Source organism: Xenopus tropicalis, chromosome 8, assembly GCF_000004195.4.
Source record: "Xenopus tropicalis strain Nigerian chromosome 8, UCB_Xtro_10.0, whole genome shotgun sequence".
NCBI classification, from domain to species: Eukaryota; Metazoa; Chordata; class Amphibia; order Anura; family Pipidae; genus Xenopus; species Xenopus tropicalis.
In genome coordinates, this window is record NC_030684.2 from 52318241 (window position 1) to 52390329 (window position 72089).

Consider the following 72089-nt stretch of genomic DNA (forward strand, 5'->3'; position numbering starts at 1 on the left):
GATGTCAGATCAGCCAACAAGGAAAAATGAAGCCTCATTTCTTGTTACCAAATCCCCCCAAATGTGTTTAGTGTTAATAAAGTAACTCTTGTTACTTTTTGTTAATGGGAAACAAAACGATACAGAATGTTTATGCATTCATAGGTCCTGAATATTGTATTTTATGAATGGAGGCTTAAGTATAAGGCAACACTATAATGGCTCACTGAGATAAGGACATTTGGTGTTTCTTTAAATAATAATAATAGCTGTTTTACTTGGTTAAAATATTAAATGACATTAATTTAGGCCCTTTTTCACTACCACTGTTCAGTTCATACATCCCAATCAGTTTTCTGCTTTACTTTTGTAAAATAATGTATAATACTGGAAAACCTAATATTCAGTGAATTTCAAACATTTGAAATCATTTGTTTAATCTCAACACTCACACATGCTAAATTCAATTTATTCTACTAAATTAGCATTCAGGAATGCAGCACATGTTTCATTGTAAAGGCTATTATTCTTTATTTAATGTTATAAGACCCAAATGTACACAAATTTAGGGTGATGATACACAGTGCATTTCGTCACAGCTGAAAAACACCAAAAATAACCTTGAAATAATGGTTACAGAGAATCGCCTTTGTGCACATTTTTGAGCTTTTACGCATCTTTTCCCAAAATGTAGAAATATCCCACACGGGGCAGGGACCAGGGCCGGATTTCACTTGGCGGCGCCCCGAGGCCGCCCCCGCGAGTGCACATGCGCAATCGCGCGGCGCCCTCTCACCCTGAGTGCTCATGCACGATCAATGCGCATTCGCGCATTTTAACTCCTATACGGAGCAGTGGGGATAGGTCCCGACTGCTCCGTATGGGAGACAAATTTAAAAATTCTGTTGCGGCGGGGTGGCGGCATGCCGCCCCTAAATTTGTGCCGCCCTAGGCCCGGGCCTTTGTGGCCTTTCCACAAATCCGGGCCTGACAGGGACCTCCTCTCTACTGTGTGTATTGGACAGTGCAACAATAGAAACTCGTTCTCTAAAGTGATGGATCATACTTCCCCCACCTTGCAGTCTGATGGACATGTCTGGTCTGAAGGATGCCAGGAGATTGGTACCTGACTAAATTCTTAATGCTGACTTTAAAGTTTTGTGGAGGAAAAATAACAACATGACTGGCCTGTACAGATCCTTGACCTTAACCCAACTGAAAACCTGCGTAATGAATTAGAAATCCGCTGAGAGTCAGGCCTAATCCCCATCATTGGTGTCCAATCACATTGTGTCCTATGGCACATACCACTCTAGTGTGCACTTTCTGGCCAATTTCACCACTGACAGGGGAATTACAATTCTGTGCACAGACAAATCGAGTGGAGTGGCCCAAACTGGAGTTTTCTCCACTGATGTTGTCTGTCACTTGTCTAATGCTCTTGTGGCTAAATGGAAGAAAAATCCAGCAACTAGTAACTAGCAGCATGTTAAGCAATTCCATATTAACACTCTTGGTGTGGATGGGCATGTGTCTATGTACATTTGGTAACTTAGAGTATAATGGCTTTAGTTCTTAACTGATAATAAAAAGGGGTTAGATTGGCTCTGTGCACTTATTTAGCATATACATACAGTGTCGGACTGGGACCCCAGGGGCCCATCAGAAAACCTTAGACCATAGGCCCACTCTCCAAACTATTTTTCCTCCTTTCCTTGCCCAACCTCTTTATTCTCCAAGTCTCTTTTATTTACATGCTAGCTTCTATTCTTCCAACTATTTCTCCTTTTTGTTCCCATTCAGAAACAGGGACCATGAAGCAGGCCAAATGGTCAGGAGCAGGAGGGCCCACTGACACCTGGTATCCTGGTGGGCCAGTCCAACACTGTGTACATAAGTGTTACGGCCCCTTCATTTATATTCTCATGCTGATGGATTAAATGACTTTATGTTTGGTGGGTTTTGGAGGGTTTGGATATATGCTGGCAAGCATTTCTTTAGCTCACACAGATTTGGGTCCTTTTGCTTGTTTGTTCCTTGTTTCCAGGATATATGCAAAGGTGGGTCTCAGGTAACAGGGCAGTTTCATCCTGTGGTTCTTCGGTCTATTACAGCAAGAATTAAACAGCTTACTTTGTGCACAACAGACAGTATAGTACTTAGGTCAGTAATTAATTGGATAATCCTGACAGATCCACTTGTACTGCTGTGGGGTTAAACTATTGGTAAAGCCTCAGGATGGACGTTACCAGCTATGTTTTAAATAGATAAGGGGGGGTAAACAAATGGGAAGGGAAAACTGTAGAGAAGGCTATTATATTCCTAAACTAAATAAAATGTGGTCCATCGTAACACACAGATGCATTGTCTTTATTTGTTGATCTGCATTCTGGGATTTGAACACAGTAGCCCTTTTTATGTTAATTCTCCTTTATTTTACTTTTAACTTGCAACACAGATCACTCAGCACATAAAAGAGAACGGACTTGCTTTGTCCTACACAGGGGGCTACGTTTGTTTGGGAGATACCTCCGGGAAGCTTCTGTGGAACATGACACCACACCTGAAGGAGACACCTGAGAAGAGCCTCTACCTCTGAACAGCTCTGATCTTGCAACTGAAAAGGACTTTAATCAAATGTTGTATATCCCAGCATTGCCACATAAAATAACATTTCCAGGTGACATGGAAGACAACAAAGGTTACTGTGTTGCACTAGTGACATTTTTCTGATCCATATCCTAAGGAAAAAAAATGCAGAACTATTCAATTTCCCCTTTGTCTGAGCAGAACATTTGTGCTATAGATATTATAACAGGTTAGTTCTATAGGTTTGAGTAAAACCATGTGCATTGCCCCTGATAAATCCTTTTGGCAATAAAATCACATGTAAGAAGGCCACACAAGCACTAAAGCTGTTTCATTAGGAAGGCTTACAATTTAAATGGCAAATGCACTTGGGTGTTTCTGTTACAGTTAAATATGGGATAAATATGCCCTTTTCTAGTACTGTCCATTTACCAGAGCTATAGGAAGAGGGTAGATCCATGGATCTATATGCATACATAAACCAAGCTAATTAGGGGGTGGCACATGTGTAGTTCCACAGCTGTTAGACTACAACTCCCAGTATCACCTTAAACCCAGGAAATGTAGTTTAGTACAGTGCTGTCCAACTTATTACATGCAGCGGGCTGGTTATTTCTCATATATATATGTTTGAGATTAAATTAAAATGATGATGTCATACAGTGAAGTGTATGGAGCCTTGAAGGGCCACATTTGGCTCCTGGGCCTCCAGTTGAACAGCCCTGGTTTAGAAAGTGGGGATTCTATTATGCAACTTGTACTTTCAGTGGGCCATCAAGCCCCTCTGATTATAGGACCCAGAAAAAACTGTTAGTTTTGTTCTCCCTTCATTTTGCATTAGCATTAACACAAGTTAGAATTTAATATATTATTTTACTATATATAAATATATATCTTGATAAAAGTCTGAATATGTGACCGACATGTCAATTTTGCGCTGAGGATAATACAGATTTTCTATAAAGTCCTGTGAGTGCTGTGTCTATTCCATGGTTATGGTTTTATATATATATACTGTATATATATATATATATATATATATATATATATATATATATATATTTATAAACACTTGTTTTAGGTAATAGTACAGCACCCTGCAATAGAACAAAACGTGGTGCACGTCCCCAACAGGTTCCGATATCCTTGCATATACAATAAGTTCAAGAATGGACAGCACACACTTTAAAGTGCAAAAGGTATATTAAAAGATCAAATTCATACTGTACACAAAATGCATTCTTAAACTTATTGTATATATATATATAGTGGCCAGCTCCTTGTTGTAGCTCCCACCCTTCTCAGCTGCAGTCAGGTGATCCCAGTGGAGCCAATAAAAGGGCAACCATATGGGGCTTTTAACCTTGAAAGCAAGAAAGTTGCAGGTAAAACTTAGTCCCTTGGCTAAATGTATATTGAAGCAGTAGAATTCTTAATGAATTGCATAAGTCAGTGTAGGAACTGGTCAAAAGGGATGACTTTGACGCAGTTGGCCAGCTTGAAGTATATTGCAATATATGGACAAACAATCCCTGTTTTGCTTAAAGGGAAGGGCATTTCTTAGTAGCTTAAATGCACCGAATGTCTTAATGTTCTATATATTGATAATGGGTGAGTGCAGAGGATCTCTTGTTGTTGTTTCTATGTATTTTGTGGTCACAACCTCATTGCACCCCCGCCTAATGGTTTAAAATTTAGTGGTTGAGCACAACTTTCCCTTTTTTTGCTATATATATATATATATGGGAAAGCTGTTTCTTTGTTCTTAAAATGTTGGCAAACCTACATGTAACCATAATTGAACTTTGTAGATGCCATTTTATTAAATATAACTGCAGTTACTATTACATCTCCTGTGACTAAAATTACAAATACTACAGCAATATATAGTAATAAAGTTGCTACATATACCTGTAGAGATCCACAGCAACCAATCCTTATTCTAGCTATATTAGGCTGTAGTAGCAAAGTGCTGATTATTTACTATGGGACATTGGACCAGGGCAAGCAGTTGTCTGTTTTATTTTACAAATCCTTCTGGCGCTGATATATGTGCACAAATGTTGCTTTGGCCACACAGAATGAAAACACATAATGATTGTATTGATGTAAATTTTTATGTGTGAGATATGTATGCTTTTATTGTGTCCAAGGCAGTCATGGTAACAACATGACAGGATATATGGATCATCCCCCAACATTTACTACTTTAATTTACATTTCTAAAGAATCTATTAAGAATATGTCTGAACTTATATACACATACACATATATAATCATAGTTTTACATATATATATTACCAGAGATATACATTACCATTTTAGATTAGTTATGCCAAATAATTGATTCTGATTCTGATTTGCACCCAGGTTGTAATCCCTATAAGTGTGTGCCTCAGCCTTTTTCTATATATATATATTTACAACCTACAGTTTACACTTATTTTTATTTATTGTATTATGATTTATATATATAACATTTTTTTTTTAAATGTCATGTGACATATGATGTTCTATTAATCAGACACTTTAGGCTTGACAAAGGGAGTGGGTGCTTCCGAAACGTTAATGTTGCTGTCTGTAAATGCTGCCTGGGAGCTACATGTCAAGCTACGATGGGAGTGCTGTGCTTCATTGAACTGTATGTATTGTGAAGGTGTGGATTCCTTCTTGCATGAGCACCCCTATTTGCTTATTTTGAGACACTTATTATTTCAGTGATGCCGCCATATAATATATATACAGTATATATATATATATAAAGAACGAATGGGCACAGCACTCACAGGACTTGCAAAAAGACAAAAAATTCCTTTAGTAGTGCAAAAAAAATCGACGTTTCAGTCACAAACCTTTCCCCGCACTATTTTTTGTTTTTTTTCAAGTCCTGTGAGTGCTGTGTCCATTTGTTGTCTATATTTGGATACCTACACTTGGCATCCAGGCAATTTTTATTTATTTTTATTTTTTATTGCCCTCCCATTACTATGATATATATATATATATATATATATATATATATATATATATATATATATAGTTATACAGTGTTTAAAGAGGGGTTTTCTGTTTGATAGCCCCCTGGTGTTTATTTTTCTTTATTGTCAAATGGATAAGGTGGTGAGACGGTGAATAGTTAGGGCTCTGGCATACGAGGGAGTTTAGTCGCCCGCCACAAATCTCCCTTGTTGCAGGCGACTAAACTCCCCGATATGACATCCCACAGGCGAAAATGTAAATCCCCGGTGGGGTGGCAAACGCGACGGAGCGATTTGCAGAAATCGCCGAAGTTGCGATCTCAACTTCGGAGATCGCGTATACCAGTATGCCATCCCACTGACGATTTACATTTTCGCCGGTGGGATGTCATATCAGGGAGATTAGTCGTGGGCGACTAATCTCCCTGTGTACCAGAGCCCTTAAGCTGCAATTAGCACTAGAGTTTGTGCCCTATTAACCACTGCACAGCATCAATGATTTTCATTCTATACCCCTATAAAACACAAATGACTTTCAGACCATCCTATACTCCTATAAAACATAACATTCAGACCCTCCCATACACTTATGAAACATCAATGAGTTTTAGAGCATCCCATACCCCTATGAGCCAGCAATGACTTTCTGACAACCTTAAACCCCCACAGAGCACCAATGATTTTGCACCATACTGCACCTCCTGGGCTGGATCTGTGTAGGGTGGTATTCAATCTGTATGTATTTAGATTAGGATTCAGCTATTTCAAGGAATATTACCCCATGATTATCAAGTATTATCAGGAGACCCCAGCAAACAAACCATCAGTAGGGACAGAAATGCATGCTTTTACTCTGCACCTTTCAACACTGCAACCTTTCCTCATAAACAAAAGATATTTGCTTTCAACTATTATAGCACATTTTATCGATTGGCGCTAACATATTCTATTTAGAACTACAACACATATGAAATCAATATGTTGAATGGCTAATTAGTATGTCATTAAGATGCACACTACTGAAACCAATGCATTCTGCGTCATGCAAACTACATACAGTGCTATTCACCACGTTGCGTTCATAGCAGCAATTTTTAAGGTCTGAGCTGACATTTAAAATAATATTGTTGTGCCCAGAAATCCATTGAATTGTTGTGAATAAACTAAATACCAATTATACCAGTTTTTGTACTCTCCCTTTTATTCATATCTCAAAACACACATAAGAATCAGCATTAATCACAGGGTATATCACAGACTTGGGTGTCAGCTGGTAAAGTGGTAGCTTCCATTTGTCAGTGGAGAGATAATTAAATAGGTTGACAGTTGAAAATACAAGCTAGCTATACTCCCACAGCTCACTAAAGGAATGTACACAAAAATCCATACTAATAATTAAACAAGTCCTTCCTGATTGGCTGTGTTTACATGCAGTTTCCAAACACATTAACTTTGCTGGTTTTATTTGCCATATCTTTAATTCCAAGTTGATGTATGCAGAATGCCTATATTCTGAGGGCTGCAGTATAAATCACTCACTATATAAGTGCCTTCATGCAGGAAATGTTTTAACAACTATTATGTTCTGCTTTAATAACATTTTGATGGGCGGGAATTGCTTTGTGGCTTACAGTACTGTAATATGTACGAAAAGCAATAAAAACTCATCTTAGATCCATGAACCTTGTCCGGTGTTGGAGAGCCCCCAAGTATCTTTCTATCAGAAGTATCCTATTCATGCTGGCTGTAAGATTCACTCAAAGGGAAGCAACAGGCATATTTTCAAATCAGGACAGCTATTTTTCTCAGCAGTGGAATCAAATGTAGCAGTGCTTAATAGTGGGTCCATAATAAAGTCTGGTTTGTGAATAATAATGAGTGACCACATTACTGGTTATTGTTACCTTTAATTACATTTCCACTTGGTAGAACACAGGCTGTTTTCACTTACAGGGGATACAGATGAGCTCTGGTAACTGAAGTGTCTGGTATAAGAGCTCCATAATATTTCAGCATCTCACAGAGATATGTCTTTTTGCTGGTTCAGGGGGTATATTTTTTATGACTGGACAGAAAAGTCAAGACAAACATTTACCTGTATATCTTACTCCATGAGGCACAAAATGCCATTTTCCTGTCCCCCAGCACTTTGACAAGTCAACACTCCCAGTGAAAATACATCCCAATGGGGCAATAATGGACATCAGAAAACTGTCAAATGTACAGAATATATATTGTACCTGCAAGCAATATTTGATAAAATATATATACTGTTTACAACTGTGTATTGTCTGAAGACTTTAAAGATGCACTTGATTAAATAAGTCAATGGACTAACTTACTAATGCAGATTGGCATGTTTTTACTCACAATGAACAATGTTTTCTCTTTCTCTTTAATATGGCTAATATAGAATGTTCCAACACTTTCATAAGATTTACCAATGAGGATATAAAGTACTGAAGTTGTGGTGTTGCTTTTCCCTGGTTGGTGCTTCCAGCATTCCTAGGAAAAAGTTAATATGGGATTTATTGGATGTGTGTTGGCACAATATGCAATGCCACGTGAACCCTGAAAATAACATGTCCTTAAAGCAGTAGTTCCCTTGGGTGCAACACATTGTACACAATTACCCGCATTTCGTCAAAACGTAATTGGTGCCAGGTGCAATGTATTGGCACAAGTTCCCTGGTAAATCTCCTTTAAATATAAATATATATATGTTGGGCTGAGGATCCTTAAATAAACCAGATTGCAAATCAGCAGAACCTACAAAATAATGGAATGGGGTTATAATTTGAAAGATTATCAAATAAATGTATGAAAATTGCATTCACTTATAATGACCATATTATATTAAAGTGTATTTTAATTACCACCCCTAGTCAAATTCACCCAGGTTTGCATTCAGTTTTATTTTATGTTTTGAATATTTTCAAATTGAAATCTAAATAGCTGCAAACAATCTGGCAGGCATCCAGTTTGTATTGTAATATGTTTGTCAAAGCCAAGTGCTTTGTTAGTCCTATGCGGTGTTACTCAGTTCAATTCATTATGGGTGTAAAAAAAAAAAAAATAGAGGAGAGGATTCCCCCCCCCCCTCTTCCTTGCTGGCCACATGACCAAGCCAGACTCTCCAATACAAAACGCAGCCCCTGTAGTATGTGAGAGCATTCTCTGGCAGACTAGAGCTCCCTCTGGAAGGAGTTAGGCTTTTCCAATACACACAGCTCGCTTCTTGGATTCAGCACAGTTCTGCTCGCTCGCACTCAGCCACAAGAAACATGAATCTCAGACTTTGGGCACTGGCGCTTCTGCTCTTCATTTTAACCTTGACTTCAGCATTTGGAGGTGAGTCTGCTTTCTGAACCTTACTGTGTATATATATATATATATATCATGTAAATAAAAACTATATTTCTATATTTATACTTATTTCTATAATGCACCCTGTACTTAACAGTCATTGTAGCCACATGCAACATTTATAAAGAAATACTGCAAGGAGAGCTGTGCTGAAGAGCTAACAGTTTAGCATTAGGAGTTAGAAGAAATGCAATAAGGGATTAATTATTAACTACTAGGAATCAGATACCAGTATAACCAGTGTACTTTAAAAATGAGATGCATAAGTATTGTGCTCAAAAGCAAAATCATTACATTTTGGTGTAACAGGGTGCAAAAAAGGCACAAGTAGAACCTGCAGAATAACGAATTTAGCACTGTATTAACTTTTACACTGTATTAACTTTTACTCACAATGTATATCTTTCATTAGGCATAATAGCTAATAGCTGCGGTACAGAGTTTTTACTAAGCATGGTATTTTCTATTACCTGTGGTGTTGATGTTTAATTAAGCATGGCATTAACTTAGTGTAGCACAGATGTTTTATGAAGCATTGTATTCACTGGTATCTGCAGCACAGATGTTTTATTAGGCATATGTAAATGACTAACTCTAAAACTCCCACCGCAGATCTAAAATTAAGCCTAGCATTAACTAATCTAAAATATTTTATTAAATGTGGTATTAATTGCAACCTTGACCTTGTGTTTAATGCTTTATTAGCTAATGCCTACAGCATAGATCTTTCATTAAGCCTGGAGTTAACTGATACCTGCAGCACTGACTGACTGCATATTAAGTGCTGTACTGATACCTGCAGCACATGGTATTAACTAATGGCTAATCTTAAAGTTCAGCTGAATGTACAGTTGAATGCATATGGAAATATCAATATTGTAGACGTGAGAATGCATTGTATTGTATGTTACATGTTTCAGGCATTCAGTAGCTTTTATGTTTAATCTGGTGACATATATATCTAAAGCCTTATATTAAGCTATAGCTATTACTATGGGAGATGCATGGTCCTGCTTATATTCAGTTGTAAGATGGAAAATAATGCTTGTATTTAGTTTTCTGGCTAAAGTGTCTTGTGCACTTGCTCCTGGCTCAGATTCTTGCAGGATACCTTGATAAAAGAGCTCTCTCTGAGATCAGATAGGGGCTGTGTCAATAGAGGAGTTAATAAATCACAGGATGTCACCTGTTTACACTAAGTTGTGGTATGCGATGGTGTTTACCGCACACCTGGAAGTGGGGCTTACTGGCTCCTAGTGATATTAGTGTTGCTCAGGGGGCCATTTTCATTCAACGAGGGCAACTCCTTTTTATCTCCAAGTTCATAATTTATCGGCATATTAGAGGCATCACTTAGGAAATTGGATTGCATTATTACATTTATTGTCCTAAATGACATGCTGTGTGTATGTCAATAACTGATATGTTCACCAGTATAGGGTAGGATTGAGCTGACACAGATGGACCCTTGAAAGGGTATGACTGATATGGTTAGGACTTTCTTTATCAGTATTACTGAATGTTGGATGATGATATGATGCCAGCCATGTGGTCAGTATGCGGGAGGGTTGTTGGCTTTGCCTACAGTAAATCGACTACAGTTTGAAGCTCTTAATCACTCTGTGTTCCCACACCAACAAGGCCCTTGGGTGCTTTAAAATTCATTTGTGGAGTAAAGAGAAATGTAGCAAGTGGGATAGAAAAGCAAATAAAACTAGTAGATGGCAAGACTATGAACATTACTGTCAACCACACACTGGTAGTATTATAAAGCACTTATTTTGGAATACAGTAAACCTTATAATAAAAAAACTATTAGTCTTAATCAGCATCAATATTACAGTCACATACACTGATATCATTTATATGTAAATCAAATGTGTTGTTAGACAGACTTTGCCTTACTCAGACATCATGAACCCACACTGAATAAGATGCAGCCAAGTCTCTTAATCCTTAAGCAAACAAGTTTTACAAATGGAAGTGTTGGTTATTGTTCTGTATGACTGGCTGCAGGCTTATTATCTCTCTACGCTTAGCAATGGCAGCCAAGGGGTTAATGGGCATGTACTAATTACTGATCTTAGGATGAATTTGGGCAATTCAAGAAGTGACCTGTTGTAGCACAATGAATGTATGCGCATTGGGTCAGCCACGGAAGGTCAGTTCAAAGACATAAGTTGTGACCTATTGTTCTGCTCATTTTGAGAATTAACCCCCTACCTTGGCTACATTACTTCTAAGCATCAATGAATAATTCATAGCACACAGGGGTGGTCCAAGACTATTTGCTGCCTGAGGCACAATCACCCAGCTGCTCCCACATCTAGTCTTATTTTTCCTGCTGGTGGCATGGCAGTCCCACTCTGGAGATCAGGACCTGTAACATGCTGAAAGTCCATAAGTTCAGCTCTTGCAGTTTCAGACATCCCTCTGTCCATTCCCTAATTCAACAAAACTATTTTTACTCATGAAAAGGACATGAAATCATAGGAAGAGGGCAGACTGCAAAGGAAACTGGTTTCCGTGACTGATAGGGAAGATAGGGAAGCCACAAGCAAATTAACATATGTAAAAGGTACACTATCTTCAAAGAACCAACATATCCAGTCGTTTAAACAATTACCTTGAGGCTGCATTGATATGGTCCATACTACCCTCAAGCAACTGCACTGTGCTGACATGCCCATGATGTTGCATTGCATTGTGAACCCAAAGCTTGGAGAAATGTCTCTTTATTGTAGGCATTGGCATACTCCAGTGTACAACAGGAACTAATAGGAAGTAGGTGACTATAAATGCTGCTCATTTCTTTTTTCAAGGAAGGCAAAATCACTTACGCTCACTGGCAAAGCCAAGGCTTAGCTCTTTAGACTCAATATTCAATATTCATATAATAGCATAGGCAGTTAGTCACAGCCTGGTGCGCCTACTGGAAAGGAAACCTAATATTGCATGGACTTTATCTATTTGAGGTGGACTAGCAAGTGCTGGTACTGGGATCATATCATTATAAAGAGCAACTGAAGGTCTTAATAAATGTGAGCATAACTGAATAGAACTATTTCCATTGGCAGCAACCCTATGCTTCATCCACATTTTATTGTTAGAATTAGTCTTCAATATCTAAAGATAGAGAGATGTCAAATACATTGTTATAAAAAAACTCTCAATGGGAGAAATTGAAACTAAACCATAGCCCCCCTACTCCCCCCCCCATTCACACAAACAGTAAACACAGCAAGACCCCAGTCAAACAATTATCCCTGAGGCTACACTAGAGATTCACACTGACACTGTGTGTGACCTCTACTTTATCTTCTTCATTCTATGTTTACCCAACTGAAACCCAGTAATGCACAAAACCACCCTGCTCTTTCCCAAACTGGGAAGGATTATCTGCTAGATAGAATCAAATGTGTGTGTGCTGTCCATTAATGGAGAAATCTGAGCAACATTGTATGGATAAGCATCATATATATTCTGTTTGTATCTGTATTACACTGAGATAAAAGATACTTCTTTTCCAGCCACAAACCAACTCCTTATCTTGTATCCCATTCAGTTTAAAGGAACAGTAACATCAAAAAATTAAAGTGTTTTAAAGTAATTAAAATATAATGTGCTGTTGCTCTGCAAAAAACTGGTGTTTTTGCTACAGAAAAGCTACTATATAAATAAGCTGCCGTGTAGCCATGGGGGCAGCCATTCAAATGTGAAAAGGCACAGGTTACATAGCATATAACTAGTAGATAAGCCCCATATAATGGGGGTTTATCTGTTATCTGCTAAGTAACCTGTGCCTTTTCTCCTTTGAATGGCTGCCCCCATGGCTACACAGCAGCTTACTTATATAAACTATAGTAGTCTTTCTGAGGCAAACACACCAGTTGTACCAATGCAGGGCAACAGTACATTATATTGTAATTACTTTTATACACTTTAATTTTTTGGTGTTACTGTTCCTTTAAGATGACCCCATTTGTTCAATAATTTGCCACAATTTTACTAATAATTTACTAAGATGAAACACAACACAAGCCTGAAAACTGTTAAAATAAGGCTTTTCGATACAAATCAGTACATAAAAAGGCAGGATGTGACCCTGCAAGGGAGTTCTTGTAGCCAGTGCTTGTCTCTGTAGCTCTATAGATACACTTGAATGGCTGCCTTACTATATATAATGCTTTTATATTATTCCATTAACTTGTAAATATATCTTCATTATTTAAATACAAGCTTTTTATAATCCATGTGGCCCTTTAATGCTCCCATTCATTAAAACAAGTGTCACAGATGCAGCAACCCAGTCTTTAGCTATAACATTCTCTTGGTTCCCCACAATATTCTTAGAAAGAATATTTGCCATAGCAATGGGTCTCTTTCCCTCAGGCCTGTGCCTGCATTGTAGGATGTATACACTCTAGATTATAGTTTATGTGCATGGTTGAGGGGGGGGGGCAAAAACATCATTTTTCTGGGGGGCCCAAGATGTAAAATTATGCATCCTGAGTGCATCCCTTTGTTTTCTCAGCTGTTTAGACCTACAGAATCTCAATAGGAAGCATCTGGAGCTTCTGTGACACCTGATACATTTTGTGAGGCTTGATGATGTTTGTAAAAGTTAAAAAAGATAAAAGAAGAATTTTATGTGACAAATAACAAAAGTATAACGTTTTAGGTGTAGTTTCGGGCTGGCAATTCTTGCTTGAAAATGTAGCAAAGAGCATTTCAACCACCTGCCCAAAACTACTTCAGGAAGGAATAAATATTCTACATGTGCCATTGGTACCAATTTTAATAATGGAGTAGATCAGGACACAAAAGTTGCACAAAGTAAGGTTATAAATTCCATCATAACATTGAGGATCATGCAGTTTCTAATCAATAATACTGAATAACTATTTTGTTAAGTTGTTAACTAAGTTGTTAAGGTCTATCAAATATAAATATATGGGAGTAGAATAAATATAAAGCTTAGGAATGTGCAATGTTCCCTCTAAGCTGTGAGCTTGTGCGCACACACACACATTTTGGGTGGAATTAGAGGGAGCATTGGGAACATTGTGCAAAGAGTGCCTATATGCAGCACTAGACCAGAATTGTAGACTGCCAACACAGTGTTTTTAACTGCAGCAACACTGAGGATACACAATGGTTTAACTACAGACTGAGTGTTTTGGTTTTTAAACTCTGCAAAAAAAATGATCCCATCTGTCCTCAGCCTTAAGTAGTGAAGCAGCATAAACAATACATCTCTCTGAAAAGCAACTATTTCTGATTTTCCAGCATTAAGCACTGCCACAGTGAACCACAGTTCTTCTAATTTATGGCAACACTGATGTGAGCAGCTGTATCTTTAAACAACTACTTTAAGATAAATCAAGTCCCTAGAGCAGTGGTTTTCTGACTTTTTTGTTTCAGGTTCCAATTTCAGTTCCAGAATTTGGTCAGGGGCCCCCCGTTAGTATGTAACCAGGTTATAGATACAAGACTAAATCAATAATGCTAAGGACAAAGTATCCTTCAGTCTAAATATTTTCCCTCTCTAGTATACGTGCAAACCAACATGTGCACGCTGGCAGGTTACTAAAGAGACTCTTTATCTGTACAACTAACGTAATCAGAATTTTCCAACATTTTACTGTATTACACTTGTGATAGACCACACTGCCCTATCATTCTGGTTGCTTTCTTTGGTGCATTGAGTTCTGTTTAATTGAATTGGTTTCCATTTAAACTATGCAATCTTTACAAATACATACCCATCTTAAAATAACTGATTTGACCAATAAACAACTGCCACTATCACACCTAATTTTGTTGGTCAAAATGGAAAAATGAGCTTACTGATGACCTGGTTTAGCACATGTATTGGGCACTGGCAGACCTGGAACAGTACATGACTTTACTTCCCACAATTCCAATGAGTGATACAACTAATATGAGCCTATTCATTGTGTCCATGCAGTGTGACCATATTGTGACCATATTTCAAACATGCAGGTGCAGATGGTTTGGTTATCAAACCAATCAACCCATTTTACTGAAAGGTCAGAAAGAGCACCATTTGACCATATATGTGAAAGGCCAGATAACAATGATCCAATTGTTTGGCCCAATGTGCAGATCTGAATGGAAGTGGGTGGAGGTGTGGTTCTTGTCACTTCCTTGTTTGCTAAACTCCTACATAGGCTGGTGGGAGGTATAATCAGAAGCAATTTCTGACTGTCGGACTATGATCAGGGCCACCAAAATAAAATATAAATTCAGACTACAGTTCAGTAAAAGGTATGTGAGATAAAATGTCAGTAAACTGAAGTCGTATACATTTACACATTGCTAGAGATGCCTGAAGCAATTTACACAAAATTGCAAATTATAAAATATATATATATATATTTAACTCAATTATATATATATATATTTAACTCAAATCACAGGTCAACATAAGATATGGAAATTCACTTTAGGAACAAATTAGTTTAAAACTGCAGTCCTCAAAACTACTTTTGATCATGTGTTGAATACCAACAATAAGTGGGTCCATAATGCCATGTTATGCTAAATAGCAATTCATCTATAAACAGCCTTTAATTATTACCACTGTTTCCCCAGCAACTGCAAAAACAGACATGTGAACTAAACCATTTTTTAAACAAAGGGAGACAACTATTAGAGATACGTGAAAGAGCCTTTTTTCTAAGGGCTGGACTACAAGATCTCCCCTTTGTAAGAGAAGAATACTGCAAGTCAGCTCTGAAAGCAATGTGGCCAAACACGGATAATGTGCATTTCATAAGCATCCTGTTATAAAAGTAAAATCGTCTAACCTTTGGGAAAGTGGGGTTAAAATGACCTGTTTCAAAAAACTGTCACATATTTGATGCACTGCCTTTCTTCCTTCCTCAGTGATGGACAATGTCTCATTCAATCGCTTAACAAAATGCATTTTGTCTGGTCACTGCAGTCTGAAGCACAGAGCAAAACAATAAACAGATGATGCCAGTCCTTAGGCAGCACTATAGGGCCAGGCTTGTACCACTGATGTCCTGATGTTACTTTCAGAGTCTTTTTAGTTCATCTATCATCTATATATCTATTTATCTATCATCTTTCTCTCTATCTAATCACAATGTTTTTCCCACCTTGCATTATTTCTGCCTTGCATTCCACACAGTTACACCTCATAATAGATTATGAGAAGAAAAAAAAAGGATAGTGAATAGAGATCCATGGGCATCCAACCTAGCATTCTATTATTCAATAGGCACTAAAAGGAAAGTCTATGGGTGCCTACGGATACCTTTCCACCTCAAAGTCCAGTCCTCTCTGCATTCTGCTGGAAAGGATTAGCAAAGTAGTAACTTGCACTACAGCAGGGGTAAATCAAAATACTGTCAATGGTGCACTGCTGGGTGCAGTTTTGTGACCATTACAGTGTCTAATGCCTGAACTTACCCTTCTTTAATGAGGCCTCATGTCATAAATGTTTGTAATATTTCCATTTTCTCCACTCCAAAATACTGTGTCCTTAATCTAGAATTAGGCCACACATCACTATAATACATGCAATAAATAAACGATTTCAGTCCTTGCTAATCGAAGAAAAGACAACATTTGTAGCCCTAAAATACAACAAGAGGGGATTTATGTAGCTCTGGGCTACTGTCTGCTATCATAAAGGTGAACTTGCACGTGCTTCTCAATAAAGGCATTGTGGAGTAAAGTGATTTACTAGGGGAGGAAATTAAGATATGCCCTTTGCCCCACATGAAGGCATTTGTACAATACACTAAAGCAATCATGCTTAAAGTATAAAGCAGAGAAACAGGAAGGAAGTTTACAATGCAAATATAAGAACTATACTAATGAAAGGAGGTCTTTTCTTGTAGAGAGCTCAGCGTGACAGAAAGGGAAAATGCCAGTTCATACATGTCACACATTTAGCTACCAGTTCTGTAAGGTTTATTGCTTTACTTCTTGCAAAGCATTTTAAAGCAGGGTTACAGACTAATAAAGAAGACACTTAATCTGCTAATAGATAAATCCAACTGTATACATTTCTTTTCAGAAGAAGCTACCACCTTGCTAATGTGAAGAAGGTCACACATACACAGTTATTTAATGAAACTGAGTACATTTCTAAGAAATTCTACATATTGCTCTGCATATGTGCACTATCCCACATAAAAAGCCAAAACAGAAAATTAGAATGACCAATTTGACGTGTTGGAGTAAGAGAGTGAGTGTTCCAGAACCTCTAGACTTCTACCCAAGTGCCTAGTGAAAATAACAGCTTTTGTTTTGTGCATTGTGTTTCTATACAACATGAAAATACAGTTGCTACCTCATGCTCTGAAAATTCTACAAATATAAAATTCACTGGCGGCAGGACTGATTAGTACTCAGGTCACTCTGCACACAAATGTCTTTGTATAAACATAATTATATGATGCACAAATGATACACAGTGCATTGCCAGTACTGGTCTAGGAGTGACATTGAAGTTTTACAGTACAAATACATTGAAACATCGGTTGTTTCTAGTGGTCTAGGCCTAAATCAGTGGGAGACCTACATTGCTAGGTTTAAACCAAAACTTACAAATCTGTCAGTAGGTCTTTCTGTACATTAAGATAATAAAAAAAGGGACAACATGCAATCTTCACCTTCTCTCTTAGCAGCTGTGATATTTCCTCCAATATGAATGTTATTATCACTGAGCATACAAGCTAAACAGCTTTGGTTTAACCACCATTCCAATCGCCCACATGTAGGAGTAGTTCCAGTTCTAAATGAGAAGCATCTTTACTGCTATGCCAGTTAATAAATCCACTTCTTCAGGCTTAGATTAGTGCACATTAGTGCACAAATCGCATAAAAGTCCATGGCTCTAAAAAGAAGTTCACTCTCTGTGTATTTTTCCCCCCTTAATTTTATATGTTCTCACAATTTTACAACAACTAATAACCAGAGTATTAGAGCTCAGTCAACATAATAGAGGGCCTTTTATAACCATACCAATTGCAATTAAAATATAAAATACATACATGTTCATTGTCCATTTTCCAGGGCAGTTCTGAATATACTGACAAATAATACTTCTGCCATGGATGTTTTTTGGATGAGAAATCCTATTGCAAACTAGTGACCCCAATGCCATTCTGTCTTTCTCTAAACCCAACCATGCCACTTTCCCATCAGTTTTAAGCAGTGGCTGACTCACTGGGGGTGCTTGGAACAGTGGCAGGGGGGCCTCAGCCTGATGGACAGTTAGGGCATGATTTGGGAAATGAATTTCTATTTGCTGTTTTAGATACACCTGACAACCCAGCTTGAAGGTCAATTATTGACCTTTTTGGAACATTGAAACTTTAAAAAATAGGAACTTGAAACATGAATGGCTTAAGAAGAAACCCAAGGGACCTAGATATAATAATAAATAACTGTCAGTTTTTTGTTCCTGTCCCTTATCTTTAATGAGACAAATGCTGGAATTTTGCATGACTGTGACTCCTACTGGTTTTTAGCAAGGAGTGGATGTCAATTGCCAGTGTTATTTCATGCTTTACAATGAGGATCAACATTTCATGTAACCCAGTTGACCTGTTCACGGTGGCTTAAATGAGAGCATGAGAGTTCCCTTTTTCCTTGAATTAACATGGTAATTGGGATAACTCTTTAAGAAAAATGCTAAAGAATGCTAGGAATGGTTGCTAGACTGGCACATTAGATATTTCTAGATTTAATTAGCACAAGCCACATGTTGCATGATGAAATTGCAAAGAGAAGAAGAATACACCATCTCTGCAGAATTTCTTCAACAAAAAACATATAAAGTATAGCTTCTGGAATTCTGGGAACATACAGTTGGGATAAATATAATGATAAAATATTTCTTCTTTCTGGTGTTTCCCCTCTTTTGTTTCCCATACTAACCTTTTAACCAGTAGGTTATTGAGCTACACTTATCTGTGTGAAAGCAGGAATGTGTATGGTTGGAGTTATCTTCTGTTTTTTTGCTGAATGAATAAATAAAGCAAAACACAGTGCATAGATAGCGGTAGATTACAAATTTGGTTGATATAATAAAGGGTGATGTTACTAATGTAATACCTGTTCGGGGAGCAAAAAAAAGCTTTTAACAAATGTTAACATTTGTTCTTAGTTTTTGTGGAGATTTATCACACTCAGTTTGTATTGTAGATTATCCTTATTATTTTTTGTCTATAGTTTCCAGAAACATTATTCCTTAACCAGTTTTCATGGCTTTTCACAAGTAAAATGCATTTAGTAAACATAGTGGGGTTGGCAGTTAGAGCATAATAAAGGGTAGAATAGAGGACTGATCACATTCTCCTAAACCTCTAGATTTTTCAAACCCTGCTAGAGAATGACATTTATGGCAAAGCTGAATAAGTGAATTTGTTTATTGCACGGCACACATTCCTTCATTCAGTGAATGGATGGGGGTGGGATGAGATGCAGTTAGTAATGACTGCTTTGTATCAGAGGAACTCATTCACTGCTCAGGCTCTAACAGATGGCAGTAGTTTGTACAGATGTATAGGACACAATAAGAGATTTGGGGGTTCATCCTGTCTTATGTTTATTGCTGGTTCTGCTAATTTGAAGAAGCTCACCAATGTTTAATGAGGCAAGGGGACAAGGCAAGGACTTATTATTTTAGAGCTATGGGACACAATACACTGATAATTTTACTCCCAGTCAAAGCTATGGGAGACTATGGAAGTAATGTCATTAGATAAGAGGATAATCCAGTTCCTATGTGAGCACAGGTAGGTCAGAAATGACTTCCTGTCTGAGCCCCCAGTAATGGCATGTGCACCACATGGCCACCAAATGTGAACTGAACGTCACTTTCTCCTTTAATTTATAAAGATGTTTGCTTGACGTTCCTGGTAAGCTCTTCCTTAACTACATTTGTAAAAAAACTATGTATCGACCTTAAATGAGTTTCAGATTATTTCCTAATAGGTCATGATAAATGCAAGTTGGGTTTCTTCTCTTTAAATAAGATTAAACAGAAAGGCAAAAATATGGCTCCTATTATGTAACATAGTGTACATTTTAGCTAATCTGGACACAACTGCAGATTTCTGTTTAGGGAAATCTAAGAAAACCAAGCATATGGGCTCATAAAAATGTTACAAACATAAAGAGGCTGTGTGCGGAGTAGGGGGTTGTTTCATAAGCACAGGATATTTATACAATATGTTAGCATCCTATCAGCTTAAGAGATATGTCCTCATTGTTATTAAAAAAAGGTTAATATATAGGCTGATGTATATGCTGACATGCTTTAATCAATACAGTAACTCTGCAGGGGATAGTGGGGGCATCATATAATAAATGGCCTGAGCACTTTGTGTCCCAATAATCAAAACAAGAACATTTAAAAATAACTTCATATGCATTCCCTGTCTCTATGCTGTAATAGCTGACATGTTTCCCATTTAACACTCAGGCATTCTGGGAATTGCACTTTAGCTGCTCAGCATGTGCCGTATACTGAAGATTCCTATTAACCAACTTATTTTAGGCATACATAATTCATGTGTGCAGACATTTACTTATATTAGAGTAGGAGATACAAACCTACTCCCTTTGTGAATGGGGAAAGTGTATGTAAAAAAGGAAACCATAATTGTGCTTTATTGTGGCAGTAAATGTTTGCTAACAGCATGAGCTAACGGTACACTCCTTTGAACCCTGTAGTATCAAGGTGGTAGTTTAGAGTCACAGAAACTCGTGCTTTACTTTACCCAGTTGTTTAGCTAGTTGGTTTGTACAAGAATAAGAGGTACTCCAGATTTTGCAAACTATTACTCAGGGTTCCCACAGGCCAAGGGCCTAGCAGCTTGGCATACCTTGGTAGAGTTATAGACTTGCAAGCAGCTGTAGTTTTTCAGCCATTGAAATGATGCTTATTGTTTTACAACTACAACAGCTGGTGAGTCAGAAGCTGGAGGTTAAGAAATGCCTTGTTAATGCCATACTAATATTCCTTACTACTTCCACAGCTCCACTGGCTGAAGGCTCAGATAGAAATGATGAAGAACAGAATATCCGGACACTGGTAAACCCAAAAATGGTCCGTAACCCTGCACCTCAACGGCAAGCCAACTGGAGAAAAATCCGACGTCAAAGACCTCGCCTTTCACACAAGGGCCCAATGCCCTTCTAAGAATAAAAAGGTAAGAGAGTGCAGTAAAAATATTGCTGTACTATGTATTACTCCTTTATAAGAGGCAAGCTGTCACCCACTTCTTGATCTGTCATTGACATTCGAAGCACAACAATACAGTATGTTAAGAATTTAACCTGCCTTATCTTAAAGTATATACAATTCCATTACTCCCTCCATCATTCTATTTACTTAACTCACTGAGCAGTAAAGAAAGAATTCCAATGTGTTTTTCTAGTCTTTTGAAAAGCAGCACATGCTGTTCCATCTAACACATTCTGTACAGTATATATTCATATATGTTTAGTTTTAATTATATGTATTAGTGTTTAAAGTGCTACATTAATAACTGTGCTTTTGAAGAAAGCAGACAAGGCACCAGGGGAAACAATTTACTGACATATGAATCTGGGAGCTCAGCAGTCCAACTCAGAGTGTGACCTGATGTTGGTTGATGTTGAATTCCATTTGGGTCAAATATTCTGGTGTTAGTAAGGCAGAAGTCTAACATCTAATTTTAAACTGTGAAGTCTCTTTAAATGGAAAATATTTCCTATTTAAAAGTTGGTTTACATTCATTTCATTTTCTGGTGAATGTTAAAAAAAATGACATTGGCATAGGTGATTTTGCAGAGGAAATCTGATTTGTTTTCACATTAGGTCAATACACATAGGGCAAGTGTAAGGTCATATATTAAGAAACCGTGTCCATAGAACCTCATGGAATATTGCTCCTCAACTTCCAATAATTAACAAAAATGGCTCAAACTAAACATCATTTATTGTTGTTGTTGTTATAATATCAATTTAATTTACCACAAACCTAAATAATGTTTTCATATTTACTAATTTTTGTGATTTGAATCTATTTGCAGATTTATTGGAATTGAGTTGTCCCCACCAACTGCATAATCTGCTATGTTTGGCATGGAACCCTGTGATGCTCAGAGAGATTGAAAACATGTGAGTCCAGCTGCCTTCGGTCCTATGGATTTGCCTCTTCAACTTTTATTGCAAAGATATATTGGATCAAAGGACACTGCATTGAGGGATTGTCATGTGTTCCCAGGATTCCAGCAATTCATCTCTGCTCCCCAAAGGGAGACCTTCCTAATTACTACTGGATCACGAACAGCTAAAGCAATGTTATTGCACTAAGATCTCCTTCCTGGCATTGCCCATGCCTTACTCTGCATTTTGTGTATCTCTAACATCATCATATGTTTAAGGAATGTCTAACAGCCCTTTTGCACACTTTCCAATCAAGCGTTTGAGCCTCTAATGAGCCAAAAAATGTTTGTGGTAAAAAATGTTGGTGCTGAGCAAAATTTGTGTCTTAAACTGAAAAGGAGGCTGGTGTGAAACATATACTATTTGCATTAGGCTACTTTCAACCTAAATGGGTTGATCCACTGGGACATATCTCATTATGGACATGTCATAAAGATTCCTTTAGGTTCCAAGCCCCTTGCCTGTGGCAACTACCTTATTTCTCCCCAAGAAGCTGTTGGATTTTTTTTCTTTTTTAGAAAAAAAAAAAGTATTAATGAATAGAAGCCATCCAAATAGCACTTTCTATAACACACATGCTTTAACGGGTTCATTTCATGAAAACTAAAAGAAAACAAATAACAGTATTGTGTTCATTTTTTTGTAATGCTCTTTTCTCTTCTTTAAACAAATGGTTCTCTTTGTGTATATGTATATATATGTATATGTATCTCTGAAAAGAAGATTCTTATTTTTTTTTAAGTATGAATGGCTGTATTCTATTTATTTTGTGATATTTTAATTTAATGAGATTGTTAGAGATTTGTGGTTTTTGGGCATTGTCAATGTTATAAAAAAATATTTTAAAGAATACAACATGCTTAATTGTTAGGATCTGACCAAAACTTCCATCTAGACCCCCTTTTTAATGTAAACCCTTTTACCCCATGGTATTGGCAATATTAATTATAATAATTTCCAAGTACATGGTCTTTTTAAAGTGGACTAAAACAGCCAAATCCTAATTCCAGTATGGTGACTTCATGTTATATTTTATAAGGGGTTATTGACTATGCTCCAACTAATTCAGAGCAGATATTGTGGTCTACAAGAAGGCCCATATTCAGCATTTCTGGGGCCCCTTAGATTTCATCCTGAGCCTGTAAGTTGTGCCCTTGAGGCATGGTAGAGGCTCCCCGTCCCACCCTTTGCATTGGTAAAAGGCAAAGCCTCAGACAGTTTTGGCTAGAGTGTGCAAAACTTGGGACTTACAGATATCTGGATACACTGAAAATGAGAAACTATAGAACCATCTCTGTGGTTGGTAGTTTCGATTCTTAATATGGTTGATAGTGGCTTCACAATGAAGCTCACATGGCATAGTGTTTGCTACTATCTAGCAGGTGTTTCCTTGGAAACCTTTAGTTATCTAATAATAAGTTTTATATTCCACCTGACTAATGTATTTAGCCTTTCTGCTGATGAATAAGTCAAATATTATCAAAACATATTCAAATGTAAATGTGCTCATTGTTCAGTAAGTAATAGATAATATATGTAATAGATCAATGGTGGTGCTCATGGCCCTCTTGCCTTAGCTGTCAGGAGATGTAAGCAGTGAGGAAGAACTTAGGACACCCATATCCGGAAAATGTATCTGTGTGGGTCTAATAAATGTAAGAGTTATGTCTAACAAAACAGCTCTGTTTCATATCAATGTCAATAGCTAATTCATCTAAAACACATTTTACAACAACATTGGCCGCAACAAAATGCCTGTGCAGCCACTGGTCATGCTGATGTTATTTTCCCACACTGTAAAGAAGAAAATAGGATACAGACTTGCTATATATTCACTTGACACATCAGCACCTTTTAAAATTCATTAAAAAATCAGATCCAGCACCACACTGCCAACAAAGGCATCTTCTTGTGACACCAAGTATAGATCATATTTCCCTCACGTACCGAGTGAAACATAATGCGCACATGAGAGAATCCTGAACAGCCAGCTGTATTCCATATTCTACTGGGCAGAGATACTGTACACATATCTAGAGTATTTGAAGATCTAGTCTTAATATTCATTTAGCTGTAATACACTATGTAACTAAGCATAATTACTCTGTAACAACCATAGTTTTTTTTATATAATATCTATAGTAAAGACTGTATGATTAACTATAGTAATCAAAGATTATATTTTGTATCCGGATCCCCTTGGTTACAAATACATGAGGTTTAAGCATTACTACTGACAATACTGTCTTTATTTGTCTGCAATTTAATATAAAGGTATGCCTAGGTTTTTGTAATAAATATTCACTCTGTAGCTTACCATAGAGTGTGCAGAACAGTGAAAAGGGTACTCCATTTTAGAGAGAGCTGGTCAACTTTAGCTTGTGGATGGGGCCTCTGCATGTCTGTTTTGAGTGATTGCGTTTTTCTGATCCATTTATACCCACTGAAAGATGTGGTGGGTCATCTGCACAGTAAGTAGAGGCAGAGCCTGGGTCTTCTTCACACTTTCACAGTGCTATTTGGCCATTTGTGTTTATGGCCAAATAATACACAATGGAATTGCACTGAAATCAACCAAGATGTGACTGGCTTAAGGCATGCATTAAAGGTTTTCAAACCCTGCCATAAATTTGGGGGGAAAATGGGGCCCCTAGACTTCCTGCATTATCAGGGAGCCTTGTGTTCTCTAACTTTTGCCCTTTTGCATAGTGGAATTTTAATCTCCAAAATGCTAGGAATGCAAGTTGTTTATAACCATAGACAACACACAGCACGTCCAATCCTAGTAGGAAAGAAGTGGCCCATGGAGATTTATAGACGTTTTGATGTCTGATAATTTATTTCCACCTACGAGTTGTCTCTGCTGGGCTGAGATGATGGATTATAGAATGCTGGTAGCCTGCCTATGCAGCCCCTAATTCTAAAAACCAAGTCGGCCTGCCAATGACAGTCAATATCCATTTTGGATTGATCAAGCCTAATTACCCAGGAAAACAAGCATAGAAACCATATATGAAAGCCCCCGGGACCTGGATGTTCTGTCCTTGGTCCATGTATCAGCAATTAAACCTTTATACTAAATAACCAGATCTCAGCAAGTATGGCTATACTACAGCTTTCTCTTATTTTAAAATGATATAGGGACTGAGATTAAATTATTTCTTCTTCAATTTCATTGCTGTAATTAATCAGTTTGTGGGAAAAAAAGGTTTGGCTTTGTCATAATTTGTTCCTACAGGAAAAATCTTTTGACATTTGCATTAAATTTTAGTTTCAAATATCCAGCCTAACGTTTTACCCATAAATGTAATTTGCCATGCACATTTCACATTGCCCTTAATCTAATACAGTATCTGAAGTACATACGATATTGCAGCTTTAAAGGGCAAATTTTATTAGCTTCAAAGCAGCCAGCATTGGCAAAGCTACTGTCAACAGCAGTTGGTTCTACTTGCAATTTTCCTCAGTCTCTAGGTCCAGCAGTACATTATTTAGCTAAGATGTAAATAGAAAATGTTAAAAAAATTGATGTGCAGCAACATAAATTGTTGCATGTGTCAAATAAATGTCAAATTTTGGCTTGTGCCATTTTCTGTGTTTTGCAAATTCTTTTTTCACAGTTTTGAATTTTCGGCAAAGCGAAATGGAACAGATTCACTCATCGCTAGTGTGAACCTAAAACCTAAATGGAATCTGTTTAGATACCAATGGGTTTTGATCAGACATACTGTATTTGATCAACATGGCTGAGTACAAGAATGGTTTCTGTTTGAGAACAGACTTCTAGTATCTGTCTCTTGAACTAGCCATCTTCTTAAAGACCAGATCAGTGCTTAAAATGGGCAATATGGACTGCCATTTAACTGGCCAGGTTGTCTATGATTCTCTTGTTTGGATAAATCAGTGCTCATGTGGCCAGGATAACAACATGAAGGGATACATTTTTTAAGGGAAGTTGCTTCTCTAAAAAAAAGTCCAAATACCATTCAGTATATGAACTGATAAATATCAGCATCATCTATTTATCTATAACTTGCTTTACCGACCCCCCTACTTCTCCTTACTGCTTTAAAAAAAAACCTAGGTCTCCAGAATGTATCCGTATGTGACAAGTGCTTTAATGCGTGTTCCTGTAAATGCCACTAGTTAAGTTTTACTGCTATGTGTTTTTTATTAAAGCAAATGGACTTCTATCTGATCTCCAAAGTGCTTATTCAACTACTTGCTGGACATGTGTCCTTGGAATGAACTTGCAGCACGCTCAAAGGGATTGCTGTGTGTCACTTCATACTTGGAACTTATCAGTCTGAATATAGGGTGTTATACAGTATATGGGTCTGTAATAAGTAAAGTAACCATAGGGGTTGGCACTAGATAAAAATGCTGCTTCTGTTCATATACAGAAACCCATGGATCTCTGCTAATTTATGTCAAAATGGAAATATATGGTCATTCTCTAAGTTACCACATGTCCTGCTGTGTAGGAATTTTGCATTGTAAATAAATCTTATTAAAAATGAAGATAATAAATACTCATTTTATAACACTTATTGCCTCCATGTTTATGTTTTAAAGCACTGGTTTAACACCCAAATTCAAACACTCTTATCACTATTTAGTGTTCAGTTAGATACTGTGTCAAATAAATGACTTGCAATTAATGCAGAAAATTCAAAAGTGCAATCAGTGACTACTGAAGCAAACGCCACCAATCATTTAGTTTTTTACAGACACAATACAGTGTATGGCAATTCTTACTGAGAAATTAATATGGGTCAAATTTTGAGGGATTTCTGATGTAAAATTTTCCATGTAGTAAAAGAATCTTCATACTACATACAGTATACATCTATGACAAGTTGTATGTGTTGTGTATTTTTGTCAGTAGCAGTCTCCTACTTATAACTGACAGTCTACATACAGAAATACATTTTTGCTATTCCTTTACCTCTAACAATAAAGGTTGTTTAGTTGTGGTTATACATAATGTATATATAAATATATGTAAGGGGTATTATATTATTTTTTCACTCTGTGGAGCAGTCCTCCAGCTGTCTCCTTATGTTATCACATTCCACTTAACACTCCTATTCTGCTGTCATTTCAAGGCAGTGTCCCTGGTGGGAGAGTATAGAGATTGGTCAGAGTGTGGGGACTGAGAAAGTTAGGAAACACCATCCAGAGTAGCAGGGAGGAAGGTGCCTCAGCGTCCGAGAGACCCGGAGCTCCAATGCTGACTCCTTTCCTACTCCTTTTCCATCCAAGCCTTAAGATGCCCACTAAGGGGCGTATTTATTATGCTGTGTAAACTAATTCCCTGTGTAAAATAAATGGAAAAGATCGCCGTCTGAACGCCGGATATTCTGGTGGAAGAAAAAACGCATAAAAAAAATATGCAGATTTTACGCCGTTTTTACACAGCATAATAAATATGCCCCTTGGTGTACCAGTGCCCTAAAGCTGTATGTGATCTCAAGTAAGCAAGCCCCTGAGAGCCTGCCTAGATGGCCTTTGCATATTCTTTTATTACTATATGTGTGTATTGGTAATGATAGTCCCTCTGAGGTCTAGCCCTAGCAACCCACATCCAGGCAGTTTAATTGGCTCCTGGCAAATGGACCCTACGGCATGTGGATGCGATAGGGAACTTAGACTGTAAGCTACACTGGGACAGAAACTGACGTGAGTGATGCCTAATCTCTGTAAAACACTGTGTTGCACTATACCACAAACAAATAACTAAAAAAGTAAATAAAAAGATTACGGCCCAGCACAGCTGCATACCAGGTTTCCCACACTTTCCCAGAAAACAGGTTGACTTGTGCATGCTGAAGTGCAGTCTACAGCAACATCTGAACTGATCTTTGGTTAAGAAGCATGTCTGTTTTCTAGGTGTCTACTTTTTTAAAAGATAAATTGGCAACTCTAGCTGCCCTACAATTCTCAGCATTACTTGGGCTTACAGGGAAGATACAGAGAAGAATTGCCCTGGGTCTTTGTGCTGATGCTAGGCGCAACACAGAGAGCCCTGGATTTAAATCCTGCTGTAAGGATTCTCTGGCATTTGTTCCTTGCACATCATAAATGTATGCGGCACTCAAGGACAGAAACTACAAAGTATTGTGTCTGCAAAAAATGTGCTTTGTGCAGTACATCATTTCTGCTATTGCCAGCATTAATGGCACCAATAATATTAAACATCCCTTTTGCACCAGTGATGTGTAAGACACTGAAAACATGTGATTGTTGTTTAGTTTAATGACTAATGCTTTTTCAGCAGAGCCCTTAGTCATATTGTCCGAATCTTGCTGCACATACATTAGAAGATCCACTTGTTTGGCAAGTTTGCCAAATGAGTGGATCTATCCTCAAACTGCCCACCTAAGGCCCTATGGCCCAATGATTTAATCACAGTGATGGGGATACAAACAGCTGGGGAAAGGACTGCATCAAAGAACCTTGTGTTCCTTAATCCTACAAGAAAATCAAACCTGCCCGATCGACATCTGGCCATTTTTGGCCAGATAATAGTTTGGTACACCTGTTGGAAGGCCCAATACATAGGCTGATAAGCTGACGAAATTGATCTGAAGGGCCCAAATTGAAAGCTTAAATCTGCCCGTTTATGGCTGCCTTTACATTTGTTGTACAAAAATTCAGTCTAAATTTTTGTGCTGATCAGGTCAATGTGATTTTGATACAGTAGATCAAGATATCTGAGGCAAATCCCAGCTGATTAAATGCAATGCTGATTTGTATCAGTCTGAATGTAATATACAGGTAGATCTCCAGGAGCAGAGATTGTCTTAGGGCTCTGGCACACGGGGAGATTAGTCGGCCGCGACAAATCTCCCGTGTCTCGGGCGACTAATCTCCCTGAAATGCCATCCCAACGGCGAAAATGTAAATCGCCGGTGGGATGGTATACGCGGCGCGCGATTTTAGTGAAATCGTGAAAGTTTCCTCTCGAGGCCGCCACGTATGCCATCCCACTGGCGATTTACATTTTCGTCGGTGGGATGGCAATCTGGGGAGATTAGTCGAACAGGGAGTTTTGTCGTGGGCGACTAATCTCCCCGTGTGCCAGAGCCCTTATAGTTATAGTTGTCTGTTCCTTTTACAGACACAACAACTGACTGTGGTTTCCATTCTTTCAGCTTCTGTGCTTGCTTCCAGTTCTCTAATCTAGTTGCAGGTTTATTTTTCTCAATTCAAAAGAAAACTTTACTGCCATAGATCTTTCCTTCAAAAACAATGTTTTTCATTAACACAAACACACAAAAAAAGAGATTATATCTAATCAAGGCCCTTTTATTTCCCAGTAAGCCAAGTAAATAGGGGTTTATACTGTAAGACCAGATGAGAGAGTTCTTAAAGCATTGTATCTTTACCGCAATTTACTGTACATCAAGGACAAGGTGAAATATTTATGTTGAATTCCAAAAAATAAAAGTAAGAATTTGCATTCAAATGGGATTTCCTTTCTCAGGAACAGTTTTTTAAAAGGGAAAAAAATATTTCAAAATGTGTACTTAATCCTTCATGTTTGTTCTGGGACTTGTTAAATCTGCGGTGTTTGGCAACGTTGTGATAAGAAATGAAGCATGCCGGCTTTCAGTTCCATTCTCTGTGCTATTCCTATGAGACATGTAGCGTGCAGCACAAAGCTCAAAGGAAACTGAAGCACAGGGCATTGTATATTGCAGCGTGGATCTATTTTCCTGTGGGCTTACAATTAATTCTTTTAAATAAACACTGGTTTACTGGCGCTTCTTGCAGTTGCTTTTGGGTGTGTTCTTCAAGCTTCCCTTAACTCCATACTTTATATCATTTATCCTTTGACTTCAACAAAAAATGTCATATATTACTACACCAGCTCAATATTAATCATTGATAGTCTGCAGGTGTTGACCTCCATCACACCAAGTATCTCACTTTAAGCTTTCCAGATTTCCCCATATGCCACACAGAGGGCTGATACTAATGATGCTACGGACATGGTGTAAATTAGTCAGTTCCACAATTGCAGGGATACTTTATACAGACACAGGGTTGCCAGGTCTAATCGGTTAATTACAAAACCAGCCAAAAAGCATTTTAAAAGTATCAAACAATAGCCTAATATGTGCATTAAAAAAGAAATGTAACTGACTAAATGTAAAAATAAACCTTCTCCTACCCATTTTAAACGTGGAATCACTGACCATGCCTAGTACCTTCCCACCAGTGACACCCACCCCTGAAATGTTGTATGCCCACGTCAACATGTGCTGCCTGCCCCAGGTTAAATACATTCAGCTCACACTTTGCAACTGTCTTACTAAATATTGGTCCAGGAAACAAAGGCCCAATAAAAAGTCACCTAAATGTTTGGCAAGTCTTTAAAGTACAGCTTGCAGAAGGGTTAAAAAACTAACACAAGTCTGCCAACTAGCAGGTTGGTACTTTGAAAACCTTCCAAACCTTCCAAAAAGTTGCCCAATGTGGTGGAAAACCTACAAACCTGGTAACTCATAACAATCATTCTCATGAACCAAACTAAGTTACAGTCCACAGTAATGATCCAGGAATTCACAATTGTCACAATATAAGGCTGATTACTAATTAATACAGATAATTACTACATAGCAGCTCTGAAACCAGTGACACCACTGAGCATGTAAGTGTCGCAGAATCCAAGATGGGGACATCTGCTACACTTACATGCTCAGTGGTGTCAAAAGGTTTCAGAGCTGCTATGTAGTAATTATCTGTATTAATTAGTAATCAGCCTTATATTGTAACATTTTTAGTCTGTATATACAGTACATTGTGAGTCCCTAAGCTCAAGTAAGTGACAGCAGCACAGAGCACGTGCAGTGAATCAGCAGAAAAGAAGATGGGGGGCTACTGGGGCATCTTTGGAGGCACAGATCTTCCCTGCTAAAGGGCAGTGGTTGCCCTGGGCTGGTACAGAAGCTTTGATAAATGTTTCAGTTCATTAACACTTTACAGACTGGCAGGAAACCATTTAACCATAAAATAGATTGGACTTAGATTGGATTCCTCGGTTCATTCTCTATTAAATAAGCCCCTTATTTTTTAGCATATGACTATGGAATCAGAAGTCTGATAATTTGCTACCTGGCTGCCCTGACCTCTGTCTGGCTTCTCACATTTTGCCTATAGTGACATCTTTGGTTGTCTAAAAGTAATTTGCTGTTTCCTCCACAAATCACTTCTCTGACTACCCACTGTTTCAATCTCTTTTTTCTATAGCTAATCCTAGAACCATATGTGGTGAGTGAAGCTTTTCCTGCTACATAGTTAGGAGAAGAGAACAAATATGAATAGATTGCATGCATGAAGATATACTGTATGCTGCAGTGTGGCACACTGACTGGGGCAATAGAATGAATACAAGTAAAAGTCTTACTGTCATACCTGTTAGTACTCCTAATAGTCTAATTTTGTAGAGCATGATCTGTTTCACATGTGTATATTCCAATTTCTGAGCCTCTTATTAGCCTCTGGGTCTGCTGCCCCTATTCTTATAAGCCTAGGCTAGGGTACTGTACAGAAAAACAGCCTAGTGCCATCTTAAGTATTCTTTTCTGTGATATATGTGTGTGTATGTGTATACTTAAGAAAGAATGGAAAAAAAGAAATGCTTTGCAGTCTAGGAAATTCTAAATTAAAACCTTATTGAGTTCTCAAGTAATATGTTCCTTATAAACTGTGGGAAAAAAGCAAGCATTTTATCTTATGAGAACATATACGTACATAACCCAAAGCCTTTAAAGCCAAGGCATTATGTAATCAAACCGTGCTTTGTTATAAACTATAAATATATATATACACAGTATATACATAAATATATCTAGCGGATAGATGAGAGTGTTCAAGATAGATAAATGGTAGATTAGATAGATAGACAGACAAATAGATAGATATATAGATTACATTTGCTATTTATTGAAGGTGGGAGGTAGAGGTAGAGCTAGAGGGGGAGAGGGTAGGATACCTCACTACTGACTTTCTGCCAGGTGAATGTGATATCTCTGTTTACAGTGGATTTAATGGAAAGTTTAAAGGGGAACTCCAGAGCCCCACACAACACAGAAACCCCTAATATACAGTGCCTATCACTGTAATCTGCACCTTTAAAAAGTAAATATCATTTATATGCTGAAACATTTCTTATCTTTCTGCATCATTTGAAATCCTGGCAGGGAAGGAGGGGCTAAAACCAAAATTTAGTCCATCCTCCCCTGTCAGGATTTCAAATGACGCAGAGTGATGATGTTAAAAATTGTAACAGCTTCTCCACAGCTTATAGACAGCAAGAAGGAACTTAAATAACCCACAATGCTTTGCACTGTGATTTATGTTATTTTTCTTATTGACATTACATGTGCAGGGAATTGTGGGATTTGGAGGATGCAAGCTGGCAGGCAGGCTGAAGGCAGACTGAGGACAGTGCACTAAAGAGAACCGAGAGCACAGTGAAAAATGTTCCACTTCTGTGTTTATGTGATGAAAAGTCATGTAAGGATTTGGATTCAGTTCAGCAAGGCATGTGGATTTGCCTGAATCTGAAACCTGCTGAAAAAGGCAGAATCTTGACAGAATCACAATTTAAATCCTGGATTTAGTGCATCCCTAGTACACACACAATGATGAAGCCACACTTTGCCATTAAGTAATACTTACACAGTTAGCTTCACAGTCAAAAGTCAGCTATAAGTAATAAATTATACAGAGTGGTTATTTTAAGATCTCCCATATTCTAGTGAGCAGATAAAAAAACATAGAAAGCAAATCTGAATATTAGGTGGGATTGAAAGTTACTCACTAGTGTTCCATCAGGAATTAGAAACTATACATATATGCAGGGAACCGCATATATACAGTAATGAGGGGAGGTGAACAAAAAGGAGAAATTCAAACAACCAATCAGACAAGATTGATCAAATCTAATTTGCTGATTGGTTGGTAAATGTAGTCATACGCAATATGGGAAAGGGGACTTGTTGCCTTGTAGTCAGACCATTTATTAGTCTTCCAGGGCTCCTGAACTTGTACTGAGACTCTAGTTGCAACTGTAATTCTCAGTTTCAAAGAGACTCAAAGACAACCCTGTGTTTGGACAGTCATGATATAGTAGGCAACGTTGACTAACCTGGACAACTGAACCCTCTAAACTGACTGTACACAGAAGTGCATTTACCTCAAAGATTTCTGGTGGTGGATCATTGAAATGCATATGTTTAATACGAATGATGCTGGATGAATATATACATACATATATATATAAAGTGATGAGCAAATCTCTCCTGTTTTACTTCCCATTTAGTCCTTTGATATTCAGCAAATAGTGAAAGCAGATCTATTAAATTCCAAGACTACTAGCGTAATGGAGGAACTTTATGATCATATGAGCTTCCATATGCTGAGAACTTGTGAACAATGATTAGACACAGACATTTGGGAAAAGAAGACAGTACTATTGAAGTTCTTATGTCAGGAAACAAGCCTACAGACTACAGTGTTGCACAGAGTATGAATGAGGTATATGAGTAAAGAAAATGATTCCCAAGGGAAACTCGGCTTAGGGGAAATGTCAGTACAAATATTGACAAAGATATATACAGCCAGGACACGGAAGAAAACAACAGGAAGAATGGCCTCATACAGCTAAAACCATATATGACATACAAATTCATGTGACCAGCCCATGCTTTGCTTGGATGTTTTACGATCTACAGAAGAAGATACTGTATCTGCAGTTTATTAACAAGGAAGTCTTAAAGATGATTATCAATAAAAAGTTATCTGGATTTAATCATTATAAGATATATATTACTTGCTGAATCATACATAATCTCCCATGTTAATAAGCATCAGGAATAACTTTATTTTATATGATAAGAAATGTACCAATAGGGTAACTGAATTTCTGAATCATGAATTTATTGTGTTGCCACAAGGGAGAAAGACTCAGGAATAAAAGATGTTGGGATAAGGAGGCATATATTTTATTGCACTGGGAATTATTCAATGGCATTTTTTATAGCAGTACAATGATGATAAACATGTATGCTAGTACTTAGAGACATGAGTTAGATTTTCAATAGTTATTTTGTGCCTTCTATATATTGAAAATATATAGTAATGCTATCCATTAGCAATGCCACATACTGACTGACCAATTTATATACAGTAACATAGCCAAATATGGCTCCTCTTTTCCAAGTTTCTCATCTTATTCATTCCTCCACCCCGCTACTGCATTTCGTCATGTACCACTATGGTGACTGAAACTTCTTAGTGGATCAGAGAAGAAACTTCAGGTACTGTAAGTTCTCAAGCAGGACATTCTGTAGAGTAGAAAGGGAATGGCCAACTCTGACTGCACATGAGTGCACATGAAACAAATAAGTGCAACCATGATAAAGATTTGAATTTATTCTTAACACTGATCATACACTAACATTCAGCTACATTTGTTTGGAAAACAAAACAACTAAAAACATAACAGTTTATATGTGTCTAAATATATTTTTAGATTCTGCACTGGAAAATCTCCAAACAATATAAATTCTCCTTCTTGGCATATAGTCAATTGGCTTACTGCTGAAAAGGCTTGCTTACTTTCCTCTTGCTTATGTATGTATTTGATTTATTTATTTGTAGGTAAGCCACATGGACAAATATAGCAAGGATGGATATTAAAAGCATCTAGCATCAAATGATTACAATATTTATTTTGCAGTTCATGGTAGTACGTCATTGTTCTGTTTGTGAGCCATAGAGAGTCACGGGGAGAAATGTAATAAGCAGTGTTACAGGCATTTCTTTTTTTGTTGTCTTCTTATTTCATTATTACCGTTTATTATGATTTGATCAACACCTTTTATTTATTTTTTTATCTCACTGCGTATTATTTTTATTTACAAAAATCTATAATGTGCTTATAAACAGTCAGTATACCCTCTTTTCAACATGACTGCAATGAATAGGGATTGTGCTATATATAGGTTTTGCCTATATTGCCTATTGGTTTTTGTTATTCCTTAAGCTAAACAGGGCAAACAGGGAGACTAAAGCTACTCCATGTTGGTCCTTGTGAGGTAAATAATATGATTACGAATGCACAAAAAAACATTATGCATTATATGAGTTTATCTGTGATCTGGTAATGTTATTATCTACCCTGTTTAGCTCAAAGAATAACCCAAATAACATTTTGTAATTTAAACAACAGGAAAAAAGTATGATCTGTACAAGCCCCATTCATTGAACTGATGTAAAACATGTTAAATGCTTCTTTAACAAAGGGTAGATGTATCAGTCAAAGCTAGAGAATGCGATTCTTGAATAGAATGCTAGTAGGCTACTGAAGTATGCTAAATAATGACAATTCCACTCAAAAACAATATTGCATTCCAAATATTAGTAACAAATCCAAGCCATAAATTGAGATGTCATTTATACATGAAAATATGATGTTCATGAAAAAGTGTCCAGTGAACAATATCAGCCATTGCATTTAAAACTGCTTATTATAATAAGGCTATGTTTAAGTTTAGTTCCCCCTGACATAAATACATCTTACATATACATCATGTAGAATAAAATGAGTAAATCTCTTGCTGGGGGCTGATATAATACGACAGAAACCATTCCAATGATGTGTTGTACATTTAATTACAAATAAGTGTACATTTACAGATGCACTTTTTGATTCATTTCTATGGTGATATAGGCCAGGAGTACCATTATCTATAAACCTGAGCTATAAGTTTGCATCTCTTAAATATGGACTTCAAAGTGAAAAGACTGGATGAAAAGTTTCCCCTTTTACAAGACCAACTACTGTTCATCGCTTGTGCACTTTGCACAGATGGTTCAAATAATACTCTGTGCCTACTGTGTCAGTTCCAGATATACAAATGACTTTCCTCTCTCCACAAACCCTTTCAGGCAGCAGAGGTCTTTGAGATATGTGCTTTGCTGGGGGAGTTATACTAGTTCTGGAGAACTTTAAGTTTTGCATCTGCTTTCATTGACTCTTACCAGAGGGGAAAAAAAGATAAAAGTGAATACTTTAAAATTAACTTTCAAAATGACAAGTTACCATAAAATCCACACTACAGGAAGGATTGAAAGATCATTTACAATAGACATAGTTCCGCTGCCACATTTTTTGCCCTGCAAATGTTGTAAAAATGCATTCCTAAATGCTAAGCCCCGCAGGGAATAATTAATCTCCCGTTTTAAGTTCTAAATATATGTTTAAGCATTTTCAAGTAAGTACAAAAAGTGATCAATTTGGTTCCAAATGAAAGCATACAGCAGCTTCACACTGATGGATTATGCACGTTGTGCATTAATAAGGTGGGCTTTAGTATCATTTTTCTTAGATGATTTCAATTTGATTAGCTAGCGGAACCAATAAAATATATTATGTATAGGGGATTTTTTTTACTGTTTAACCTAAATGCTTCATGGAAAATACATACTATGTTCTCTGCTTTCTTAGTTCTATTTTATTTTCTATCCAGTGCTAAAGTTTCAAGTATAAAAAACAACTTATGGCTACTTGCTACTTGCCTTCTTGGCTGTGAAATTGGGTATTACAGGTATGGGACTTGTTATTCCGAATTCTTGGGACCTGGGGTTTTCTGGATCATTTCTGTAATTTGGATCTCCATACTTTTAGGGGGCTATTTACTAATGGTTGGATATTTTTTTCCCAATTAAGATTTTTTGAGCTAAAAGTTGGTGAAAAAAAGTTGCAACTTTTTCAAGATTTACAATGTGATGATTCTGAATCCAACAATTCACACAATTCTAAAACTTGTCGAGAAACAACCCTACAGACATCAAGGGAAAATACCTGCACTCAGTTGAAAACAGGAGACATTTGGTCACATTGTTTGTACAAACATGCATACGCCAACACACCTGTCAAGGCAGTGCCCATTGTGTCAATACTAAACTAGTTTAAAAGCAATGCATCTACATCTTGCTATTTAACCCCCAAAGTGCTGAGCTATGGGGCAGTCCTTAAATGGGTGGGAGTAATGGGAGAGCTAATATTAAAGGAGCAATCACCTCCATATACTATACTAAATATACACATTAAATGGTAATGTTGCTCATCCTACAATTCAAGGGGCAAGTTTGGGTGCACGAGGTCTGGTTAAATGTTATACATTTGAACTTTCTCAGTACTCCTGAAATATAAAATGGTATAAATGCATGCAAATATATATGATTATATATGAATGTATATGATATATGTATTGAAATTGACCAGACTCTCTGACCACTAATATGCATACCCCTAGAGCAGGGATCCCCAACCTTTCTTACTCGTGAGCCACAGTCAAATGTAAAAAGACATGGAGGGCAACACAAACATCATAAACATTTATGGAGCTGACAAATAAGGGCTAAGATTGGCTATTAGGCAGCCTCTATGCACACTATCAGCTTACAGGGGGCTTTATTTGGTAGTAAATCTTATTTTTATTCAACCAATTCAAAATTAATCTGATTTGGGGGCACTGAGAGCAGCATCCAAGGGTTTGTTGAGCAACATGTTCCCACAAGCCACGGGTTGGGGATCACATTACATTACATTACATTAACATTTATTTATAAAGCGCCAACATATTCCGCAGCGCTGTACAATAAGTGGGTTACATACATTGGACATATAGAGTAACATATAAAGCAATCAGTAACCGATACAAGAGGTGAAGAGAGCCCTGCCCAAAAGAGCTTACAATCTACAAGATCACTGCCCTAGAGTAACCACTATGAGCAGGGGGAGGCAGGAGGGCATTTTCAGGAGTAAAGAATAGCAGCACAGTTTTATGTAGGCATAGGGACACATTCCTGATAAAACCTGGAATGTTCACTAACCCTTTATTATTATTAAAAATAATAATAATAATACTAGTGTCAACATCTGAATGGCCACAATTTGCCAGTCCATGATCTAATTGTGAGTTAGACAATGTTATACAGCTTTGAGTAGGTGTAATTAGTAATCTGACAGCACTAAAATTCCTTCATCCAAAAATGTACAAATCAAATAAAAGTCACTAAGTTTTCTAGTGTGTTATTTGCTCACATTTACCATGCTAATTTTCTTGAGAATGAATAAGCCGTAGAAAAATATAGTACTGTATTTAGTGTATTTAGTATATAGTAACTCAAGATGTCTTTAGAACTCTTATTAATTCTTGAGTGGAACGATAGCAATATTTCACCAAGAAAACGCCAGTGAGAAGACAAGTGAACATTTTTTAAATAACAAAAATCTCAGTTTGCAGGAGATTTTTTTTTTTTCCTTGCTAACGAGAAATCCTACCACTGATAAACTTGCCCTTAACTTTAACTGCCATTCATCACCTTCCATTCCTTTTTATCTTTTTATATGTAACAGGAGAGGGAAATAGTGTTCCATATGCCCCAGAATGAGGTTTAGGAAGTTTTGCAATTATGTGAGTTAGACCTGCCCCCACAAGAATGACCAATTTAATGATTCTGTTTGTGTCATGTCTAATTGTATTATATTTACTAACAACTTGCACGCCGCTTAATGCCTATTGTATTGTAAGCTTCTTAGCACAAAGTCCATGCAGAACATTAAGCATAATATAGCAGCACAGAAAGGAATACTTCTGAGCTTTTCATGTGTGACATATATAATTAGAAAGTGCAAATTTCTCCCCACTCAACGGACTTTTTAAAGTCTCCTTGTGAATGTTCGCTAACAGTAGAAAGGAAATGTCACTCTGCTTTTTAAAGACAATGTAAATGGATCACTCTGAAGGAATTTTTAGCATTATTTTACAACTCCCAAATCTCATTTAAGTCTTTGACAAAGACAGCTACGAGTGCCATTATAGCCACATGTGATATCTCATAAGTGTATCTCAAAGCAACCCTTTGTCATTATGGATCACATACAAATCTCCTTATAAAACTGGCTTTTAGGGGTTAAGGGGTTAAGACTGAAATCCCTTTTATGCAAAACAAGATGGATTGCATACACACAAGCAGCTGGCCTTTGTCATTTCCTTGGCTGGTAAAAATATTCCCTGTAGCAATGATTTTATTTATTCTCTTCTATTACAGCAATTCTATTATTAGCAAATAAGATCATTCATTTACAAACTAGTAACCATGCACCCTAAAGTCAGAGCCAGAGATCCCAATTTTTATATAAAAATAAAAGATAAAGAATCCTTTAGCAATTCCATTGATTTCATTGATTACAGATGGACCTCAAGATCCCCCACCACATTGCCAAAGGGGCCGGAATTCTATTCAGCCTGATAATAATTCACCACATATCAACTTGACAGTCAGGCACCATTTTTGTGATCCCTGGATTTAGTTCTAGTGTCCCTGCCAGCAAGGGTAATGAAGCCTATAGTGACAAGAAGAGCTATTTAAGGTAGGTGACCAAGAGGCAATTTAATGTCTGAGTAAATGTCTGCAATGAGGATTAAAGACAGACAGTAAGCATGAACTCAAGGCATGGCTGCCACTAATCCTACAGAACTGACTGTAGTGGCCTGAATGGTATACTCTGACTTTGTTAGCTCAAACAAATGCTATTGTGCTCTGGAAAGAAATATTGTAACCTTTTCTACCTCCAAATACTCGGAGGTGTTAATAGGAAGATGGTGGTTGGAGATGTGAGTGCAAATGGAATGACAGATGGTGCAAATGCATTTTTCAGAGTTAGTCTTTAGAATTAGGCTAGTTGGGTGGTAGGGCCACAGGGCTCTAATAATGGTGTCATTGATAACACTGAATGTCATTCATTCAATCTCATCTTTTGATCTAAAAATAATTAGAAAATGCCTACAGTTTTTAACTATTCCTTAGCTCTTAAATATATTAATTAAGAACTAGAGTAGAGGAAGAGTTAAAAGGGTAGTTCACCTTTAGATTAACTTTTAATATAATGTATAATGTATTTACAGTTGGTGTTAATATTTTATTATTTTATTTGTTTTAGAATTATTTCGCTTTTTGTTCAGCAACAAAGTTTGGAATTTCAGCAGCTATCTGGTTGCTAGGATGCAATTTAACCAAGCAACAAGACAGTGCTTTAAAAGATCGACATGTACTGTATATAAATAAAGGAGGCCTAAATAGAAAGATAAGTAATAAATAGTGCCAATGACAACAGATAGAGTCAGAAGAAGAAGGCAAAGAATTAAAAAACTATGAAAAATAAAAAATGAAAACCAAAAGAAAAGTAGGCAATTAATTCACTCAGTTAAGGAAACACAGACACATATTTTGTTTTAGGCTATGGAGAAACATTAAAGGCAAACTTAATTATAACAATAAAGTTGGGTGGAAAACATTCTTCCCACTTACAAAATACAACCAAATCCAGTATCCTGATTGGAGAGGCTGTTTAAAAACAGAAATTATATGCCCAAAGCTAAAGTAACATTTACACAAATGCTAAAAATCAGAATAGTAGGAAATCCTTACAACTCATGTATAATAAAGATAAATTTACTTTATACAAATCGATTTATGTGAATAAAGCATGCAGTTAATAATACTGTATCTCAGTCCAAGATTATGCACAATCCAAATTTTTCTAATGGTGACTAAGAATATAAAATCTTGTTACACAAATAAATCAAGTTATAGGGATATAGAGATAGTCTCTATCTAAATGTTTTCCTCTTATTTAGGTTTCTAGTTGCACAGACATCTATTGATGAAAGATGCCTGATAAATATTAGCTTGAATTACATACTGACATTATAATCTTTATCTCTTGTTTATAAAGTGGCAGTAAATTATCCAGAGATGAACTTAAGGCAAAAGAATTACAAAACTAAACTGATAGTAATCAACCAGCATCAATGAACTTTTCAAGACCTTATGTACCAGAACAAGAGATAAGAATAGACACTTACAGGGCAATATATTAAAGGAACAGTAACACCAAAAAATGAAAGTGTATAAAAGTAATAACAATATAATGTATTGTTGCCCTGCATTGCTACAACTGGTGTGTTTGCCTCAGAAAGACTACTATAGTTTATATAAATAAGCTGCTGTGTAGCCATGGGGGCAGCCATTCAAAGGAGAAAAGGCACAGGTTACATAGCAGATAACAGATAAACCCTCATTATATGGGGCTTATCTACTAGTTATCTGCTATGTAACCTGTGCCTTTTCTCCTTTTTTCCAGCTTGAATGGCTGCCCCCATGGCTACACAGCAGCTTATTTATATAGTAGCTTTTCTGTAGCAAAAACACAATTTTTTTGCAGAGCAACAGCACATTATATTTGAATTACTTTAAATCACTTTAATTTTTTGATGTTACTGTTCCTTTAAAGCAGTTAAGGAAAATAGGCATAATAGAAAATAATTATTCCTGTGGGGCAAATTTTCTTTTGCAAAAATGTAATGTAACTTTTGTAAACCTGACACAGTATTTAACACCCCCCATCTTCCCGTGGAAAAGGTTGCAAATTGTAAAGTTTGCACCAGTGCACAGTGTATTTAATAAAATGATGCGACCTTTAAGTAGATCTTAAAAATGTTATATGTGCAGTCACAGTGTATTTCCGTCTTATGAAGAATATTACAGTAACAGTAAAGTGTAAAGTGCAAATTATCTTCCTTAATGTTTGTATGTATGTTTCCAACTTAAATTATATTTTCCCATTGAAAGAAAATGTTTAAGAACATTTTTTAAAGAGTATAGGGTTTTAAATCTACAAAGCTACATAGTTATCTAGTTAAAAAGAAGTATATGTAAAGTCGCGGAAAATATACGATAAAGTCGTAATGGCGACGAAAAAGTCACGCAAAATACGAAACAATCGCGACAGCGACGAAAAAATTGCAAAAATACCGATCATTAAGAAAAAAACACATTCGGATGCTTTTGGACGTTCGTGGATTAGTAAATGTGCCCCTAGGTCTGCAGCCAGTTTAGAACCCAGGTCCATGAGACGGTTAATCTGTGTAGATCCCCGGTGAGCCAATGGAAGTTCTGAAAGCTGGACCTATATCTAGCTTTCCTACCTATCGGCTACTGCCTGGTTCATGCCTCCGATTTTTTTTTCATTGATCAGATGGTTATTGACCTCACAACATTATTTCCCCTAGAACAGGGTTATCCAACTGGAGGCATGTTACCTGTATGTTGCCCTCCAAAAGTATTTTATGGACCTAGCTATGGGCTTCATAAACACCATTATTTTAAAGCTGCCGATTCTGGACCTTCAGACTGGTTCGGCAGCTTATCTGCCAGTGAATGGGCACCCCTGACAGGCCTCCCCAACCAATATCTGTCCTAAAATTAGCCAGATCCCCATCAGGCAGGTTTGATTTTCTGTCGAAATTGGGGACTGCATTGGCTTGTTGAAGTGATCCTCAAACCGATGGTGCCTATGGCCACCGTTGTAGTTCAGTCGCTTGACCCTAGGGCCAAACGATCGATTTTGCCCAATATCACCCACCTTTAGGTTGACTTATCAGAAGATCTGTTCATTTGGTGACCTGGCCAAATGAGCAAATATTCCCGTGTATGGCCACCTTAAGGCCACAACTTTATTGTTACTTTTTATTACTTTTATTTCTATTTAGGTCCTCTTCTATAAATATATCAGTCACTCATTCAAACCACTCCCTCTACATTAATGTAAATAAGATTGTCTATATTGTAATATACAATCCACAAAAGAGAAAATATGTTAAATAAGTTAAACTGGCAAACTAATGTATTTTAATCAGATCTGTTAGACCTTCTTCAGAATGATGTGTTATAGATAAATGTCGCCTTCAGTGTATAAATTGCTTCATTTTTCTTTAGAAAAAGTATCTTACTGACTGAATGTGTAGCATGCTGGCATCAATAATATGTGTGCGCAACCATACATTCTTATACGATTAAGTGTTGCGAACTGTTGAACCGGAATTAGTATTTGTGTACTTTTAAATTGCACTTTTGAAAATGTAAATGAGTTCATTGTGAAAATCACTTGGAGGTTATATCATAAGTTTGCCCAGGTCTAGCTGCCCATAGCAACCAATCAGATATCTGCTATGAAACAACAGACTAGAACATGCTACCTGCTGACTTATTGTTGTGGGCTACAAAAACTGGAGCAACCCTTTAACTAATCTGTTATGTCCATGTGTATGGCTTTTTTTAATGTCTTTTTTCTGTGTAATTCACAATCATGAATAAAATAGGGGTCTTTCTTTAAGTGAGAATATATTAAAAATGAATAATTAGCATAAACACTACTTTTTCTGTGTAGCCATGGTTACACCACCAAAATGAGGTTTTTACACCACATCTGGCATATTACCTGCACAGAAATACAGATGCAAATCAGTATTTTTATGTTTTATCTGTGATATTTCCTAAAAAGGCAAATAGCTTATTCTTCTATTAGTCTTTGCTAAAAGCCATAGTATTTTAAAAAAATATATTTTAAATACTGTTTCATCTATCTTAGACATGTGTGCCTCAGATTACCAAGCTTTAGAAACATATGCTATGATTGTGGTCTTCTCATGTGCTTGATAGCAGTGCAGGGGATAATGAAATAATTTCAGATGGGCAGATTTGGTTACAAAGAGTCACTGCAGTTACCTGTCAACAAATCTGACCTGTGGGTCAGCTGGTGAATATTGAATTTGAGGCAGGTAGTAGGTCTCAATTCAGTGTACAATATCTACTTAAACAACATTTAAAAAATAGGAAATCCATTAACAACACAGCCTTTGACATTTCTATACATGATTTAGTTGTCTAAGTTTAGTCTACCACAACTATACCCCTACATACTTGGCTTGATCAGTTTTGGAATTTTCAGTATAGACCTGGAGATAGTTCGAATCATAATTCCTATGTACAATGAGTATATTGTTGTATTATACCTATTTAACGTGCCCTTTGGTGCATGCAGTTTAAAAAAGGGGTTGATGAGGGGAATATAGCTTTATGAACAACTAAAAGTTGGCTTATTATAAAGGAAGACCTACTCTCTTATACAGTTGTATGAGAATGTTGTATACATAGATGTTTTTTTTTATCAAGAAAAGCTTTCACTAAAGAAAATCTCAGTAACATATCTGCAATGTGTAGCAGAGCGTGCAAGATGTCTATAATTTGATGAAGAGGCTCCATAGATTAACAGAAGGATTACAGAGGCATTTCTTACTGAAGGGAGCCCCCTTAGGCTGCTGCACACCCCCATCAAAACATGATACCTGCTTCACCACTGAACCCAACATTGATTTGGAAAATATATCAGCCTGACAGATATGAACAAGATAAGAAAGCCCCTAAAATTCCATTAAAATAAAAACTTGTTGACTGGTACATTTACTTTTAATTTATTATTCATTGTTGAGATAGTAAAGATGGTTTGAAGTATTTTCACACAGTATCCTGTGGGATGAAATAAGAAAAATGATGCTTCTCATCAAAAAGCATTTCTACTCTGTCTAGGTGCTGAAGGGTGTAGTTATTGATTTATTTCTGTGCAGCCATTTGTAACACATGCTTCATAAATCATAATTTTATTTTAAAAGTAACACTGAGCTTCCATTCTCAGTTTTTTTAAAGATATTAACAATTATTAACAATTATAAGGTTTTATGGGTGCAGTATTTTTTAATTGTCTGAATTGCTTACCAGTGTTTTGTATTATACATCCCTTGTAAGCTGAAGGCCAATTAAAATCACTATCTTAGGAGAAACATGCAGGAACAACATCTATTTAAATGCATATAAGGTAGTAGTAGATTGGTCTCAATGCTTCCTATTGGAAATGAAAGGCCATACAATCAATAGATAATTAATGAGAAGTGCAAGCACTAGGTGTGCCAGAGATTGCATGTAGTCCTGCTGCTATGAAAGAGTTCTCTGAGGCCAGTGGCTGTGACTTTTTTAGGGAGTCTAGTTAAAGGTAAAAAGTGCAGCTCACTTGCTTATGAGGAAGCCTCAGATTTGTTCAGAGGACCTCTGCCACTTCATGCATGTTTGGTAAAGTCAAGCATGCCAAGCTACAAAATAGGAGATTCCTGCAGATTCAATATAAAGTTGTAATAAATAAATATTTCTCTCATTATTATTATTAATCCCATTGATAAAGAAGTACTGTACATTTCTAAGTAAAACAATAGGTTACCTGAAAGCAGTTCTAATGTGTAGCGCTGGCTCCTTCTGAAAGCTCAGACTCAGGCACAATGCACTGAGATGGCTGCTTACACACCAATATTACAACTAAAAAAAAATTTGTTGGTTCAAGAATACAATTTTAAATGGTAGAGTGAATTATTTGCTATGCAAACAGTGCAATTTAGAAATAAAAAGTACAGCATAAAAATCATGACAGTATCCCTTCAAGCATAATAGTTATTTTACTGCTGCCATTTTTTTGTATATATCTAGAATGGATTAATTTTAAGCTATATTGTTAGTGTATTTGTATTGCCCCTCCATACATGAAATACATTTTGAATTCTTCAATATTCTTCTCAAATTATATCAGATTTATTTTTATATTATTAACAGATTTATTTCTTTGCATTGTTACAAAGGGTCAATAATGAGTGCACTCCAATGCTTTCTCGTAAGTTCCCAAAGAATCTTCCGTGTAGCTCGTATGAGAAGATTTGGACAGAATATTAACGAGTTTTGGTTTCTGTATTTTCTGTAATTGTGAAAACAGCAGATGAGAAGGTCCAAATCCATTTTATCTGCTTCCTGTATTTATACTAAAAACCCCCCAAATTATTTTTTCTTGGAAGAAAACTGTACCTTAAAGAGCCAAGAACCTGTTTTGGAGATAACTATAGAATGATGTGTTAGGCAGCTGTGTGGTTTGAATATGCTATTTCATACAGTTTTGCTTATGCAGTGGGTGGGAGAATCAAGGAAACGTCTCTGTGTATCACATATTATCTGTTTTAGTGGCTTGGAGGGAAGGAAATAGAAGTCTAGCAAGCAGAACATACTTTTACACCTTTTCAGTCAAAAAATTATGTAGGATAGAAAAGAAATTCCACATTATAAAAATATGGGATAGGATCTAAGTTCCAACCCCAACATGGTCAGTTTACTTGTTTAGATAATAAGGTGGCATTTGGTCAATCCTGAGTTTTACACAAATTGGCTTGTTGGTGATTTTGGGTTGAAAAAAGACCAACGGCCATCAAGTTCAACCCTTCCAAGTGAACCCAGCACACATAAACCTAAACTGACCTGTCTATACACTCACATACATAAACTCTATACTGTATACCAACATCAATACTAATTGTATATTTTAGAATCCCAATATCCTTGGAGCAGTTTGTTGAGTTAAGGTCCCCACACACGTGCCGACTATAGCTGCCGATATCGGTCCCATGGACCGATTTGGCAGCTAATCAGCCCGTGTATGGGCAGAACAGAGCAGCCTGGCCGACCGATATCTGGCCTAAAATTGGCCAGATCTCGATCGCCCAGGTTAGAAAATCCGGTCGGATCGGGGACCGCATCGGCTCGGTGATGCGGTCCCCGAACCGACTGCCCCAGGGCCAAACGATCGGATTATTTTTTTTTCAAGCCACTTGCTACCCGATATCACCCACCCGTAGGTGGGGATATCGGGTGAAGATCCGCTCGCTTGGCGACATCGCCAAGCGAGCGGATCTTATAGTGTATGGGGACCTTAAGTTATACATACTTGGAGATAAGTTCAGTGATAAAATTGTGCAGATTGAGAACTTGCCACATGTACAAACACATTTTGAGGCTCCTTTTTCGTTTTATATTGAATTTGCTTTACGCCTACTAAGAAGGCATACAGCCATCATATACAACCTGTAGATCTCCCTGTTTTATGTATTTATTTATTTAAGACAGATTTTTTTTGCACTTTGAAACCAATCAGGAATTGAAGATATTTAGGAAAAGAACATTGTGTTCAGTATTTATACAGATCATTTATTTTCTTTAAATTATATCATAAAGCAAAGAGTGAATGTTTTGTTCATCTGGAAGCTATATCATTTTTTCAAAGAAATATGATAAAAGTCACTGATATACTAACAACTTTTTCCTCTCTGTTGATACTAATTAGCAGCTTGTTTAGGATTCTTTTGTTTCATGCTATTAAGATTTATTTTGTTCCAACCAAAGAGTGAACGGTAGCCAAAAATCAAGATTACGATTAACCAAGCAAATTATCAGCAAATTCTGCCAAAACCTATATTTTGTTATACTAAAATATTACTTTTTTGTTAACATTTTTATTGATATCCATAGAGCAATCAGACAGATTTCTGAGTATGTTAGCTTTTCTGGCTTCAGCTTTAGCTTTTGATGACTTTCTCATCAACCTAACCCCGTGCATATTACATTCCCAAGAGGAGACATTTTATATAACCATGCATGAGAATGGCAACATTTAAAATGCCTGAAAACTGAACAGGACCCTTGGATGACTGCCCTTTAGCACCCTGTCAAGTCCAATTCATAAAATTCTAGTAGACCAGAAGTGTAAAAATATCCTTGGATGCAATGTATGATGACTAAAATAATATTGACCAAAAGCTGAACACTCTGCAGAAAGTTGGGCATTGATTGACATCAAATGACAAATTTTGTGTTTACAGATTCTGAGAAAAGCAAGAAATTGCTCAGATACAAAGCTGCGGTTACGGAGGGCTATACAGAGGATCTGCAATAGAAAGTATTGGGTTACATGGTTATTAGTTTTTGGCATGCCTGATGATTTAGTTATTGAGAGATATAACCCAGCTATCATCTGATCAAAGAAAGCCATCCCATCCCATAATACTTTACATGCTTGCCAATAACATAATGACTTTTTAATGTAAACCTGAGTGATTGTCAGGTTTTGAATTTAAAAACATTAATATAGTTAACCCAGAGGTAAAATGCTGGTTTAAATTAAGAAACAACGTATGTGGTGAGTGAGTTTGTCAGAAAGCCTGGTAGAGAGGCACATTATTTAAAGGCATCATTAAATGTCCTTGCATTATCTTTAAGGGATAAACAGGACATTTCTGTGCCAAATGACATTAACTGGCACCTTATTTGGTTAATGCTTTCTTTTGGACACTGTTTACATTTGCTATAAAGTACTAGTTCTGACTACGTTCAAAGCATCTCCAAGCCAAAGTCTAGCATTGTACAAAGAACACAGAGGTACACAGAATCTGCGATGGGCCTGACACCATTTATTAGCATAATCCAAAAGAAAACCCTTTGCACTCATTTATTAAATGGAATAAGGCTTTATCTGGTGTGCTTCTGTGTTCTTTGTAATATGGTGGAAGTCGTTTAAATAATAAATAGAAGAGCCACCAGTTGCCTCTTCCTGTAATAACCCATTGGGACAATAATAACAGTGATTTCTTGAGTGCTTTAATAGTATTTTTTTGTGATTCTATCCTTGCAAGTGGTTGCCATTGCTCAATAAGGTATAGCATTTTTAGACTGAGGGTGATGACAAATACAAGTAATTATTGATAACAAAACAAGTAAGCAGTTTGGGATACTTGCACACTACTTTATGTAGTAGCTTAAAGCTTTGTACTAAAGCTAACTGCTGCTTTTCAGTGCTGGTCCTGAGTTTGGTTCTGAGATATGCAAGGACTTCATGTTATTCTTATGTCTGATTTTTCTCTGAGTATTCTAGTACTTCTATAGAACCCAGTGCTGCCTTGCCGGTCTTGAGGTCCTGAGTTCACTATCTGCAAGGAGTTTGTATGTTCTCCCTATGTTTGATTTTCTGCCAGGTATCTGATTACTTCTATAGAGTCCATTGCTGCCTTGCAGTGCTAAGGTCCTGAGTGTACTATCTGTCAGGAGTTTGTATTGTCTCCCTATGTCTGGTTTTCTGCCAAGTACTCCAGTACTATTATAAAGCCTGCTGCTGCCTTGCAGTGCTGAGGTTCTGAGTTCAGTTTTGACCTGTGTACTAAAATCAAAAGGAGAGTGTAGGTTGTAGGTTCTCCTTACATCTGTGTTTCCTTCAAGTACTCCAGTTTAATTTTCACACTGATCCTAATGGGGTCTAATGTTCGTTTTATTTTATTTTCAAGAATCACGGTTTTTAGTACTCTAAGCTGTAGAGGTCATGTAGACGTCGGTGGAGCTGTCCTAGGCAAATTGTAACAATCTTTATTTAATTTGTGGTTTTAGAGGTTTTGGTGTTTTTTTCATTTGCAAGGGCACAAAAAATGAAAAATTTTAGGTATTTTGTTCTTTTTATTTTCATTCTGCATTCTGTGTTTTTCATATTGTTTGGCAAGTGCATAATGAAGGGGCTGGCAGGGGCTTTTAAAAAAAAACAAAAAAAAACCTATTGTTTTACTTAACTGGAGTGCTGGCTCTATTATTCTGCACCTCTGGTGGGGGAAACATATGGGGGTGATAGATGCCATTTAATAAATGACTAGACATTCTTGGTTTTAGTGGAAATTAGTTTTTTCATGGCTTCCTAAAACTCTAAAACCACATACATCAGAATGTTGATAAACAGGCCTCTAATTTATGTGATAGGGAATAGAGTTTAACTGGGTCAGGAACTGATGTGAACTGTCTCTGTGAAACATAGTGTAAGCATGTTGGCTCTATATTTAAAAAGGATAATAAAATATCACCTACAGTTTGGGCACATTTTAAAGCTACTGCAGTTTCCCATTATTGACTTGGGTATCCAAAATCCACTCTTAGGAATTTTCCAACAATGCCTTTCTAATAAACTCTCTGCATACTTGCAGTTTTAGACCAAATGCTTTGACTGTAACTAGTTTAAATCTTTTCATAGCAAGGATTTACCCTAATGCCAAAATTCTGCCTAGAATTATACTTACACAAAAGTAGCAGGTGTTCTTTAGAGAAACATAATTCTTAAAGCGATTACATTGCTAAATTGTAAAAATGGTTGTTTTCTAACCAAGCTGTCTGCAGTAAATTGAGAGAATTCAATTTGGAGCAAAAAGGAGGGTTTTTCACCTTCGATTATTTTTTTCTGTTTAAGAAAAGAGAAGCTTTGGTAATAACAAAAGGAGACCGAATACGAAGGAAAATGAGGCTGCTTTACTGATTGTTACAGTGTTGTCACTATGTCGCATTGCCCTAAGGAGCCCATAGGTACTTTCCCATGATGAGTTTAGTATTTGAAATTTCCTTTTATCCTTGTCAGGTTCACTGACTACATTGAGATATTTATGAAGCGAAGAGATAAAGTGGCAAGTGTAAGCTTGGATTCAGAGCAGGGTTAAATAGTTCCCAGCAAAGAAAATTAGTTATTAGTCAAACTTTATTCAAATCTTGTGCCAAGTAAATTGTGATGAAAACTGCAGTTGTTCTTTGACCTAGTAGGGAATGAATTGGTTCAGTGGAATTTCACCTTCTTGCCACGGTGGTTGCCCTCAAACATGTCACGGTTTACTAAAGCTCCCTTTTGTACAGCTGAAGGGAGAATGCAATTAAGCCATAATTTTATTGCCTTTCCATTTCACTTACCCAGCATTGGGTGTTAGTGTAAGGAAATGTCAGTTGGTGCTATTGCTAAATCAGGTTTACATAAAGCTAATTTTCTAGTCAGGCAGTAAAATGATCTCAAAATTGACTGCAGAAATCTAACAACTGGAGATAGGCCCAATTTTGGAAAAACAAAATTTCTTTTACCTAGATTAAGTTGACCCTGTTCTTTCCCCTAGAATGTAGAAAGTCCCTCAGATTTCATTTAAATAGGAAACTGGATACAGTTTAAGAGAAAGATAATACCTAAGAAACCCACATCTGCACAAAATGTATAACATCTAAGCAATCAATGGCAGCACCCTCTCCCAAACACAAATTCAGAGAAGCATGGTTTGGGGCACACTATAATCTTTGCTATTATCCATCATTGACTTAAATGGTACCTGCACCCTGTGTGTAAGAACTAAACAGTAAAATAAAAACTATGGAAACTTCGTCTGCTATACTATATAGAACATAGAATTGATGCTTGAAACACACAATGAGCTATGCTCTCATACTTTTCTGCTTAATTAAGGGGAAATAAATGGTAGATAATCCCTACTTCTAAATGGGATATGATTTCCTTTTCACTCTAATAATGTAAACACTTTTAGTGTAATGTTTGTGACATGCTAATTGGATTTTACTCACATTGTGCAGAATGACCAGGGGATAGAAAAGAGAAACTTACATTTATTGCCCTCATTTCACCGAAAACAGCAGAGAACAAAGGGGACTGTAAAAAAGGAATCTTTTTGTCATTTGTTTGTTACTAATTGTTCAAATAAGCATTTTAAAGGCATGCAAAGCTTATCAAGCTGAAAATCTGTAGTTGGAAGCAATCCAGTAGGCAAAGAGGAATGTATAAATTGGTAAGCTTTGGACAAAAGAAGATTTCAAGAGCATTTTAGGTTATTTATACCATTTCTGCATGAAGTGCGCCTACATTTTTCTTATAGGTCTTTACTGCACTAAATGACACTTTATCTGCACAAAGAGTAGTATAAGCAAGGACCAGATGCATTTTATTTGGCTTGCTCACAAGATTTTAAGCCCTTTACCCACACACAAGTTGGGGGCTACATTAGTGAAAGCAAATCCAGCAGATGCTGGATGTTCCAGTAGAATAGCAATGATCATGGGCACAGTATCACGAAGCATAGTGCTGCTGAGTTTCAGCACTCGGGTTATAGGGTTAATACATGCCAGAGCACTGCATCTACAGGGAGTAAATATGTTCTCCTTGCTCTTGTTTGGGTTCCCTCTAGGTTCCCCAGTTTTCTCCCACACTCCAAAAAAACACAGGCAGGTTCCTGATAAAACTGCACATCGTGTGAGCACGATAGGGATCATAGAGTGCAAGTTCTACTGGGACAGCAACTGATAGATGTGCCTTAATATAGCAAACATAATACTTTGCTACCTACCTGAAGTTTTAATTGTAGCAGTGAGGGTAGTAATTACTGTGGGTGAAACTAACACCTGCCTTATAACACAGCTTGATCCACTAAAAACAGTACAGCCAATAAATAGAGATGTAGCGAACCTCACAAAAAAAGTTTGCGAACCCGTTCGCGAACTTCTGCCAAAAAGTGCGAACTTTTGCGAACTTTGCGAACCCCATAGACTTCAATGGGAAGGCGAACTTTAAAACCTAGAAAAGCCATTTCTGGCCAGAAAACTTATTTTGAAGTTGTTTAAAGGGTGCCACGACCTGGACAGTGGCATGCAGGAGGGGGATCAAGGGCAAAAATTTCTCTGAAAAATATGTTGTTGACACAGCGTTGCGTTTTGTGCTGTAAAGGGCAGAAATCACACTACATTTCTAAACTTGTGTAATAAACTGCTTTTACAAGGACTTTTGGGTTACAGCAGATGAGATCAGCAGGACAGCTGTCCCCAGCAGCTACATACAGAGCAGTAGAAAGTAGATTACTAGTCAGCAAAGCTACCTAAACTGTCCCTCAAACCCCTGCACAGCTCTCTCCCTATGCTAACTCAACAAGTACACACAGGCAGAATGTAAAATGGCTGCTGGGCTTCGGTTTATATATGGAAGGGAGTGGTCCGGGGGTGGTCCAGGAGGGAGAGCTGCCTGATTGGCTGCCATGTATCTGCTGGCTCTGGGGTGAGAGGTCAAAATTTGGCTCCAGCTAAGGCGAACCTAAAATTGCGAACATCGCTAAAAGTTCGCGAACTTGCGAACTTGCGAACACCCAATTTTCGTGCGAATTAGTTCTCCGGCGAACAGTTCGCTACATCTCTACCAATAAAATAAACTTTCTCAGAACTTACTATGGAGCACAAAGACTTACTAAGGAGATTGAAGACCCTAAAGCCCAGAGGGAACAATTACATATTTGAATTGCCCTTTTAACAATGATGCCTTTGAGCTACAGTGTATTATTCCTTAAGTAAACATGTGAACAATGGGAAGGTAACAAGACTGCAGCTCCCTAACAATTGTAGAAAAAGTGCATAAGGAAGAGGTTAAAAGAAAATAATTGCGGCCGAGGGCAGCTAAAACAATTAAACACTTCTGAGAACAGCGAAGGGACCTATACTTGCTTATTAGATAGAGAATCCGTTACTGCAGTTTCAAGAGAAATTTAATTCCAACACCACACTCCAGACCTCGCAGTCTAATTCTCTCTGTAATGTAGACACAAACATCCAAGCCCTTCTCATTAATTCCTTGGACAAACAATATCATATGATCTTTTTTAGTGTCCAAGCCATCCAGGAGCCTCCTGGGTTCTCCATCTGCCTCAGCAGGCAGCAGTCAAACTGGAACATGCATAAAATAGAAGACCCCTGTCTTAATCATAAAAAAAGAGTAGGTTCATAAAATGACATAAGTGAGACATAAGGCATGCCAGTATTTTGGTCCCTGTGTATGACCTTTCTCATGACATCTCCGTGCATGTATGAGATTTCAGAACCTGATGGAAGATAAAAGAAATCCAGTATGCTGTTTTTTCAAGAGGTTGTAGAAATATTTTTATCTTAATTTCTATCTGTCTGCTGTCAAAGTTCTGTATCAAGTACAAGTAACTTGTATCTTCATAAAACATATAAATATGATGGACCCTGAGTCACAGGCCAAGAGGGAATTTATAAAATTTTCATTTAGTTAAAATAACAATTTGTAGCTATTAGTGAACCAGCACTTGATCCTTTCACCATTGACTTCATGCTGGTAGCATGGTCCACCTAATTCAAAGCACAAAAGAGATTTTTCTCAAATATACATTCAAGCGAGTTCCATTACATTCTTTAAATTTAATAAAAAATGTGTTTCTTGGAACTAAGGCATGGAAAGGTTCGTCCAATCACCACTACGTTTGAGAAAACTGCAATTAAATTGAAATGATTCAGCGAGCCACAACTACTGTGCTGGTATAATTAACAACAACTGCATTCCCACAACAGACTAACGGTGCATATAATTTTGAAGAATTCTTGACCTTTGGGGCATACCAAAATCTGAGGCCCTCCAAATGTTTAGTCTCACAATTGGTAGCTTAGCAGGCCTACAAGCTTGTGTCTTCCAAAGCTAGGACAGACATGGGAATAATTGTTTTTGTCCTGACAGCTTTATTTCTTCAGCTATCCATTTATTTTGCTGTTAAAAGAGAGTTAGTAATGGTTTGATATGTGATACCAAAGTTTATGACAACTACCATAAAGCAGAAGAAAAGATATTTTCCGACATGTAAGCCTTGTCTCTCTGTATGTGAATATCTAGAAAGCTTAAGGGAGGGTGGGGACAAACTTTCTGACACATCTCTGTCATTAAAACCAGCCACTTGATCTGTCCTTTAGATAGCTCTGTAACAAATTATGGCTACCAATAGTGAATGTTAAAGAATGATAATGGTGGCATTGTTCCTGTAGTGTTATGATGCTCCTTGGGTACAGGAGCAAAAGAGACATTTGCTACCAAGCTAAGCAGATATTAAATATAATTGTTTCTTACTGGACATAGACAGAGATGTTTTATTTTTTAATGAGTTGTTTTCTGTGTTAGCACTTACACTTTGTTGTAAGAAGAAAAAAATCTCCCCCTTAGCCATTTAATATAGGAAGTTCATACACACAAGTAACCCCATTAAAGATTTCAGTCATGTGTGCATGTGTGTGTTCATATACTGTATGTATGAGATAACATAACATTTTTGTGCAATGTAAGGTTTCTTTTTATAGTTGTGACACAGGCATTGATTTTGAGGGAAATGTCAGTTTATTTTATAGCATTAAAGGAGAATGCAAGTCAAAATGTAAAAAGCACACTGCCCAATAGTCCTCCTATTGTTTAGTAAAAACGCCACACTTTTGGCTCACCTAATCAAATATTTACTCAGTCACACTTACTTTACATTTTCTAGAACAGGCAGCCATCTCTAAAAAGGTATTTTCCCTTCCTTTCCCTCCTTGCTTCATACTGCACATGTGTTTCATTCCCTCCCCCCCTCCCCTTTGCCAGATCCGCTTCTAATTGGCTGGTGGGTATGTGTAGCTCAGAACAGGAGACAGGTTCAAGTTACACACATGCACAGAGAATAGGAAGGCTGCCACTGGCAGCCTACAGGAAGGGGAGAGAGATTTCAGTGATGTCACTGTAGTCTTCACACTGCTGTAGGCTGCCAGCACCATATCTCAGAGAAGCAAGCAGGGATCTGGCAATTTAGATATGCAGTAAGTACTTAAAAAGAATGCCTTTAGACTTACTTTTAATTTATATTAACCTTTCATTGTCCTTTAATGTTTTGTGAGCCTCAGATCAATATATCATATGCTATTTGTCTTCTGTAGTTCATGAACTTTGCATAAAGCACAGAGTAGTATTTGTCTTACTACTACAATAAGGCAACCTGTTTAATACTTTGTTTTTTCCATGTACAGACATAGGACCTATTATCCAGAATCCTCGGGACCTGGGACTTTCCAGATTCCAGATTTCCAGGAATCTTTCCATAATATGGATCTTCATGCCTTAAGTCTACTAAAAAATAATTTTAATATTAATTAAACCCAACAGGGTTGTTTTGTCTCCAATAAGGATTAATGGTATATTACAACATTACACGTACAAGATACTGTTTTATTATTACAGAGAAAAAAAGTAATCGTTATTTAAAAAAAAAAAAAAAACTTTCTGGATAACAGGTTTCTGGATAATTGATCCCATATATTTTTCTTAGGCTATGCAAAAGAATGGTAGGACAGCATCTGCTAAAGAAAATTGAGTTCCAAAATGATGCTGACTGAAAGAGCCTGACAAACAATGACGAGTAAAAAATAGAATCATAAAAATACTAAAACTTAGGTACAGGTTTTCTAATAAAATTGTTTGGTAGGTCCAAAATCTACTTTAGATTGTCATGCCACCTTGGTGAATGCCTAAATAAATCCAGTTGTAAGAGGCTAGTATCAAAAGTTAATAAGAAGGAGGAATGGTAACAGCATGGCCAGCAAATACAATGACAATATCCTGTTATAATCATTCACAGTATAATAAAAGACAGTGACAAGTTGGCATTTAAGTTGCTCATGTTTATCAACTGGAAATTAACACTTTTTAAAAAGGTTTTAGTATTTTCTTCACTGTCCGTAACAGTTCTGTTTCAGTATGAGTGGGACAACTGTTGTTTTTGCTCCTCTATTAATCCCATTATTTATGGACAGAATAGAAAAATGTACTTTGGGCAGCTGAAGTAAATTGAGCAAAGATATGTAGATCAGTGCAATCTAGCCCTTTCCATTTAGTGGGCCTAAGGTGCCCTTGTCTGATATGAAATATGCAACACATAGGCGAGCATGTACCCTCTCCTGTAAAAAAATATTTTAAAAGTCACTTGGTAGCGTAATGATGATAAAAAAAGAAGAGGCTAGGATGGTAATTTTATAAAAGGTGCCATGGCAGCAGGCAGCATTTACTGGCTTCCTTTTTCAATCTAAACAACTGAACTGATTGGTTATTAGAGATAACTAGGCCTGGGCAAACTTTACTACTTTTATTACATTACTTATTATATGTTGTATCCAACTTGAATTTTCATATCGACATTGGATTACATAATAAAACGGCAAAGTTCACTACAGTGCATCAGGTCTAGTTAAATGCCTAGTTTAACATTTTTAGGAGTCCCTTGTTAGAGATAGTATTACATTTAGAAATGCGTTGACCTTGTGCCAGTAGAGAATAATGATATCTTAGCAGTCCTCACTATAGTCAGCAAGGCAGAAGCAGAACACCTATCAAAGCCAACTTCAGAAAAGGCATGTCAGATAAACTCGAGCTGATGTCTGGGATGATGGAGAATTCGCAGGAAACAGATGAGCTGTTACGGGGATATACAATATCCTTTTTATGCACTGGTTTGAAGGAGTAGGCGGAAAAGCAGATTTCTGCCAACATCTCCTAGCTTGAAGCCAGGAGGACTTAGAGATGGTCAGACCAGATTTGGTGTTTTGCTTAAGACTGCTAGATTATGTTGCAATCGGTCAGCAATTTTTTTAAACACAAAACAGCTGCTGGCAAAAAGTTTGGTTACGTGTGGCAGCTATGCAAAGTATCACACGTAATGGAAAAATAATACATACTGGATTTCACTAAGCTAATTTTCACTGCCAAACTTCATCTAGCTCATTCTTCATACAAACAGGATTAGTATATTCAAGGGCCATGCTAGGCTTTCTTATCTTTGTGTCTAACTGAATTATTTAAAAAAAATCTATAATTATGTTGCTTTTCTTTTGGGTTAGTGATTTCCAGTCTTAGTACTGCATAAGCTTATGGTCTGCTTTTGAGCCCCCTGCTGCCTCCCATTGACATAAATAGGAAATACCTGACAGTAACAGTGCTGGTGCTTTTCAGCATACTCCAGCCTACCAAGGGTTTCACCTTTTCATGTGATATTGTCAGGCTTGCAACCTTGCAGCACACCATCTAGATAAATAGATAACTGTGATTTCAGGTTCAAAAAGTGTTAAGATAATGATCCATAAGAAGGAACAAAGCATTATCTTAAGCTGGCCATACACGCACTGATGATATCGTATGAAACCTAATTTTGTACGATATTCGATATGTGTATAGCGGGCTGTGGATATCGGTTGACTCGTCAAACGACCAGGTTAAAAGAATTTGATCATGGCGCCCGAGCAAAATCTACGTTCAGGGCTGAATCGGCAGAAGGAGGTAGAATTCCTATTGTTTCTACCTCCATATCTGACAATTCAGCCCTAACTGTCAGTGGAGGTTAGGAACGATTTTTTGTGCGACCATCGGTCGAAATTGCTAAGTGTATGCCCACCTTTACTATAGACTGTACCTTTTTTAGGGATGCACTGAATCCACAATTTTAGGATCTAGCCAAACCCTGAATCCTTTGTGACAGATTTGGCCGAATACTGAACCGAATCCAGAAGGGTGAAAGAGAACTGCTTGAATAGTGCACTGTGAAAATTTTCAACTTCCGTGGTTATTTGACAAAAAGTCACATGATTTAAAGATTTGGATTCGGTTCACCCAGAGGCATGGATTTGGCCAAATTGAATCGTGTTGAAAAAGGCCAACATTTTGTCCGAATCCTGGATTCGGTGCACCCTAAAGTTTTTACATGCAGTGACTTCTGGCATCATGTTTAAGTTTATCTTACAATGTAATAATTATATTATTATAATAACTATAATAAAAACATAAGAAGAAGTTTTGTTTTCAAATCCGAAGGGTGCACTTTTTTTTTTTATGTAGCTGTTTATTCCTTTCTCAGCATTACCTATATATCTGGACATGATATATTGCAGCATTTGTGAACTTTTTATTGCACTGTCCCTTTGGACATAACTTGCATGCCATTGTTAATCTTTCTTAAAACAGGATTAAAACATTTAGCCTGCATGCCAAGCTCCCATGCTTTTACAGAGTTGTTCATAGCTTTAGGAATGGGGACCCTTTCAGCCTGCACCTGTTGTAATGGAAGCACTTACTAGCCCCAAACAAGGCTCTCAGCCTGTACTGCTGTATATTTTCTTCCTGCTATTGTACATGCTGTTCAACTTGCCAATTGGACCCCTGGGCTGGGCAATAACAGGTAGCCCAAAAAGAAATTTGTTGGTGGGTGGTATTTGTAGCAAGCATTTCTGGGGAATGTTTTTGGTATTATTGGATTGTTATAATCTTACATGGTTTAAAAAACTATAATGGGTTTTGTTATTTATGTTAGTTAATACAAATTATTCTTAAATCTGTCCTGTTTCGCTTCTCCAAAAAAAGCAAATCCATGCCTGACAAAATTTTTTTCTCATCACTAATAATCAAAGCTGTGGCTTTGACTGATCCCAAAACCTGCCTGGAAGTAAGGGCATGTCTTGGTAAGTATGTTGGGTGTTAAACTGGTTATCCCTACTTGATACTACCCTAGTCAACCTTGGTGTGCAAATCAGTCAGTTTGATAGATGTTTTATAACTACATTTAAAAATTAATTAAATGAATGAGTCTTTAGGAGCTGCAAAACAAACAGGGGCTTCATATTGCCTATTGCATAGGGTCAATATGATTCTGCAAACACAGCTATAAGACTTTTGTGCTCCAGAGAAGCTGACCTCTTCCTTACATCATTTCAGATATTTGCTCCTTGTTTGCAAAAGAAAGTGAGTAAACTGCAGGGAATAGATAATCATATCAGTGTTTCCTGTCTTATCTTGCATACCTAGGAACTTTTCAACTGACCCTCAATTCTTTGACTATATTAACTCTTTGGCTAACCAGGTGGTAGATTCTTCCCACTGTCTCAGCTTGTTCAACTCTTTTATTACACTAAAACACTAACCAAATGGAAAACACTGATGCAAAATGCTCAATACAGTTATCAGATTTAGCTTTCATACAAAAGTTTGAACAGTGCAGGTGTCAATGTATGATGAACCAATATGTAAGTAGAGTTTATCTTCCAACCTAAACCCCAAACAATTATGCATGGGTCAGTCTGCATGCATTAGGTTGCCACATGAATTCCTATTTACAACAGCAAGCAATGTTATTGACCTCCTGCTCTTTCTTTTTATGTCTGTCAAATGTCCCTTTTTTGCTAAATGTTATATAAATATGCTCTCAGAACTGGAGATCCATTTTTTTGCATGAGAATGCTGTGATGGTGTACAGAAAGGGAGCTGTCTCATAGAAAATATATATTAGAGAACTGTCACTATAATTGCTAAATGCTGCTGTAGCCTTGAGCTTGCTCAGCCACCTTATGCAATCAGTCACACTTGAATACAAACATTTATTCTGTAATAAGATAGTATTATTAGCATCAGTATAATATACATCTACAATACTCAGGAAGCAGCAGGTTAAAAGTACTGCACTGGGAAACATTTCACCAACTCTGACATCTTACATGATTGAGATTATTAAAAGACCTGCTTTGTTTCTAGCAATGATGCTGTATGTGGTCTGACATCGACACCATGTTTTCAATAAGGTATATGACAAAACTAATTTTTGTGATATCTTATTTTGAGTTTTGCTTTCCTCAGATCACTGTCAGTGAATCAATGAAAGTTGTGGCAGGCATTTCCTAGACAGGCAGTCCTTCAGCCATGCTTCCCTATCCACTCATCCCAATTTGTACAATACATTATTATGAACTTGCAAATTAGTGAATAGCGCAGAAAGAATTTTGAAGGCTCTGTGCATGGAGTATAAACTTCCACTCTTAGCACTTAGTTTATTAAACCTAAGCCCATGTCAGGTGTATAATTACCTGCTCAGGGAAGGAACATATGGGGAGAGAAGAATAAATACATGAGCCCCAGAATGCTCCATGCACATAGAATACATTCCTTCATGCACATAGAATACATTCCTTCATACTTTATTGTCTAAATAACTGAAATATAAATATACTATTTGGTAGAATGAAGTAATAGAGGGGGTGCAGAGCAAGCAATTATAGAGTAGAGGGGAACTAGACCAAGTAGAATCACCCTGCTTGGCCCAACTTTAATGTATTTTGGTTTAAATCTAAGTAGATTAATAGAAATTACACTTTAAAAAATTACAAAAGCATTTTGGTTGAGATTACATTCAAAAATAATAAAATAAGGTAATGTAATCCTGAGGAGAAACCTGGGAGGGCTAAAAGAGCCATGAAATTAGATTTAAGAAATGGAGGAAACATGGGCTGTAGGCTCTAAGTTGATAAGTGAGGACTGACTGATAAGATAAGAAGTGTAGAATTAGACCACATAAAGAGCAGGCCTTTCAGAAATCTATACCATATAAATGCTTCAGTTATTTACAGCTCGGGACCTTGTGACCCTAATAACCAATTCTTTGTTTATTCAGCCCAATGTGATTTTATATGTTTTTTTTAAAACAGTGTGTGGGATTCCAGTTGACTCAGATCCCTCAACTGAATGAAAGGACTCAGTAGGATTTCTCGCTCACCAAATCATCTGAGATGTGCCAAGGTCAATTCTCTTAACCCGACTGTTTAACTTCAAATAAGAAGATGGACCTTGGAACGTCAGTCTGTCTATTTTTCCAAACAAACTATCTCCTGAAGATCTAATGAAGGCTGGATGGCTATAGATTTGGGCTGTGCTGCGTAGATGCTTGAAGATGTAGGCTTGAATATCCTAAGCAAGTTCTGCCACAGTTCACAGGGCAGTAGGGATTTATATGTAAAGGAACTACAGAAAAATGTGGGTATTTAAGATTCAATGTTTATCTTTCATCTGTGATTACTTATAGAGTATAAAACCAACCACAGCAATGGATTTATTATTTGACCACAAAAGTGTTTAATTTAGAATTTTTTACTAGATCTGGATTTTTAATTTCACTTTTAACTCAAAAAAATTTTTTTTTTTCTTCTTGCATCACCTTGCCGCATTCCAGTCAGCTTACAAAAATTTCAAAAAAGGTTTTTCCTCTAAAACGTTGATTATATTTTTTTCCCTACTCAAATATGATTGATTTTCCCCCCCTTTCAGTGAGTGTAAAGCTGACTGCTTGCCAAAATATATATAATATTTATTATTTGCATTGTACTAAATTTCAATAATTTCCAATTTACTTTCTATTCATAGCAACTTTTTAAATACTCAATATATGGGCAATATTATTTACACCAAAATTGTTAAAATGTATGTCATTTGCGTCAATTATAATAAGCCTTGTCTATGGCAAAATAATATTTTAAAGGGACATTTGGTGAAACCAGAATGCTTAGGGCAAGGGCACACATTGTGTATCAAACGATTCTCTACGATTCCTGTAGCTGCACTGACAGGCACAGGCTAGGCCTGACTGAAGCTACACGGAGTGGCGTGCCTGATTTTGCATGTTTTGGCCCGATCTCCACTCCACTTAGTATAGCTGCACTGAGACTGTCAGAGCAGATACACAGAGCTGCTGGTTACAGCGGACCTGCTACTCTCCACCTGATTAAAAACCATTGGCGTAGAGAAGCGATTGACATGCAATGTGTGCCCTTGCCCTAACTGTATGTGTAGGATACAATTATCTGTAAATGTTAGCCATGAAATAATGTATTCAATGTTACAGGGTGTTATATACAATGTTACTCATTACAAGGTGGCGTTTACTCTGTCCTTGTTTGGTTATTTAGCAGCAGTTTGTGTAAAACAGTGGTGTCCAGGACCTTTCTTTTATGGAGTCTATGGAGTAAATTTTTCCCATCTAGATCTACCACTGCTGCAGAGTCGGAATACTGCCAGCATGGTATTGTTATTTATTTATTTATATATATATATTATATAGGAGAGGGATGAGTTATACAATAATAATTATAATAAAAAGCTGAATCCATTATTACAATTAGTCCCCTTTAGCATCCCAATAACAGTTGAAATTCAAAACATAAAAAAATAAAGACTGCTTGCAAACTTCTTTAGATGACCTCTGCCACGGGCATTATGTTACTTGTTATTTAATGAAGTTACCGTACTCTGATATTGCAGCCACTTCTGCCCAATTTAGAGACAACTGACATATGTCTTTATGGCAATAGGTAAAGTTTTATTACAGTTATATATGCACTGTTGTCATAACCAGAACTCCCCCCCCCTTTATATTTTGTAATGACACTGTTGCATGCTGCACAATTACTGATTATTAAATCTCTACCACATCTGTTGGCATACATGACCTTGATTACTTTCATATCATATCCATTATTTTTTCAATTAAATATATGTCAAGCTCATTACACCGTCAATTCTTCCCTTTTGTGTATGTTGCAAGATTACCTTTAATTACTATTTTGTCTCTTGTACAAGACACTACTGTATGTTAAGTGATCACAGTATTTTAAACCTGAAGAGTTATGCCAGGAAAAAAGCAAACTGTATTTGGAACAGTTTTAAAAAATAGTGTATGGTGGCTAGCTATTGTACTTGCCAGGGTGAATATAACACTCTGGGGGAGATTTACTAATCCACGAATCCAAATCCCGAATGGGAAAAAAAACGGATTGGAAACGAACATTTTGCGACTTTTTCGTATTTTTTGCGATTTTTACTTTGCCATCGCGACTTTTTCTCGAATTGTCGCGACTTTTTCGTCGCCGTTACATCTTTTTCACGAATTGTCGGGACTTTTTTGTATTGAGCGCTCGTAAATGGCGGGCAAACCTTTCCGACTTTGCATGATTTTGGAAACCTCCCATAGGACTCAGTGGCACTCTGCAGCTCCAGCCTGGCCCAAGGGAAGTCACGATACTGAAGCTTGAATCAATCCGAATCAATCCGAAACTTTCATACTCGGCATGACAGTACGATTATTTCGCGACGGCGCAGAAAAAGTCGCGACAATTCGCGAGAAAGTCGTGCCGCTGATGAAAAAAATGCAAAAATACCGATCATAACGAAAAAAACGAATTCGGACGCTTTTCGGACGTTCGTGGATTAGTAAATGTCCCTCTCTGTAACAGTAATTGGAAAGTTAAATGCACTGCTCAAGGAAGGCAAACAAAGGCCCTAGCAAAACCCATGGGCTAAAATTGTAATATCAACAGAAAACATGGAAATGATTAAACTTTATAAAGTTTATGTTGCATCAATAGCTTGAACTCTACAAAGCAGTTCACAATGTTTCACACAAAAAGTAGACACACATAGTATTGATTGCAGGAGAATATGTGATTAATAGATGTGATTAAGCTCTACGTTTAACACACCAACCTTATTCAGTTGTCTGCATGAAAAATGAAAAAAAAATTGAATTGCCGATTTAATTTTCAGTTATAGTGTAACAATGGCCTGAATAAACATAGCGAGTGCTGTCTTTTTCAAACTGACACAAGGCTTACAATATGAACTTTTATTATTTGCTCAGTCATATTTGTCTGTTATGTTCTTGAATTACCTTTCACCTATGATGTAAATGAGTAGGAGAAATGTGTTCAAGCTCACGTACGGTAGTACTGGATGTTGAAAGTGGAAACCAGACACTTAAATCCTTTGCTAGGTTATGGAGTTTATCCAGGAAATCCAAGCCATAAGCAAGAGGCCTGCTGATGTAGGCTTCCAGCCAGGCAACCCATGACTCAGCATTCAGAGAACAACACAAAAGAAAGTCCTGTCAAACTCTTAACCTGTTAACTGATGGGGCTTTACCCCTACAGCTTTATATTTTCATTTAGGGAAGAGTAAACCATTGTTTTAGTTAGTGATATTAGACATTTAATCAGGCAAATTTTATTTACATGGCTTTGGGGGGGGGGCAGAACTTTGTGTCGACTCCAAAAAGAAATAAATATTTATTGACTTAGAAACCATTGCTACCAAATGTGTAGATAGTTTGTAGCTCTGCACCTCTATTTACCTTTGTTTAAAACAACAGGACCACAATTATAGTAGCTAGGAAATTTGTGCCATCATTTTCAAACCTTAATTGTTCTGTTATTGAAATTATATGTAGAACCTTTTATCATTAAAATGAACCACTGATGAAATGTGCTTACAGTAACATAACTTTAGTGATTCTTTGATTATTTCTGTTGGCCAAAGGCTTCTCGGCCAGTTCAAGGGTTGCTACATAAAATTAGCCATATCTGCTTGTGGAGACCATCTGTAACCACACAGGAATTAGGTCATGAGTGGTATTTTAGACAAGAAATTACTATAATCTTGTGTTATGATTAATGAAAAGCTCATAGTCTGTAACTGAATCATTTTATATTTCAGCACTGAATTTTGCAACCTTGTAGTTTCCATAAACTACTACATACAACTGCAGAGTTACTGTAAGTTATGGCTCTACTCTTCACAATGCAGTTACCTTTTGGTTGCTGGATCACTTCGCAACGTCATTCTTTTTTTTTTTTTACAGACTCTGCGCCCAGCAAGGAATAGCTTCGCCACTGCTTAATGGAAAGATATATGTCAGATTAGAAGCATTTAGACAGTAAGCCCTGTTATTGCCTCCTCCTTAAATAGACGGAGAAGTGATAGGGGCAGATTTACTAAAATTCCATAATTTCTAATTTTTTTTCCTTTCAAATTTTAACTTCTAATATATACTAAAAAAAATTGAAAAGTTGTAAAAAATTAGTCTTTTTCAAATTGTAAATCCTTGTAAATCCTGATTTTATCAAATTGTCGATGCGACAATTAAAAAAAGTCAAGTTTTCAGACAAAACCCAGCAAAATCTGGTAAGTTTTGAGACAAAATAAAAAAAATTAAAAATCAATAGTTAGTAAATCAGCCACCTAGTGTCAGGGCTGGAACAAGGGGTAGGCAGAAGTGGTTCATGCCTAGAGTACAATGATGGGAGGGGGGCCCTAGGCATGTGCTTTTCTGCCTAACCATAGTCCATCCTTTTATTAATGCATGATCCAACCCGTGACACCAATTACACTTGATTCTGATTGAGTTCAGTGGAAATCAGACCATTATTATGGGGTTATGTACTTAAAGGTACAAAGTTTGCTACAGGTTGATTCGCTATATATCAACCAAACCAACAGAAAGCATTTACTGAGCAGCTATTTAAAAGCAAACATCTTATTGGTTGCTATGGGTTACTCCACCTGTGCAAACTTTGTTAACATTTTGTTATACATGGGGGCTAGAGTTTAGTCTGTCTCAAGTCCAGCAAAAACATTTTTTGCCGAATGTTCTACAGAAAATTTAAAAAGTTTTGATATAATATTACATTAAACTTAAACTTAAACTGAAATTTCTCTATGGAATGAGAGTATCCCTCTTTTAAGGTTCCAATCTGTTGTTTTGTAAACAATAATTCTCTTTAGTATGTACAAAGCAAGTACACTATGAAGATGAGGTCCCCTGTAATGACTATGTACAGTGTATATTTACAGAGGTCAAAATGTAAGCTGAGGCCTATTTATGAACAGGTTCCTTTAGAAAACTGAAAGGGTTTTTATGCTGTTCTGTACTGTTAATTTATTTCCAGGATACAATGTCTCTTTCTTTATCAATTTAGTGTGGGTTTTGTCAGGTTATAATTATTTTCTGTTGCTAGAGAGTTTTAATGGGATATTCTTTAGCAGTGAAAGCTGTAACTGAAATAGAAAGTGTGGTAGTCCTTTACTGTTCCAAAAAAGAGCTGGCAAAGGAAAGTTAAACCAGTTCCAGGGATTGCTGGAGAGATATTAGTAGAACGAATTGAGTTATGTAATGCCCTCAGGGTTAGACATGCAAACTGACTTATGAGAAATTCTATTGCCAGTCTATTCCCAGTGCTTCACTCAGTGAAGAATAAAAGTATTGGTTGTCATTATGTATTATACTTTTAATGTCATGCCCTGGGATCAACAGTAATCCTGCCACTTCTTAAAATTGCAAGTGGAAAAATCGTTGGCACTACTGTAAGGCTGCCCAATCTACATATATCAAAGAAATACTGAATGGATTTGTACTTAGTGAGCGTCAAATCCCAAACCTTTGCTTTCTCTTACATTTCTTCTACATCTGGGCAATGTTGGAAGAGCTGTCAGGCAAAGCCTTTAAAGCAACTTGGAAGAACCTCTTACCAGAGACTGTAATAAAATAGTGCCTTCTGCTGGCAGTTCCTTAGTAAATGAAATTACCCATCATATTGAAACAGTAGGCCTTTAGCTATTCAGAATCCATGTGGAGTTGCTGTACAGCTGTAGAAGGGTGAAAGTCATGTTTTGTATTTGCAGAGTTCATCAGTCTCTGGGAAAGACTGTATCATTATTCATTATTTTCGGACGATGTGACTGTGCTGTACAAACCAGGAAGCAAAGAGTTCAAATGAATGAACTGTTTTCCCAACCTGCAAAAGAAAATCGATTTGCATGTTAATACTTTTGTTATAAACAATGCATTTTGGGCCTAAATTCCCTTTTTTAAATGTTTTTGTTTGTGCTGAAAACTACATGTTATTATTCTTAGCCTGTAATTTTTGCCTGAATAGTGTCAGATGGCACAAAAAAAGACGTTTCATGGCTGTATTTTAATTAATGCCAGTCACAGTTTAATGTTAAGTATATAAAACTTCTGTGCTACCAGATTTACTAAAGTATCTGTGTCATCTAAGCATACATTTATGCTTGTTGTTGCCAAGGTGGTTCAAAATAGTATGAAAATAAACACAACTTTTTGGTGAGTACATGGCAATAGACCAATTTTCCAAACTTTTGATTAGCTAAAAGGTAATGCCAAACAGGCTATTATGGTTAGTACTACTTATAGCTGCAGTCATTAATGTAAGTACCACAGGAATAGAATCAGGCCGTTACTAACATAATGCACGATAGGACTGTAACATGTAAAGATATCAAACATCACCTCAGAGTTCCATGACCCCAACAAAAGCATACCATGGTGACTTCTAATATCCTTACAGTTTACAACAATGTACTTTTCCCCTGTATAATCCACAAACGTTCTAGTATCCACCACATTTTGCCTTTAGAATGTAGCATTTATAAATGTAGTGTCTAAAGGTGGCCATACACGCACCGATATTATCGTACGAAACCTCGTTTCGTACGATAATCGTTGCGTGTATGGCATGTCGGCGAGTCGACCGATATCGCAGGAAGCTGCCGATATCGGACGACTCGCCGATCGGACAAGTTTGAAAATTTTGATCGGGCGCCATAGAAGGCGCCTGACCAAAATTCTCCCTTCAGAGCTGAATCGGCAGAAGGAGGTAGAAATCCTATTGTTTCTACCTCCTTACCTGCCGATTCAGCCCTGAATGGTGTGTGGCGGATCTTACGATGTTTCGTGCGACCGATGGTCGTACGAAACATCGTCAGATCGCCACGTGTATGGCCACCTTAACTAACCTTTGTTTGTTTTTGATGCCCCAGAATAGCTTACTTAAGATAACCATAAACAATATTGCTTTCCAACTCGGTCACTCATGACCCTGTTGGGTGAAGACTTCATACGCTCCTTTGTTGATGGGGCTTTGCAGGCTCCTAATGTAATCCAGTCAACTATATGATCAACCCGAATTGGCTCTAGATCTGCTAGTTTTGCCAAAGATTGTATCATGCAGTGTATGTACAGCTTAGTTTACAAAAACAACAGAATCAAATGTCTGCCAATAGGAATTGTCATTGTCAGGGTCATAGCCTTGTCATTTATAAGAAAACCAGGTACCGTTCTTTGACTCGTTTTGTCGGCTTACCTACTGTCCTTGGGCAGGGCTGATCTGCTTTTCTCTAAGAACAAAATATGAACTAGAAGATTACAGTTATGAGATACAACAAGTGTCATGAACTAACATGAAGGGGCAAAATTAGATGGAAACAAGCTACTGTACATATAGAACCCAGTGACTTCAAAATAAGAAATAGAAATTTAACTTAAGAAGAAAGAGGCATACAATATTAACTTATAAAGAAAAGGGCATACAAAACTTAAGTAAAATTGTATTAAGTAAAGAAAAACAAGCTCCAGACTTGCTCACAAACACCCAGGGCATTAATGTACTATTTTACAAATTCCAAACATAATGTTTTTTGGCATCAATAGATTAGAATGGATAATGAACAACATTGTTTTTTTAAAAAAATTGAACTGAGCAAGAAATAGATAGTTTAATCAATCAAACAATTTCAAAATACCAAAGTAACATCTTTTTCTACCTTTATTATGACATTGACATTGTTAATACCATGCATCATTCACAACAGGTACTAAAGCTAACAACATTGTTCATCTGATTGCAGAACCCATCATGCATGTATAATAGAGTGCTGAGTGATGTGTATAAACATTTGGTCATATGCACTGAATCTCCTTTCTGTCACTCACAGACAGTCCCAGTGCCAGATGTGGTGTGGAGACTGCAAGCCGCTCTTGCCTTTTATTTCACATATCTATCATCATATGGCATGTGTTAATCCACAAAATGGAATGGGTCTGCAAGGAAAGACTGCTATTTTTTGACAAGCCAGTTTAGGGCAGGGAAGTCTTTTAAGTCACTGGGCGAGACAAAGTCAGTATGATGAAGAAGACTGAAATATTTATCATTTTGTATAACATCTTTCAGTCTCTTCACACCCAAAGGGCATGTAGTCTTGCATCTCTGCATATGTTATGGGTTGTTATAGTGATTAACATATTTCTGTATCTACCAGTTTATTACCACAATATAAGTACAAATATTAATGTCTGCCAAGCAGCATATTAACTTTAAGCACCTTTCAAAATGCAGTTCTAATAAGCATTTTTATAGCTTCTTCAGCAGTTAATTGTCTGTCTGCAGCAGCAACATATGGTTATAAAAAACTGTTTTAAAGACACCAGCCTGGAAGTACATTGAGATAAGAGGATTACAGTTGGGTCTAGTCATGAAAGTGAAATTTAACAAGCATATTAGAAAACTCCACATCTGCTTAAAATTGAGGCAGTAAATCACTTAGGACTTTTGCATCTTTTTAAAGAACCCATACTATAAAATTAATATCATTCATTTGAAAGACACCTGTACATGTACAAATGATTTTGTTTGAAGCAGAAGTCCTGGTTCTAACCACAGAGAGTTTGCTATTATGCCTGATGTATGGAGATGTCTGATGTCTGGTTCATAAAGACCCATCCACCCACTCACTAAATCTCAGGTCCTTCATCTTAAGTGGAGCATCAGATAACACATACTGTACCCATCATGGACCAGAATACCCTATGAATAGATCATTTTAGAAAACATGCAGTATGTTTAAATATGTAGACTAGGGTGTATCTTTATATGGATGTGTAAAACAGACAGAACTGAAACTGCTTCATTTCCATAATATGTGTAAAATCGCAGGTACTGATAAATCTGTGTAGTTAATTTTTATTTATGTGCATCCTCATTTCTGGTGTAAAAAAGGGGTGTCAGCTTATTTTGAAACATATATAAAACTGTCCCTGAATTTATTCCACTGCTTCAATATGGTTGTGCTAGGTCTCAGAGTCAGTAGGTGTTAAACACTGGCATCGTTTTTTATCATTAGCATAATGTTTAAAACAAAAACCCTTTGTTAATAGCAAAATTAGATATTTGTAATAATTGATTTCCGTGGCTGCAATGTATAGTGTTAAAGGAACAGTAACACCAAAAAATGAAAGTGTATAAAAGTAACTAAAATGTAATGTGCTTCTGCCCTGCACTGGTAAAAGTTGTGTGTTTACTTCAGAAAGTCTACTATAATTTATATAAATAAGCTGCTATGTAGCCACGGAGGCAGCCATTCAAAGGAAAAAAGGCACAGGCACATGGCAGATAACAGATAAAACACTATTGTATTCTACAGAATTTATCTGTTATCTGCAATGTAACCTGTGCCTTTTCTCCTTTTTTCCAGCTTGAATGGCTGCCCCCGTGGCTACACAGCAGCTTATTATATAAATTATAGTAGTGTTACTGTAGCAAACACACCAGTTTTACCAGTGCAGGGCAACAGTGCATTATATTTTTATTACTTTAAAGCCCTTTCATTTTTTGGAGTTACAGTTCCTTTAATATACACCTAAGGACTACAATGGAGATTTATTTTACACCACATTGTTTGTAGTGGTGGCTGGGGCCATTTTTTTTAAATAAAAAATGAAAATATAGGCACCCAAGGGTCACCCCCTAAAATATGCCACCCTAGGCAAGGGTCCTCAGGTGCCTTATCTTAAATACACCCGTGCTGATCACACACACCTACCTGGTCCAAGGTCTGTAACACTTATGTCAATGTGTTATGTCTTTAAAATACTTTTTGCTGTCCTGACAGTTTAATTTTCAAACTACATTATATTTGATTAATTCCTGACTAAAGGGTGGTTTGCCTTTAAAGGAGAACTAAAGAATCAGATTATGTCACACATTATGTTTTGGGTTTCTGTACCAGCCCAAGGCAACCACAGAACTTTGTTCCCCAGTAGCTCACCTGCGCCTGAGTTTAGGGGCTGATGTACAAAATACTGTATATATAAGTCACAATATAAGGTTGATTAGTAAATAAGGCAGATTATTATTACATGGCAGCTCTGAAACCAGTGCGATTAGCATCAGAATGTAATAATCTGCCCTGTAGCATCAGTATATATGACAGGTCAGCCTAATTTTCTGCTTGATAATTTGCAATGACCCCTAAGTTTAGCTTCTCAACAGCTGCCCAGAGCTCAATGAGCATGTTTCACTGACACTTCTAAAAAAACAAGATGGGGAGCTCCTGTGACAATTTTGAAGGCATGGATCATTACTACTATAAAGATGCTGAACCTTTAGGCTAGGGTAATAGGTTTAGAATATAAAATATGGCATTTCCAGACCTATTCATTTTCGGGCTTAGTTCTCCTTTAAGTTCAACTTTTAGTATGTTATAGAAGGTCCTATTCTTGGAAATTGGTCTAAATTATTTAAAGTTTTTGAATTATTTACCTTCCTTTTCTGCCTCTTTCCAGCTTGCACTTAAAATACTTTCTGACTGTTGGCAGTCACTGCTACTGGCAGCAAACAAATTCTAAAAAAACCCCATTGCTCTGTGAGGCAACAATTTTACTGTTATTGTTACATTTAATTACTTGATCTTTCTGTTCTGGCCCTCTTCTATATTCAAGTTTCTTGTTCATACCACTACCTGGTTGCTAAGATAGATTTGACCCTGGCAACGAGCAGCAGAGCTGCTAAACAAAAAGCTAAATAATTCAAAAGCCACAGATAATAAAACATGAAAACCAAATACAAATTGTCCAAGAATATAACAGTCTGCTTCTTATTAAAAGTTAAAGGAATGCTGTCATGGGAAAACATTTTTTTTTGAAAACGCATCAGTTAATAGTGCTTCTCCAGCAGAATCCTGCATTGATATCCATTTGTCAAAAAGACAAACAGATTTTTTTTATATTTAATTTTGAAATTTCACATGGGGCTAG

The 72089-nt window shown here is 36.9% G+C and overlaps 1 protein-coding gene across 1 annotated transcript; it reads left to right on the top strand.

The window, feature by feature from the left end:
* The first annotated feature begins 8732 nt into the window (after nt 1-8732).
* apln (apelin) lies at nt 8733-22875 on the top strand. The gene is given in 3 exon segments (NM_001171675.1): nt 8733-8897; nt 20960-21133; nt 21999-22875. Coding segments are annotated over 2 exon segments (231 nt in total). The 5' UTR covers nt 8733-8830; the 3' UTR covers nt 21124-21133; nt 21999-22875.
* Nucleotides 22876-72089: the final 49214 nt, after the last annotated feature.